The sequence below is a fragment of the Xyrauchen texanus genome, chromosome 39, assembly GCF_025860055.1.
Source record: "Xyrauchen texanus isolate HMW12.3.18 chromosome 39, RBS_HiC_50CHRs, whole genome shotgun sequence".
Lineage (NCBI taxonomy): Eukaryota > Metazoa > Chordata > Actinopteri > Cypriniformes > Catostomidae > Xyrauchen > Xyrauchen texanus.
Window position 1 is genome coordinate 11,160,580 of NC_068314.1, and position 72,089 is coordinate 11,232,668.

The following is a 72,089-nucleotide window of genomic DNA, read 5'->3' on the forward strand; positions in this document are numbered from 1 at the left end:
GCACGGCTTGGGTGCGTTAGCGGTCTAAGTAGATATGCAAAGCATGTACCGAACACAGCAACGAAGGGGTCACTACCTGATCTCTGAAGGGCGTGGTAGGAACCTTGGGCACGTAGCCCGGTCACGGTCTTAGGATCACATTTGTGTCTGCCGGACTGAACTCCAGGCGGGTGTTGCTGATAGAGAACGCCTGCAGGTCCCCGACCCTCTTGATGGAGGCAAACGTGATCAGCAGGGCTGTCTTTAGAGAGAGGATCCTGAGTCCAACTGATTGTAGCGGCTCGAAGGGGGATCTCTGAAGGCCCGAGAGGACAACTGAGAGATCCTAGGAGGGGAACAGGCATGGCTGGGAGGGATTCCGGGCGCCTCTTAGGAACCTGATAATCAAGTCGTGCTTACCCAAAGACTTTCCGTCTACTGCGTTGTGGTGGGCCGCGATAGCAGCTACATACACCTTCAAGGTGGACTCCCCTCCAACCTCTCCTGTAGGAAGGAGAGCACTGACCTGACTGCGCACCTCTGTGGGTCTTCAGCCCGGGAAGAACACCAATTCACGAACAAACACCACTTCAGGGCATAAAGTTGCCTGGTAGAAGGGGCTCTGGCTTGGTTGATCGTGTCTACGACAGCAGTTGGTAGATCAGCTAGATCTTCCACGTCCCATCCAGGGGCCAGACGTGGAGGTCTGTATGCTGATGCCAGAGCACGTACCGGACACAGCAACCACCAAAAAGGTCTTTCCTCAGGGGAATTTGCAAGGGAGAGGCTGTCGCGAGGAGTACGAGGCCCGAGAACCAAGCCCAAGTGGGCCAGTTGGGAGCCACTAGAGTGACTTGTTCCTTGTCCTCCCTGACCTTGCATAGCACCTGTGCAAGAATGCTCACTGAGGGAAATGCGTACTTGTGCAGCCCCGCGGGCCAGCAGTGTGCCAGTGCATCTTCCCCAAGGGGAGCCTCTGTTTGGGCATACCAGAGCGGGTAGTGGGTGGTTTATCGGGAGGCGAACAGGGCAGGGGGCGGGCGTCCTCTATACTCGTCAAAACCGGCCGGACGGGAGACAGACGTGGCTTGGCTGGAGGCAGGGTTCACGTCCAGGGGACTGTTGAGGTCTTGCGACAGAGTGCCGTGAGAATGGTATTTGCGGGCCAGGTGACCCAGAGACAAAGAAAATAGCTCTTTTATTGAGAATGTGGGTACCGGCAAATGAAAGAAACTCAAACAAAGATTCTCCCCCCAGCCCTCCACCAGAGGACAGAGTGGTCTTCTTACCAGCTCCGGAGCGAACGTCTCGATCTCTGGGTGGAACGTCTCAGGAGCGCCTGGGAGCCTTCCGGGTCCTCGAGGGGGTCCGTGCGCTTCCTGCGGGGTGCTCAACGCGGGGTGCTCAACGCGGGGGCCAAGTGCTGGGCCCAGGTTGAGGCAGAGCAGCGCGTTTCTTATCCGCAGGAGGATGCCCTCGGCGAGCAGACGGGGCTTGGCCCGCGGCGGCAGGGTTGCTGCGGGGCCGGATATGTGAAATGGCCTCCGTCTACTTCTTCACAGCAGAGAACTGCTGGGTAAAGTCCTCGACGGTGTCACCAAAGAGGCCGAACTGGGAGACTGGCACGTCGAGGAAGCGTGTCTTGTCCGTCTCACACATCTCGACCAAGTTCAGCCTGTTGATCTATGTAATTGTATATGTTCTCTAATTGACTGTGATCATGATGTGGGTGGAGTAACATACACAGGTGTGCAATCATTAATAAAATGGCCGCTGCTCTCTTGTGCGGGTGTGCAGGCTAAACGGCAGATAATGTCTGAGTTGTAAGTCCTTTAATCCTTCGTCATGTATTACCGGTTACCTAGCTCTAATTGAGATGGCAGCGCCAACAGGTTATGGACCCATTAAAGAGTATGGGAACCGATGGAATCGTTTATGTTTCGACGGAGAGGAAAAGAATTACGAACTGTGGGAAATGAAGTTCCTGGCACATTTGCGTCTTCTAGGTTTGAAATTCACCATATTGGGTGAAGCCTCTGCCGTGGTCGATGAGGATGAGGAGGTGGAAGACGACAGTAAAAATGAAGAGGCATATGCAGTGCTGATCCAATTATTAAATGACAAGAGTATGTCGCTTGTAATGAGAGAGGCTGCTGATGATGGCAAGAAGGCATTACAGATTTTGAGAGATCACTACGCTGGTAAGGGGAAGCCACATGTGATAAGTTTGTATACGGAGTTGACATCTCTTCAGAATGGTGTAAATTAAACCGTTACGGATTATATTATTCGTGCGGAGACCGCAATCACAGCATTGCGGAATGCGGGAGAGACTTTGAGCGACGATTTATTGACTGCCATGATTCTAAAGGGTTTACCTGATACTTTCAAACCATTCTCTATTTTTATTATGCAGAGTGATGAAAAACTAACATTTGCCGACTTTAAAGCAAAACTGAGGAGCTATAAAAGCACAGAGAAGTTTGGCACTGCTGGTTCGGTAGAGGACAGCGTAATGAAAATTAAAGGAAGAGACAATTGGAGTATGAGACTCACCTGTTACAATTGTGGACAGAAAGGTCACAAAGCCGCGGAGTGCACGGTGGTTGCTGAGGAGCGCGGGGAACGGAGACAATGGTGTAGTTTCTGTAAAAGCACCTCACATAAAGACGTGCACTGTCGTCGAAGAAAGCGAGATAAAGTGAAGCAAATGATGGATGAAGAGGAGGATCACACGTTTGCGTTTATGGTGGAGCAGGTGAATAAAGTCCCGATTGGTGGAGTGGAAATGAAAGGTCTCATGGTGGATTCTGGAGCTACTAAACACATCGTTACGGACATTGAGAAGTTCGTGGATTTCGACTCAAGTTTCAATTGCCTCAGAGCCACATACTGGAGCTGGCTGATGGAGAACGGGCCAGTGGTATCGCGTTGAAGAAAGGTACCGCAAAATTGCGTTTGAGAAATAACAATGGCCGCATTGTGGACATGATGTTGACAGAGGCACTTTATGTGCCATCATTTTCTCAAGACATCTTTTCCATCAAAGCGGCAATTACACACAGGGCGACAGTAATCTTCAAAGAGGGACAGAACCGACTCATTCACAAAAATGGTACAACTTTTGATATTCATATTGTTTTACTTGAGTACTGTAGCTAATGAGATTGATGAGTGTAAGGCGTGCTATGATATTCAGACATGGCATGAAATACTGGGTCATTGTAATTATGATGATGTGTTAAAGTTGGAGAATGTTGGGATGAAAATTAGAGGTAAAATAGACCGATCCAATTTGAAATGTGAAGTGTGTGTAAAAGGCAAATTTGCTCAGAACAGAAATAGAGATCTAGATGAGAAAGCAGAAGATGTATTTGCACTTGTTCATGCTGATCTAGCTGGTCCTATAGAACCAGCAGGGAAAGATGGCTTTAGATTTGCCTTAGCATTCACAGATGACTATTCAGGAGCTGTTTTTACCTATTTTTTGAAGAGCAAGTGTGACACTGCCGTAGCCACCGATAAATTCATTGCTGATATTGCACCATATGGTAAAATTAAATGTATAAGATCAGATAATGGAACAGAGTTTACATCTACTGTATTTCAGTCATTGCTCAGCAAAAATGCTATAAGACATGAAACCTCAGCTCCTTACTCACCCCATCAAAATGGGACAGCTGAAAGAGCTTGGAGGACTTTGTTTGAAATGGCAAGATGTATGCTAATTGAGAGTAATTTACCAAAGGAGTTGTGGACATATGCGGTACAGACCGCGGCTATAATTAGAAACAGATGTTATAATAGACATCTGGGACAAACTCCATACTATCTGATAACTGGAAAAAAAGCCTGACCTAACCAAAATGAGAGTGTTTGGGTTAGAGTGTTATGCATACAAGTATGATAAGAAAAAGTTGGATGCGCGATGTGAAAAGGGTATATTTGTTGGTTATGACAAAAATAGCCCTGCTTATCTTGTTTTCTATCCAGACACAGGGAGAGTACTCAAAAGTAGACTGGTGAAGTTTGTCAAAAAAGTACAAATGAAAAAGATACTCAGACAGAGGAGGATGTGGATAAATATTTGGAATATAGGAAGGAGGTTGAAATCCTAGTACCAAAATTAGATAAGACTAAAGTAATTCCACAAGAAATGAAAGTTGAGGATGAAGTCAGTACAAAGGGTGAAAAAGAGAATGATCTAAGTACTAGATATCCAAAAGAGAAAGAAGACCCCCCCCCCAGCACCTTGCAGACTATGATTATGAGGTTAAAGATGCAGATCAGCCATTGACTATAGACTATTGTTATCGTATTGCATGTGATGTACCCCAGACACTGAAGGAAGCCTTAGGCTCTTAGGCTCTAAAATCAGAGCAGTGGGTTGAAGCTATGGAGGATGAGATGAATTCTCTAAAAGAGAATAACATGTTCACATTAACAATACTACCAGAAGGTAAACAGGCAGTAGGGGGAAGATGGGTTTATGCTATAAAGGAAAATCCTGATGGGAGATTATATAAAGCCAGGTATGTGGCAAAGGGTTATAGTCAAGTGGCAGGTATTGATTATAATGAGACCTTTTCACCTACTACCGATATAACTTCAGTACGTGTTTTAATGCAGCTTGCAGCACAATATGATTTAGAGTTACATCAGATGGATGTTAAAATTGCATATCTGCATGCTCCTATAGATTGTGAAATTTATATGAAGCAACCTGAAGGATTTGAAGTTAAGTCAAAAACAGGAGAAGAATTGGTATGTAAGCTAAATAAATCACTGTATGGTCTGAATGATTTCTTAATTGAAAATGATTTTGTTCAAAACTCAACAGATCATTGTGTTCACAAGAAAACTAATTGATGAAGACAGAATCATACTGATTATTTGGGTTGATGATCTTATTATTGCAGCGAGTAATGATCAAATACTCAGAGATGTGAAGGAAATGTTGGGAATTGAATTCAAAGTTAAAGATCTGGGAAAACTTCGACATTTCTTAGGCAATGACTTTACGCAAGAACATGGTAAAGTAAAAATGAATTAGGAAAGATACATTTTAAAAATTTTTGAGAGATTTGATATGACTCACTGCAAACCAAGATCAACCCCATGTGAAATCAAAGTAAAATTTGACAATGATGGTGAACCTGTTGACTTAAAAAGGTATTGTGAAGTGATTGGCAGTTTAATCTATATGATGACAAGTACTCGCCCAGATTTAAGCTTCATAGTTAGTAAATTGTCACAATATCTAAGGGCACCAAAAGAACAACATTGGGTGGCTGCTAAACATGTGTTGAGGTATTTGAAAGGTACAGCAGACTTGGAATTATGTTATAAGAAAAGTGATGTAAATCTGAAACTTGTGGCTTATAGCGATGCAAACTGGGCAGCAGACTTAAATGACAGGCATAGTATTACTGGCTGCTGTTTCAGTTTGTCTAAGAATGGGCCTGTTGTCTCTTGGAAGTCTAAGAAACAACAAACTGTTACTTTATCCACATGTGAAGCAGAATATATGGCTTTATCAGCTACTGTACAAGAAAGCTTGTATCTGACCAATCTAATCAATGGAAAGGATAATGTACTTGAATATGCACCAGTGACTATTTTTGGGGATAATCAGGGTGCTATTGCACTTTCAAAGAATCTGGTGTGTCGACAAAGGTGTAAGCATATTGACATAAGGTATCATTTTGTTCGATCTGTACTGAATGACGGCAAAATCATTCTTTATTATTGTCCTACAGTTGATATGGTGGCAGACATTTTAACAAAATCTGTGTCTAAAGCTAAAATGGATAAATTTATGTGTTTTTTATTTGGAGTGTGAATTAATTGTAATTTGGAGATGCATGTATGTGACGCATTGTGTTATATTCTGTCAATTTAAGAACAAGTGGGGGTGTTGATCTATGTAATTGTATATGTTCTCTAATTGACTGTGATCATGATGTGGGTGGAGTAACATACACAGGTGTGCAATCATTAATAAAATGGCCTCTGCTCTCTTGTGCGGGTGTGCAGGCTAAACGCCAGATAATGTCTGAGTTGTAAGTCCTTTAATCCTTCGTCATGTATTACCGGTTACCTAGCTCTAATTGAGATGGCAGCACCAACACGGCCTCAGATAACGTTCCTGAACCATGAGAGTGGCATTCGCCTGCCCGAGTGACTGCGCTGTGGCCTTCGTGGACCTGAGGGCGAGGTCGGTTGCTGAGAGCAGTTCCTGCAGCACGTCGGGATCAGGACTACCCTCGTGCAGATCTTTAAGTGCCTTGGCCTGGTGGCCTGTCCGGTGGCGCTGTAGGCTTTGGCAGTCAATGACGATGTTTTCCTACAGGCCTCCGCCGTCGAGGGTAGTCAGAGCCGATGAGCGAGGGGCTTTGTAATGAGCAGAGAGGGGTGCTCTCCATGCAGTCGTCAGCTCATCATGCACATCCGGGAAGAAAGGGACCGGGGGGGTGTGGCTGTGAGCGGCGCGCAGACCCCAGGAACCAATCATCCAGCCGCAACGGCTGTGGGGAGGACGGAGGGTTCCAGTCCAGCCCCACGCTGGTGGCGGCGGCCCTGGCAAGCATGTCGGACATCTGGGCTTCAGCCTCAGCCTGGGCGTGCTGGCCCGAAGGTGGCAGCCCAGACGAGTCATCCGTGTCAGATACCGGACCGCTCTCCGATGCAGCGGTGAGCTCATCCAGCTCAGGGGGCTCAAGAGGATAGGCTTTCTGGCTGTGAGGCAAGCCGCTGTTGCCTCGAGCCCGGACGGAAGTCAACGAGTGTGCAGGGGTGGCGGGAGGTTCGCAGGGACATACCCAGCGAAACCGAGACCGCTGCCACCCCCATCGCCAGCCGCGTTGTCCTCAATCCCGTGGGAAGAAGGAGCGACATGGGGGGGCGGTTGGAGTGGCGTTCCTTCAGTTGAAGGAAAGCCGTGACCGCAACGTTGCCATGGTCATGTTCTCGCAGTGAGACAGCGCCTGTGGCCGTCTGAAGCGGAGAGCACTCTACCGCATCCAGGAACTACACAGGGGCAGAAGGGCATCTATATAAAGACGTGTCCTGAAAAGGACGTTCAATGCCGCTGTGTATTGCTCTTTTAGAGGAAAATACTCTTTTAGAGAAAATCACTCTTTTAAACTCTTTTAAGTTTGCGCTGTCGAAGCGCCCAGGGGCAAACTGCACTGCCGTGCAGAGAAGAAGAAAGCCGCTGATGTGCGCCATAGATCCAACAGCAGATCGACCAGAGGTAAGAGGAACAGGTGTGTGTGACTCACAGCTCACTACATGCATGGCCATCGACTCCGAAGAAAATTTCATGAATGAAACAGACGCATTTCCCCGCCTTTATACCGTATGTCCGGGGGCGGGACATGCAAATTCTGTCCGCCAACTTCTCATTGGCCTTTTTTCATAGATCAGAGGTATATTTGGCACTCAAGAAAGACCCCTAGTGGCGCTTCTTCGACACAAAGTCGAAGTGAGCAACAGACGGGGAACTAAGTTTAAATGATGGAACAATCAATAAATCAGCGGAGGATGATCTTAAGGAATGCAACTGATTGAATGGTTGGAGAACATCTGAGCGATAAAGTGGGGCCAAATTATGAGTAGCTTTAATAGTGAGCAGTATAATTTTATAATAGATCTGATTTTGGACTGGTAGCCAATGCAGTTGAATAAGGGAGGGTGTAATATGTCCAGAAGTCTTAGTACAAGTGACAATCCTTGCAGCTGAATTTTTTATTATTTGAAGTCAGTTAACTTATTTGTCAAGGATACCAAATAAGAGGGAGTTACAATAGTCAATACGGGATGTTACCAGGGCATGTATAAGAACTTGAGTGCTATGCTGTGAATGTGATGGGTGGAGTCTGGCAATATTACCTATATGAAAATAAAGCAGTATATGATGTATTATTAATATGAGGACCAAATGTGAGTAAACCATCAAATTTTACATGAAGGCTGTTTAATTTTTGAGGAAGTGTTAACCGGACAGTCATCAATGGTGAGGTTGAAGGGTGAAGTTTGGATAGAGTTAACTTGGTGCCAATAAGAAAAAATGCACTCTTAATACTATTGAGCATTTGCACAAGTTGGCAAATTGTTCCCTATAACTTTTGCCCGGTATCTACACTATATCAATATAAGCCCCCTGAGGGCCTTTTACAGCAAATGCTTTTACTCCAGCTGTGGGGTAAAAGGCCCTCTCACCAGCAAAAACATTTCTTTACACACAAATGATGTTGCTCCTTCAATATTCAATAATCTTGATACACTTTGTGACCAGAAACAAAGCAAAATGTCCTTAAGGTGTGCCTTTAGCCCTATTGTAGCCTACCCTATAGTTTGCAGGTGTTTTTTTTCTAATGCCTTATGCAGAATAAACGTATTGACATAAATATAGTAAAATAAAAATACATTTTAAAACAAAGAAAAAGAAAATTAAAAGAAAAAGATTTATTGCATTGCATTCCATTCCAAATCCAAACGGTGTGCCTTGTTACTGCCAGCTAGTGTTACCATTTTCAGTTGCCTTTTCTCTTAAACATTAGGTTATGCAGAAAAAATGCGATTTAAATAATTTATCTTGTTTAAATATATACATGTTTTTTTTCTTTCTATATTTCTTTCTTTTTTTACAATATCCAACAATTTTCCGGTCTACACTCCAGTCCAATAGATGGCCCCACTACGCACCAGAAAAAAAGAAGCTCTATGCTGACATACATTCCCGGTCTCCCCCGGAAACACACCATGGAAGCCTCCAGTTAGCTTAGCTTGGCCTTGCCTCACCGATTTATGTTTATTAAAAAAAAATAAGGGTTAAACATTAAACAGTGTTTTAATTATGTTATAATCAGAGCGCGCTCAGTTATACTTACTATAGGTAAAAAGCAATGCCTGAATGATTGTTTTAATTGCCAAATGTGTTGCCGTATTTGAAAATAGCTGTCGTTGATCAAAAAAGTAAAACAATGAACTCATTGTATGATTGACTGTGAAAACCGATAACTCATATACTATGTTTTAAAAGTTTTAATAATAACTTAAATAGGTTAAATTGAAACGTTTAAAATTATTTTGTGTTTACGTGTGTGTTCATTCTCTCTTTTTTTTTTTAGTTCATTCTTCATGATTGAAGTCGGGATATTTGAGCGTTAAACAGCTTATCAGGAGATCATGGAGAAAGGTGAGACATAATGAACCTGCGTTTGACATGAATTAATTAACAGAAGAGCAAAAAAGTGTGTCAAGTGATACAGTCATTAAACAAAAAAGTACTGTGGTGATATCGTCACCAACTCGGGTTTCGGTCCAAGCAATGAAACCAAGTATGAGAGCACCCTTTTTATGGTGGATTTTTATATTTAAATGTTGAAAGTTTAGATCAAGGGTTAAACATTCAAATATATAGCCTATTTGAATGTGTACCAAGTAAGTTTTTGTCAAAGATAAAAGTTTTACACATAAATACATTAATACAGTTTCGTTTTGTACTTATCTTAGTAAGGCGGTCAAATTTTTTTTTTGAAATTCGAATATTTGTCGAATTTTAGATGTGCATTACAATTTTGGGTGTGTGCCATATAGGACTGTCGTGATTATTAAGTAATTGTCTGATCGCGTTTTTTTGAGACAACCGCGATTATTTGGCATTCAAATTCCAATCACATAATGCTCAAATAAGGGAATTTTAAGCGATAATACTGTTCAAATGACAAGAACGGCTGGTTTGTGTGTCATTCAGTTGAACTCCGAGTGTCATGCCGCAGACATCAACCAGATCATGTACGGAAGAGAGCGTGAAGCGTTCTGATGCGCGCACTTTCACCAGAGGCTCGCGCCAAACTCCTGCGAAAATAAAAACTATTATCAAAGTATAAACTTTGATATAGTGAACGCAAAGTGCTCCAGTTTCGCTTTAATCGTGTAATGGCAAATGTTCCTGGTTCAGACGAGCTGTTGACACGCAATGACAAAGAGGAGATGCACGCTTACTCTATTTCTGTGGAGTAATAAAATGAAACAATCTCAAAGGTTTTGCTTAATGAAAAATAAGGGCTTGTGGGTTTAATATTCAGATCAGTAAAATAACGTGTGAAAGTGAAGAAATTAGGAAATATTTGACTAATGCGTAATAGAATATAAATAGTATAAAATGTATATATAAAAACGTTTATTTAAAAAAGTATAAAATATGAGTTCGAAAAACAAGTGTCAATTTAAAGTTAACCAAAACAAAAGTTGACCAAAAAGACATATTTTAATTATTTAGAAATATTTTGATATTTAAAGCATTATTTAAAAGCATTTTATTTTAAAGCCTTAAAAAGAAATTGTAGTTTGTCCCTATTTAATTATTTGATTTATACATTTCATGTTAAATATGTAAAGATTACTACTTAATGTGTATGAAGAACACATGCGGAACAAAACCATTATATTTGCAATTATTTATTCAAATTTGTAGTAATGTTTAAGTGAAAATTGGAATTGAGTTTCTCAGCCCTGTTGTCTGCTCTACAGCTTGGTATGTCTCTTTGACGTCGTTTTGACTTGTCACTTAGACATTGGTTATATCGCTGTGATATGGCTTTAAAGGTTCAATATCCACCTAGGCAAGTCTTACAGCTGAATTGTTTTTTATTCTGGAGGTCTTCTGAATAGTTGCTGGGGTGTTTGTGATCTGTTGTGATTGCTCATGTGATGGGTTGTAGATGTTAAAGCAGGCATCACGTCTGCTGTATCTGCTGCAGCATCAGTCGGGCCGATGGTCTCGCAGAGCAGATCAGAGAATGAGGAGACCAACGCAGTGAAGAGAACAGCTGGCCAGGCCTTCAGCGGAGCCGGACTGATTCCCAAACGCAGAAGCTCCTCCAGGTGACGACACTGCACTATTTATTGTTTGGTCCACTGTGGTCATTTACCCATCAGTGTTTGAAATTCATAGGTTTCTTTATATAATTTTATAGATCCATAAAGAGAAAGAAGTTTGATGACGAGCTGGTTGAGAGCAGTCTGGCTAAATCTACCAGTCGTTTCAAAGGTCAGCCAGTCATTGAGCCAATCAGATGTCCTGTGGGTGACTTCACGTCCAGTGACAAGAAGAAGGTAATAGAGATTATCATTTTATATTACATTCTGCTGACTGTTTGATATAAATATTATTAATATACAAATGCTGAGCGGAGGTGTTTTTAACTTTTATGGCTCCGATATACTTCCAAAGAAGTTCTTATTCTTCATTCAGGAGTAAAAAGGAGTTCTAAACGACTGAGGTATATTATTTCCGAACATTCAGACACCCGCCACACAGATGTGGGAGGCGTTTAGAAGTACAATAAAAAATGAGGACGCTCAGTAAAAGCTAACTAATGTGACATTACAATTTTATATAAATTTATACCTCATTCTGTGACTAGAATTCACATGAGGTCAGTAAAAGTTGTTTTAACCAGTCAATGATGATGATTTAAAGTAATGATACTGATACTATATGAGTGTAGAAAAGTGTTAATGTGCAGAATAAAGACAAAAGAAAAAGAGGCGTTACATTGGACAGATGTTTGAATGGCTTTTGCTGCAGATGGCTCATGAGTGAATGGGCACTTGAGAGTATTTGAGAAGATTTGATTCCTTTTAGTTTTTTTTTTTTTATTATTATTTAAAACAAAAAACAAAAATCGCATGACATGCGAGACGGAAAATGTCTCTAAGCGAACGATCTTACAGATGTAGGTAAATTTGCTCCAGCTTGCTAATAACGCTACACGCCGGTGTTGCTGTTGACTGATTTTTACTGACTGAACAACATAAACAGAATGAGCTGTCAGCATCGAGGTAGGTGGAGCTCTAGGTCACATCTACCAATGACATGGACCAATGGCTGTAAGAATGTTGTTAGCAACCTGTCAGAAGTTTTCCTAAAAGGATGCCCCAGCGAGCTGTTACGAACCACTGAAATTATGCAAAAACACTTTTTTTGGCCGGATTTTGTTCTAAATGACGTCACACCCAACAAAATCAAAGAACGAATGGAAGTATATTGAGGCCTTTAAAGGAATATTCTGGATTCAATACAAATTAAGCTCAATCGACAGCATTTGTGAACATGTTGACTACCACAAAAATGTATTTTGACCCATCCCTCCTTTTCTTAAAAAAATCTGTTACAGTAAGGCATTACAATGGAAGTGAATGTGGCCAAATTTTGGAGGGTTTAAAGGCAGAAATGTGAAGCTTTTAATTTTCTTAAAGCACTTGCATTAAATTGAAACCAAATTTAAACAACTTTACAGCTGAAATAATACATGAGATGTAATAGAAGAATTAAAACTCATGTATTATTTGAGCTGTAAATTAGTTTAAATAAAGTCGATATAGGGTTTAAGTTTTGTTGACATTGCATCATCATGGCAACAAAGTAGGTGTGGTGGAAGCGGTAATAACTTAACACAGAAAAGGTGAGCACGTGATTTTATCACACTAAAATCATGTTAACACACCTTGTTTGTCTTGTGGCTTTACTTTTAAAACAGTGAGTATTTTAACTGGCGTTTTTCCTGATGCCTAGTGGCGCCATCTACTGGACTGGAGTGTAGAGCCCAAATAAACTCAGCAAAAAAGAAATGTTCCTTTTTCAGGACACTGTGTTTTAAAGATAATTTTGTAAAAATCCAAATAACTTTACAGATCTTTATTGTAAAGGGTTTAAACAATGTTTTCCATGCTTGTTCAATGAACCATTAACAATTAATGTAATCGCACCTGTGGAAGGTTGTTAAGACACTAACAGCTTATAGATAATATGCAATTAAGCTCACAGTTATAAAAACTTGGGACACTCAAGAGACCTTTCTACTGACTCTTAAAAACAATAAAAGCAAGGTGCCAAGGGTCCTTGCTCATCTGCGTGAACGAGCCTTAGGCATGCTGCATGGAGACATGAGGACAGCAGATGTGGCCAGGACAATAAATCACAATGTCCGTACTGTGAGACGCCTAAGACAGCGCTATTGGGAGACAGGATGGACAGCTGATCATCCTCGCAGTGGCAGACCACGTGTAACAACACCTGCACAGGATCGGTACATCCGAATATCACACCTGCTGGACAGGTACTGGATGGCAACAACAACTGCCTGAGTTACACCAGGAATGCACAATCCATTCATCGGTGCTCAGACTGTCTGTCCGGAATAGGCTGATAGAGGCTGACCTGAGGGTTTGTAGGCCTGCTGTAAGGCAGGTCCTTACCAGACATCACTGGCAACAACGTCGCCTATGGACACAAACCCATCTTTGATGGACCAGATAGAACTGGCAAAAAGTGCTCTTCACTGACGAGTTGCGGTTTTGTCTCACCAGGGATGATAGTCGGACTCGTGTTTATCGTCCAAGCAATGAGTGTTACACGAGGCATGTACTCTGGAGCATGATCGATTTGGAGGTGGAGGGTACATCATGGTCTGGGGCGGTGTGTCACAACAACATCAGACTGAGCTTGTTGTCATTGCAGGCTATCTCAATGCTGTGCGTTACAGGGAAGACATTCTCACTCGTGTGGTACCCTCCCTTCATGCTCATCCTGACATGACCCTCCAGCATGACAATGCCACCAGCCATACTGCTCGTTCTGTGCATGATTCCCTGCATGACAGGATTGTCAGTTTTCTGTCATGGCCAGTGAGGAGCCCGGATCTCAATACAATTAAGCACGTCTGGGACCTAGTCTAGGCAACTAGTCTAAAAAGTAATAAGCCTTCAGAAAACCGTAAAAATAAAAAAAAAGAAATATTATGCAACCCATTTAAAATATGTAATCTATTCCAAATCTGATGCTAAATTCTGCTGAAAATAGCCATAAATCTGCAATGTGCTTGCCTTGCATTATTATCATTGTACTTAAATATATAACATGATATGCATTCATTGAATCAACATGTGTATAGTGAATACAGACATATTTATTGAAAACAATTGTATGAACATTGCAGGGCCAATAGAGCAACCCTAATAGCCTGTTCTTAACGGAATTCAATAAGTTACTTAACATATTTAAACAGTCAGGACATTGTTGAAAATAATTAATTGGAAATACAAATCTATGAGAAAAAAAAATGCACTAAAAAGTTGTGCATATTTCATGATGTGCATTAGCCATTGATCTAATGACAGCTGTTAGGTTAAGAATGTTAACCAATAACAGTTACAATGTAAAGAAAAAAGTATGCCTGTGAGAAATGTACAATAAACCTGATGTATTCAAAACCTGATGTGCACACAGAATAAAAGGTAATTAAATCTGTTAAGCAGTCAGAAGAAAGCACTTTGTTGAAAATAGCCTTCTTAATCAGCAGGGTAAAAAATAGCATACCTAGCCTAAAATTAGTCCACTTTTAGACTACTTAAACTGACACATCAACACGGTCTTGTGAAAGATGGGACCTGACTCACCTGAGGTCATTATCCTGCTCTTGGAAAAATCCCGCTAAGTGGAAAAATAACTTACAAGCACGCATAGATTAAAGAAGACTCAAATGTGACAATATATTGTGACTTGCAAGCCAACATTTCGTAAATCCACTTTCCGCACCACCACCAAAAAGATTTCTATAGCTACTTTGCTCTTCTTGAGAGAGGACATTTTCCTGCGCACGCAGCGAGTGAGAGAGTGAAGAAGCACACACAGCCTGAGATGAAATTAAACTTTGTATCTGCTCCAGATATCCACTTTTTTTTTTAAAATAGTATATGTATTATGATTTATATTTAAAATGTGGAAAATTAACATGACAGAAAAAGCGCAGCCTTTGGAAAAATATAAAGCAAAATGTAAATTTGGAAAAATATTGAACATTTTAATGGGAAAAAATATTAACCGACTAGTAATTCCAGTGTCGACTAGCAGCATCAGTACCCTTTGGTCAACTAGTCTTGCAGAACCCGAATTTAGACCTTATTTGGCTCTAAATTACACCATTCATTTTCATATAAAATAAGCATCTTCACTTCAATAAAAACCTTCATTTCAGCAAATTTAAAAAGTGCCAAAACATCAAAATATGTCATGCATTGGGGGTTTCTATATATATATATATATATATATATATGTATTTATTGACATTACAAAAACAATTATTTGTCATATTGTAGCATTGTTTTTAAACCACTTGGGTTGAAATGTCAGATGTTGCAATGATGCTGCAATATGCTGTCAATCTCTTAAATGTTTCAGATGATGTTGATCTTCAAATATAGTGATTTGCCCAACTGCACATGTTTGTGTGATGTTTAGGTTTAGAATTTGGAAATAAAAAATGTCATTAGCCTGATATGAAATCAATGGAAGATGAGAGATCACTAATATGTGTTCTGCATTGTAAATGTTTTATACTATCACCCCTTCATTTATTTATGGTTATGTTCTGCATTATGACTGATTTATTGATTTTTATTTGGAATTTTTTTTAGATTCTGTATTTTAGTATTTCCCATTAATTTCCAATGGTGGGTCAGTTATGGCTCGAAGAACACAAGAGTTGCTCTTTATTTTATAGACCACTTAGACTTCAATCAAGTCCAGAATTTGTGTGTGCGTTCAGATAGAAAGTGGAGTAAAAGTCACCAAGTCCTGTACAACTCAGATAATGGATACAAATTTTATTAATGAAACAATATGAAAACAGGTCAAACATGACCAGAGGATTACTTGAGGGTTAAGTGTGGTGGTATTATTGGTTATTATTGTAACTTTGCTCTAACCCATAATAAATAATGCATTAGTTTTTAGTAAAATGCTGTCAGATGTGGATGTATAAATTGTGGCTATTACACTTTTATATATATATATATATATATATATATATATATATATATATATATATATATATATGCACTCACCCACCTATAGGACTATTAGGAACACCTGTTCAATTTCTCATTAATGCAATTATCTAATCAACCAATCACATGGCAGTTGCTTCAATGCATTTAGGGGTGTGGTCCTGGTCAAGACAATCTACTGAACTCCAAACTGAATGTCAGAATGGGAAAGAAAGGTGATTTAAGCAATTTTGAGCGTGGCATGGTTGTTGGTGCCAGACGGGCCGGTCTGAGTATTTCACAATCTGCTCAGTTACTGGGATTTTCACGCACAACCATTTCTAGGGTTTACAAAGAATGGTGTGAAAAGGGAAAAACATCCAGTATGCGGCAGTCCTGTGGGCGAAAATGCCTTGTTGATGCTAGAGGTCAGAGGAGAATGGGCCGACTGATTCAAGCTGATAGAAGAGCAACTTTGCCTGAAATAACCACTCGTTACAAGGTATGCAGCAAAGCATTTGTGAAGCCACAACACGCACAACCTTGAGGCGGATGGGCTACAATAGCAGAAGACCCCACCGGGTACCACTCATCTCCACTACAAATAGGAAAAAGAGGCTACAATTTGCAAGAGCTCACCAAAATTGGACAGTTGAAGACTGGAAAAATGTTGCCTGGTCTGATGAGTCTCGATTTCTGTTGAGACATTCAGATGGTAGAGTCAGAATTTGGCGTAAACAGAATGAGAACATGGATCCATCATGCCTTGTTACCACTGTGCAGGCTGGTGGTGGTGGTGTAATGGTGTGGGGGATGTGTTCTTGGCACACTTTAGGCCCCTTAGTGCCAATTGGGCATCGTTTAAATGCCAAGGCCTACCTGAGCATTGTTTCTGACCATGTCCATCCCTTTATGGCCACCATGTACCCATCCTCTGATGGCTACTTCCAGCAGGATAATGCACCATGTCCTATCCTATCAATATGGGCCAACATTTCTAAAGAATGCTTTCAGCACCTTGTTGAATCAATGCCACGTAGAATTAAGGCAGTTCTGAAGGCGAAAGGGGGTCAAACACAGTGTTAGTATGGTGTTCCTAATAATCCTTTAGGTGAGTGTGTGTGTGTGTGTGTGTGTGTGTATATATATATATATATATATATATATATATATATCTTAATACATTTTGTAAGCAATATCACACAAGCAAGAGTGTGATATGGCCCTACGTCAGCACTGCTGTGATTTGGCCTGGCCGAGTTCCTGCAGCCAAATCACAGCAGTGCTGATGTGGCAGAGTGCCTGCGTCCAAATCAGAGCAGTGCTGATGTAGGGCCATATTGCATGATTGCGAGTGTGACATTGCTTATATACAACAGTTCAATGAACAAGTCAATTTAAAAAAAAAAAAATTTAAAACCGAGCCTTAATCCGGAAGTTGTCAGTTTAAAGCGGTTTAAGGCTATTTCCTATGTATTGGTAATACCAGCGATCACGGAGCACTGTTGTATGTAAACAATGACTAACGGATTCACTACGTCACCAACTGGCTCATAATACACACAAAAATGATCTTTTGCCACCACCTTCTGGCTAACTTATGTAATTTCAAAAATAAAGACAGTAACTCCTAACAGATCTGCACTGCTCTTACATTTTAATTTAGAACAGCATGAACACAAGCGGAGTGATAAACACACACAGTGAAGCGTCTGATTGCTGATGGTGTCAGACCATCAGTACACATGGAATGTCTGTCGTCCAATCAGATTCGAGGACCAGAACTAACTGTGGTGTGTGTGTGTGTGTATATATATATATATATATATATATATATATATATATATATATATATATATATTATATAATTATAATTTTTTTCAATCTTCAGGGCTTAAAGTCTGGCAGCTCTTTTTCTCCTCATCTCTCTATGGTGATCACACCTTCATCAATGTCCAAACGAATAAAGAAGAACAAACAGCCGTTGCAGATCACAAAAGACCTGGGCCGTTGGAAACCCACTGATGACCTGCTGCTTATAAACGCTGTATTGCAGGTCAGCTTCCTTTAGTCAGCTTTTCTGCTTAGTTGAATTGTTTATTGTCTTTTAACATGTCTTTATAAATTGTACAAAAAGCAGATTATGCATAAATTGAGACAGAAACCATCAAAACATAATCAGCAAAATTCATACAATGGTCTATAATTACCTGGCAGTAGAGTAGTTTATTGTGAAAATTATTATTGTTCATAAAGTAATTATTTATTGAATCTGAATTTTTTTAATTGTAATTTACTGTCTTACATTGTTTTTACATCTGTCATGCCTAACAACACCCGTTAAAGAGTTAGTTCATCCAAAAATGAAAATGAAAAGGCTCTCATCATTTACTCAAACTAAACTTTTTAGAAGAACCTCTACTCTGTTGGATCATACAATGCAATGGATGGGGATAAGCACTTTCAAGCTGACTTCAAGACAATCATAGTAAAAGTAATCCATACAACTCCAGTGGATAAATTAATTCCAATGGGTGTTAATGAGTGGACCGAGTTGGCATGTTCACACAAGAACTGACATGATACAACCAGAAGTGCAGCTTGTTTTGTTTGCAAAAGAATGCTGTTCAGAAGTTTAAATAGTTTTGCTTTTATTTGAACATGCCAGCACGCTTATATCACTTAAGAGGCAGTGTAAACTCATTCTTCTCATGGACGAGCTGTTTCAGCTCTTGTGATTGGTCACATATTCATTGACCCCACCCAACACAGTTTGCCTGCTCTCTCGCATCTGAATTTACAAGTGCACAAGTGAGTTTTGCTACAGGTTTATTGCAGAGGTTGTTGCAAATGTCAAGTTGGGAAGATTTGTAGTTGCAGTGGCAGATTTGAGAGGTTGTAACTGCAGATTTGTGGTTCTAAAGGGAAAGTAAATTTGTAATATGTGAATGCCATTTTACACAATGCCATTTGTCTACAACATTTAATTAAAAACACAGGTTTTTGATTATTGTCTGTGTGCAGATTGCAACATTTAACTTTTGTTTTTTTGTTTTACAAGTATTCACATCATTGCTGTGAGTGTAAATTTCAGCTTACGAATAAAAATATTTATTGTTAAAGTTCTCAAATTCAGATCTACAAGGTCTTGAGTTTTGCAACAGATTTACCTTCATCTCTACAGCAGCCAATAGAATCATACATAGGAAAATATAAAAATTGGTTACCCAGATAGAGATGGGTATCAATAGCCACCAGACAATATTTGGAGTCTTCAAGGACAAACTCTATAGCATCACAAACAGTTAAAAAATTAACTTTTCTTTTGTGTGTAAATGTTTAACTCTTTGGCCTGAAACCTGAGAACTTTGGATACAGCGCCACGTATAGTTAAAAATCTGGCTTGATTTTTCTCTTTTATAAACCAGTGAGCATTTGCAATATAAAATCAGCAAAAGAATAAACCACCTCTCAATTTCAACTGCTTCTATTTTCAGCAAACTTATATGTGTAATATTTGTATGAACATAAAAAAATTCAACAACTAGGACAAACTGAACAAGTTTCACAAATAAAATGGAATAATGTGTCCCTGAACAGGGGGTGGGGGTAACAGTCAGTATCTGGTGTGGGCACCAGCTGCATTAAGTACTGCATTGCATCTCCTCCTCATGAACTTTACCAGATTTGCTAGTTCTTGCTGTGAGATGTTACCCCACTCTTCCACCAAGGCACTTGCGAGTTCCCGGACATTTCTGGGGGGAATGGCCCTAGCCCTCACCCTCCAATCCAACAGTTCCCAGACATGCTCCATGGGATTGAGATCCGGGCTCTTTGCTGGCCATGGTCGAACACTGACATTTCCTGTCTTGCAGGAGATCATGCACAGAATGAGCATTATGGCTGGTGGCATTGTCATGCTGGAGGGTCATGTCAGGACGAGCCTGCAGGAAGGGTACCATATGTGGGAGAAGGATGTCTTCCTGTAACGCACAGCGTTGAGATCGCCTGCAATGACAGCAAGCTCAGTCCGATGATGCTGTTACATTGCCCCAGACCATGACGGACACTCTGCCTACAAATCGACAGTACAGGCCTTGGTGTAATGCTCATTCCTTCGACAATAAACGCAAGTCCAACCATCTCCCCTGGTTAGACAAAACTGAGACTCTTTAGTGAAGAGCACGTTTGCCAGTCTTGTCTGGTCCAGCGAAGGTGGGTTTTTGCCCATAGGTGGTGATGTTGCCGGTGATGTCTGGTAAGGACCTGCCTACAAGCCCTCAGTCCAGCCTCTCTCAGCCTATTGCGGACAGTCTGAGCACTGATGGATGGGATTGTGCGTTCCTGGTGTATCTCGGGCAGTTGTTGTTGCTGCCATATTTTCCTGTCCCGCAGGTGTGCTATTCGGATGTACCGATCCTGTGCAGTTGTTGTTACACTTGGTCTGCCACTGCGAGGACGATCAGCTGTCCTTCCTGTCTCCCTGTAGCGCTGTCTTAGGCGTCTCAAAGTAAGGACATGCCTCCATGCAGCATGACTAAGGCACGTTTACACAGATGAGCAGGGACCCTGGGCATCTTTCTATTGATGTTTTTCAGTGTCAGTAGTAAGGTCTCTTTAGTGTCCTAGGTTTTTATAACTGTGACCTTAATTGACTACCGTCTGCAAGCTGTTAGTGTCTTAACAACTGTTCCACAGCTGCATGTTCGTTAATTGTTTATGGTTCATTGAACAAGCATGGAAAACATTGTTTATACCCTTTACAATGAAGATCTGAAAAGTTATTTACATTTTTACAAAATTATCTTAAAAATTCAGTGTCCTTTATTTGCCGAGTTTACATCTTATTAGGGGTCGACCAATATGTTTTTTTTCCAGTCTGATAACAATTTTTAGTAATCAAGGAGACGGTAACCAATGTTTGGGATCGATATACATTTGCAGTAAAAATGAGTTTGTGTCAAAATTTACACTAACACAAATTCCAACACAAAATGTCCTTTAAATGCCTTTGAACATGTGTTTAAAGAAATACTGCAAAACAGAACATTTCAATATTGTCTTTTGAAAAATACTGGAAAACAACATATTACATTATTATATATATATATATATATATATATATATATATATATATATATGTAATTTTTTTCAAGAATAAAGTGGAGGGAGCTCCTAGCAGCATTTCATTTGAACTGAAATTTAAATATATAAAAATAATGAACTAAACGGCTCATAACAGAATGTTATGTATTAACATGATAGCAGACGAGAATCAATGTTATTGGAGTTAACACTCTTCATATAGCTTGCAGGCTAATCAAGTCATGTCAATCATTTTTATTTGTATAGTGCTTTTCACTACACGCATCGTTTCAATGAAGCTTTACAGAAAATCATGCATTAACAGAAAATGAAATGGTAATATCTATGAAGTGGTAGTCATCATTGTGTAGTTTAATTAAATAAATTACTATGTGGTAAGCTGAAGGCGACTGTGGCAAGGAACACAAAACTCGTTCCCTTCTGGCTAACCAGCATAAATATAATGCCTATATAGTTATTTATTTGCAGTTCATGTCATAGTTTAAAATTAGTAACATTTATCACATGTGAATCCCTCACTGCTGACAGAAGAAGCTATAGTAAACATGTGGTATGCAATGTAAAAAGAAATAACATGAGCGGTGCCATAAATTTCAGCAAATGTTTGTTGTTGTTGTTCTTGTGCGGCGAGGGTTTGAGATTGATGTGGTTCCATTAGGGTTGCAACGATATGAGATTTTCACGGTACGATAAACGTTTCAGAAAATTTCACGGTATACGGTATTATACAATTAGTATTATCAGTGAAAACAGAAGGGTTATTTATTTATTTTTGAGCAAACACTTTATTATAATTGAAACTTGAAACCATTTATTTTATTGTAGTTATGTGTAAAAAAAAGTCTCCCTTTTGAAAATAAAATAAATAGAAAAAATAGGAAAGCTAACAGAATTATAAACATGATAAAAAATAGCATGTAACTATAACATGTTATATAACTAAAGCATGTTAGTTTACATGTTAAATTAACTACTAAACGAAAAATAACATCAGCTGTGTGAGCTTTTGAAGTAATGTCCAGATTATTAACAGTTAATATATACTGTAGGTGCACGACAGCGCAGCCAGACTGCTCCTGTCTGTACTTTTAACTCAGTGGTTCTCAACTGGTTTTGCTTCAGGACGCAGATTTTACATTGCACATCAAGTGTCGACCTGCCATAGATTAAACATAACCTGTATTTAATATATCCTGGGTTGCATTTCCTTTTATGTTGCATAGTTTTGTTCATGGTTTTCCAGTACAAGGACATGCATCTAGTGACAATATTTTTGTTGATGTCAACAACAAAATCTACAGGAATTTGTCTCTCCCCCATATTTACTTATATGAGCCCATTATTATCCCTTTGTTAACTATTACATATTTATACACGTATTACACAGAAGGCTCCTCGTTACCATGGTTATGTCAGTGTGCTAGTCTTAAATAATAGTAATAATAATAATAAATTAATGTATTTATGAAAAATACATACTAGCTGAAACACATCTTGAAACTTTAACTACAACTGCCACTGTTAATATAAAATGAGGTCTAATAGATTCTACCTTTTAGATTATTTCAAATGAAACTATAACATTTTGTCAAAATATAACAGTTGCTTTTACTCATGTAAAAGATTAGCAAATGTACATGGTATGATAACTGTCAATTTTCAAACCATGGTATACCGTGAAACCGGTATACCGCTGCAACCCTAGGTTCCACGTGGTTCCTGATCTGCAGTGAAACATGAATTAGAACTATTATGTCAGATGTGAAGGGGGAGGAGAATTTATGCATGTGTCAGGTGGTTTGACACAAAATATTTCCAGATAGAATCCACCTGTGCATACTTTCACAAGCCTCCTCATTAAGCTTCCTCTGTCCTCATTCAATGTTTTTTCAGATAAACATGCACTATATCAGGGGTTTTCAAATTGGGTTAAAGTGAGCCTCGCCCTAGAGGACAGCCATGAAGCCATGTACCCCCCCACAACCACTAATTAGGTTATTATTATTGGTACTTCTAGGCTACTGCAAAACGACTACATTTTCTTTTTATTAAGCTATCCACATTCCATTTTTAATTCAGTTTCATTTTGAGATTGAAATGTTTTGAAAAAATATAACCTAACACGTTTGTCTTTTTAAAATATATTGTGAACACACTTTGCAACACATTTTTACCACATTCAAGCAGTTGGGAAACTTAAATTAGCCTTCTGAACAGAATCCTCCACAGTCAAAAAACTAAACAAAGAATTCTCAACAGCCCTATACAAAAAGATCCAACAAAATCAGACATAGAACGAAATCAGCACGATGGACAGCTCTATTTAAGATCACTGAACAAATAACCTTTGATGGTCAAATAACTAAACTGGAAACATGTTCATTAACTACTAAAGTTATCTCAACTGAATAAGAGCTTTTTTTGAGATTTTAGGCTAATTAATCCAATTAAACTTTGAAACATCAACATCAGATATGAAATGACATCAGCAAGATGGACAACGCTGTATTGTCTCAGAATCAAATGCATAAAAATCACTTCCATATAGGCCTACGTTAAGCAAAAAAATGTTTACAAATCCAATAGCCGATTTTGCCTCTTCATTTTTATCATGCATACATCATTGGGAACAATGAGTCCGACTTTTTGATGTGCACAGGTGATAGATGCGGGGCTGCACGGTAGAAAGGAATAAACGTAAATCATCCTCCACCTGCAGCCTTGATCGGTAATTTGCTTTTCAGCAGGGTCAAAGCGTAAATCCCGCTTTCACATAAGTGGAGAGGGGAGTAAGGGGATGAGGACTTTCATAGCCTTTCGAGAGAGATGGGGAAACTCAGTCAATACAAAGCAATCCATTTTGCAACACGTATATGCATAACACGCACTTTAACACGCAAGCTAGCAGGACAGATGTGTATAGAATGAACCGTTATCATGTTCATACACATTTTTACCAATCAATTTCTATGACTGAGGCGAATTTGCATGACCATACATTTCCTAAAACATCTATGTACACATGCCAAATAAGAAAAATCCATGTTAAAATTTACCACAGCTTATCTTAACTAAAATGAATGACAAATGACAAGCTATGTGGTTTACTTGAAAATAAACATTATTTAAATAACACTCACTGACACCAGAATGACTGTAAAATAATATAATGTGTCAAACCCTGAGAACTTCACTGTGTAACCTTCATAAACATAAATGACTCAGAGGGACAAGAGAGAAAAAGGAAATAAAAGTGTCCAGTAACACTGACATTAACTTAATTAAGATTAAAACAGCATACTTTAATGCTGTGGAGGCACGTTAGGTCCCAATGCAAGATAACTCCTATGAAAAAAATGCTTTTAGGGTAAATGCGCAACCGATTATGTCATGCAAAAATGCATGCACACGTCATTTTCGTGTCCTGTACTCTGCAAAACAGTTTTCACATTAACACATTTTCAGACTAAACTGCCAGATTTAAACCCCCTGCTTTTGCTCCGGTACACTGATGTGACTCTTGACAGAAAGATCAAGGGACACCAGTGACAACCAGTGCAGGTTTTCTCATGTTTTCCATTAAAAACAGGAGAATGTATGTGATACTTAGACTTTTAATGATTGCTCATCAAGAAGTGAATAATAATGCTGCTCAGACTCACAAGCACACATCCCCACAAGCTTAATTAACATGGCAAGTTATTACATACAAACATAATATATATATTCAAACAATAATGTAAATATGAAATTGACTAATTCCTTGTAAACTATACATATGAACTTGAGCAATCGTGAGCAAACTTTTCTGCTGTTAATGAGGTGCCAAATGGGACACCGCATGGCGCTACGCATATTCACAATCTACTCAGTTTACACAGCAATGCATTTTGCTTACTGCTGGTCCGCGGTGGCTCTGAGTAGCGCTTATTCACGTATCTCCGCGATCACGCCAAACTTGAAAAATTAATAGCATACATGTACTGCTGAAAATATGTTTTTTTGAAAATTTCATTACTTTTCCAAAACATTCAGTGTTAACTTGTTTTTCCATGACTTTTCCAGGTCTGGAAAACACAATTTCTATATTCCATGACATTTCCAGGATTTTCATGACCGTATGAACCCACGCTGCGCCTCCCCTGGGGCTCTCTGGCGCCCCCCCAGGGGAGGTGCACATCACCAATTGAAAACCTCTGCACTAGATGAATGTCTTTTTGCTGTGTTTTTAGATGCCATTAAAAACATGTCTCAAGACACCTGTGTTCTGTCTTATTCATTGCGCTGCATCTTGCTTTTTTTAGTGCAAGAACACATTTGGTCTGAACCAGGATCAGAAAATAATAGGGACACAGGGCAAAAATGCCATTTGAAGGTGACAAAAATGACCTCAAAATTTAAAATGTGGGGGCAAAAAAAAAAAATATATATTTTTATTCTAGACCTAGTATTTACGTATCACATGAAATTATTTGATGTTCGTTTAAATGTACAGCTCTGGAAAAAACAACTATAAATGATCAGTTTCTCTGGATTAACTTTTATTAGGTATGTGTTTTTGTAAAATGAACATTTGTTTTATGTGTTTATATAAAGAACTGACAACATTTCTCATGCGTTGATATTCAGACCACAGATCTGACGTCAGTTCATCTGGGAGTGAAATTCAGCTGTCGTTTCACATTGCGAGAGATTCAGGAGCGCTGGTACGCTCTGCTGTATGACCCTATCATTTCAAAGTAAGTTTCTGAACATATCACACTTTAATAATTTAAACAATATAAGAAATTGACTCCGGCCATGCAAGACATTTTCTATTAATTTAGGGTTGAATAGCTGAACATTCTTATGAATTGTATGTTCTCTCATTTTGTCAGGTTGGCATGGCAGGCAATGAGACTGCTGCATCCAGAGGCCATCGCTGCTATTCAGAGTAAAGCTCTGTTTAGTCAGGCAGAGGAAGCCCTGCTTGCCAAGATCACCTCTGTGAGACAAGCATTCATAAAAAAAAATCAAGCAAGCATTAAATGGCCAAAAGTATTTGGACGCCCAAACTCCACAAACGGTGTGCTTGTTTAGAACTTAATTTAAAAACTATGGCAATTAATAGGGAGTTGGCTCTCCGTTTGTTGCTATAACAGCTTTCACTCTTCTGGGAAGCTTCCACTAGATGTTGTAACTGTGCATTTAGGATTAAATTTAAGTCATCTTTACATAGCCGAGTGCTTGCTCAAAATTCTGTGTAAAGACGCAGTGCCGCATAAAAGACAGACTAAATTATGACAGCTCTGACCCACCTCAGACCCTGGTCTCTAAGGCAGTTCTGATGCTGCTTTGGTTCTGTGTAATGAAACGCAGCATCAGAGCAGCCTTAAAAGTTTTAGTTGTCATGATCGAGCATATATTTCATTATTTAGTTTCATATTTTAAAGTGTGATTTCATATTTCTGTGTCATAATTGAATGTTTAAAAAAATTTATCTCATAAGATTATTTTTGAAATTGTAATTGCGGTGTAAATTTATTTATGCCACCTCTGAGCTGCATTAATCTATGTAAATACACCTAAATGCCACTTCAGATGCAGCTTTTGTGCCACCCTTGCAGTGTAAAGATGGCTTAAGATTTGTCTTCCCTAGAAGGAAAAGCCAGAACATTATCAGAAGTAGTTCATTAAAAGGTGGTGTTCCTATACTTTTGGCCATGTAGTGTTACTGTAGAGGAAGTTTATTTCATTTTACTAAAAATATCTCTCTTATGTGTATGTAAATAGAGCAGTCAGCCTAAGCTGGAGGTTTTTCAGGATCTTCTGAACAAACACTTGAGTGTGTTTTACCCATCACGCACTGCTAAGAGTCTGCTGGTGCACTGGCAGCTACTCAAGCAGTATTATTTACTGGAGGATCAGAGCGGTAAATGCTACTGAAGTCATTTTATAACTACACTCTGAAGTTTCTCAACATGTTTTTAACTGTCATTTAATCAACACATCTGATTGGATTGTAGTTCAACCTCTGCCGAAAGGAGAACAGGTGCTAAACTTCTCTGATGCTGAGCAGGTCATTGATGAAGCCAAACTGAAGTATGTACACTGTTCTCAATGTTTTCTGTGTGTGGTATGATAATTTTAATGTTTGAAAAATGTTTACATTTTCATCAACTGTTTGGACATTTTGACAAAACTTTTCAGTAGGGATGGGAAGATATATCGAATTTCGATATATAGCAAATCAAGAAAAATTACTAACCATATCGAAGGCAAAACTCGATTTCTTTGAAATTTTAAAGATTGTTTTCAGTCCATGTGATCATAAATGAAATGACCCGTCAAACATCATTATCTCTCTATCGCTTGATTTTACCCCTGCTGCACTTTCTTTCTACACTGTTTACTGAGTTCACACACGTTTCTTGAAGTGCCTAAAGTGCTTGAATTTAGCTCTTAGAAATTTAAGTACTGAAATACCTAGAAAGTCAAGAAAAGTAAATTAGTAATAATTGTATTTAGAACCCAGTGAGCAAGCCGAAGGCAACTGTTTCAAGGAAAACAAAACTCCATAAGATGTTGATTAATGGAGAAAACCAGGCTCACTGTGAGGGCCAGTTCTCCTCTGCCTAAACAGCATGAATATAATGCCAGAATTAGTTATTTAAGTGCAGTGCAAGTCATGGTTTAAAATTAGTAAACTAAGTAAGTGTTAGGGGCCAGTGTTTAAACAAAGATTTAGTTTGAACTGTAAGAGTAATGACTAATGTCTTAGAAGTTTATCCTGGATTACCTGCAGAAGTTCACATAGATGCATTGTCCTTTTGATAGTTGGCTGATGAATGCTTTTGTTGACAATTAATTGATAGTCTATGTATTCCATTTTAAGAGTGTAGTCCATCATTAGACCAAGGAAATTCAGGTAAAGATCAGTGAGGTGAATTGCAGTTCAACCGGCAGGTCATTTGGGTGAGGTCTATACTATGTCCAAGGTTCAGGCAGTGGCATATGAAGGATCCTTTGTCTTATGGTTGGAGTTGGCATCAGTTCATCCTCTAAAGTCCATCGAAATAGACTGAAGTGATGTCTGGCTGGCACTGGCTGCTTTTAGTTGTCACGTAGAAGAGGAGTCTGACACAAAGCAGGAATGGAGTTGGATCTGGCCCGGCTCTGGTAACCCAGATATGAATCCCGAGGTTGAGACAGAAACAAATAGAATAATATTAGCGTAGATGCCATAAAATGTTTTACAGAGTATGCTTGGCTAAATTAGGTGAGTCTTTAGTCTAGACTTAAACTGAGTGAGTGTTTCTACGTCCCGAACAGCGTTAAGTGATTGAGCCGAAAATGATCTACCTCCTATTAACATTAGCGATCGTAATGAATGTGATGGAATATAATGTGTTAGAAGGTCACTTAAGTACTGCAGAGCTAGACCATTCAAAGCTTTGTACGTAGTTAAAATGTTATAATACGAAATTGAACAGGTAGCCAATGTAACAACGATATAATGGGTATAATATGATCATATTTCTTGGTTCTAGTCAGCACTCTGGGTGCTGCATTTTGAACCAATTCAAGTTTATTTATTGAACTTGCAGGACATCCTCCCAGTAATGCATTTCAATAATCTAATTTTAGCAGTATTACTTAGGTGGAAGAATGCTGTTCTAAAACATTGGAAATGTGTTTTTCAAATACAGATTGGTGTCAAATATAACACCTAAGTTCTTCATTGTAGAAGACGTTGTAACAGTACATCCATCGAGAGTCAGATTATATTTTTTTATAGGGTTTAGTCCAATAATTAGTAGGGATGGGCATTTTTGTCAATTTCTTATTTATATCATTGATAGGTCTAAAAAAAAAAAAAGAGTACTCGGGAGTGCTGCCCATCATGGAGATAATTAAAATATTTGAAGATTGTTACGAAAATAAATGTTGGCAAATAATGTCTTGAAAACATGTCTATGAAAACATGAACGTATGTCTATAAAATATAACATTGCTTATGCTGCATCAATGTTATCAAAAAAAGAAACATCTGGAATAGAATAGATGCATGAGGTGAAGCTGAAGAATAAATGAACACCAGTAAACTGAAGCCCCTTCTATGACACATCCTATGAGATTTACATTTATGCATTTGGCAGACGCTTTTATCCAAAGCAACTTACAGTGCACTTATTACAGGGACAATCCCCCCGGAGCAACTTGGATTAAGTGTCTTGCTCAAGGACACAATGGTGGTGGCTGTGGGGATTGAACCAGTGACCTTCTGATTACCAGTTATGTGGTTTAGTCCACTACGCCACCACCAATCCAGACATCAGACATCCTATTGCCAGTTTTTCAAAAGGTTTAATCCGGATAAAATTGATCCGGATTTAGTAATCTTTTTTTTTGCGATCCGTGATCACGTAATCCAGTTTACTTTTGAGCCAGTTTTTCAAAGCAACATCGGATTGGATCAATCTGATCCGGATAGGAACTTTTCAGGATCACCAAATCTGGATAACCAGTGCTCAAACAGGATAGGAAATCACAATGTAGAACTATAGATATGTAAAGAGCAACAAGTAGAATAGCCAGTGTGGGGTCAATATAAGTTTATTTTTATTTGAAATGAAAACACACACATTTAAAAAAACTAAAAACAAGAAAAACCCCACCCCATCCTCTTCCAGCAGGCCGCTCATCTGAGACCTACAACACAAACACTGTACATTGAGGATATTTATAACAAGTTTCAAATATAGATGTATTGAATTAAAAAAAGACTTAATGTCAAATACTCCACAATAATTTCAGACTTCCTCATCTGATGTGGAGAGACCAGCTTGTCTGAGCGTAGCCTTTAGGAGGTGGATCTCAAGTCTGGCCTTGGTTTGCTGCAGTTTGGTCAGAGTCAGTTGTTCCTCTGCCAGACGAAGCTGTGCTTCTGCCCTTTCAGTCTCTTTTTGCAGAAGTGCCTTGTAATCATCATCTTTGTTTGATGAAGGGCGCTTCAAGCCTTTCCTCTGAGATCCTGTGGCAACTACCACTGGCTCAACCAATGAGGATCCAGCTTCTTCCACAGGAACAGAGCTGAGATTCAATATAAATACGCTCTCTGGAGCAGCCTCAGGAGGAACTGGCAGATTCTCCTCCTCCTCCTCAATCCAAGGCTCGCCATCCCCTACAACACCTTGAATACCATGGAGAGCTTGCGACTTCTCACCTCCAATGATGTCGAGGACCACATCTGTGTAATCCCCCCTCTTAAATGGCTTGTTGCCTGTTTGTGGGTTTTTGGCTTCAGCATGGTCCTTTGTTGCCCTGGCCTTAAGATTCTTCCACCGCAATTTGATTTGGTCTGTGGTCCTCCTCTGGCCAGACCCTATGGCATTCACATTTTCTGTGATTAAAATCCAAACATCATTTTTCTTTTTGTTGGTATCCTTAGCAGAATTAAGACGTCTATTGTTCCATAATGGCACCGAACACCCTCTAGTAGTGCATTGGTTTCAGCAGCAGTGAAGTTACAGCTTCTTGAGTCCATGGTTCCGTTGCTTTACTATAGTGAACATTGTTCATCAATTATAGGCCTTGGGTCCAATTGCCTCAATTGAACACAAGCCAAAACTGATCAGTTGTTATAGGTGTGTTTGAAAAGACCAACTACACAGCCATATAAATCAGCCTTTCTCAGAGGATTCACAGAGAGACAGTGAAATGGCAGGTGTTGTCCACCGCCACCACCACTTTGCCAGGAGAGGATACCATCAAAGGGTGTATGTTGAACGTACCAAGCCACTGGAGCAATACACCACTGAGGAGCAGTATGTCCAGTTTCAGCTTTGGGAAGGCTGATATAGAGTACCTTGTGAACCTTCTCAGGCCAAAACTTCAACACAGAACCCAAAGGAGTCACGGTCTGTCTGTGGAAGACCAGATCCTCATTGCTCTCCGATTTTATGCATGTGGGACTTTCTATCAAGTTGTTGGTGACTATATGGGAGTGGTGAAATCAGCTGTGTGTGATGTGGTGAGAGATGTGTCAATCGCACTGGCCAGCCTGGTCAATGAATTTGTTTCTTTTCCAAAGGACAACCAGATTGCCCAGGCCAAGCGCAGCTTTTTCTTTTGGGGAATATGCCCAATACTATTGGAGCAATCGACTACACACATGTGCATATACAAGCACCTCGTGAGAATGAATGGGAGTTTATAAATAGAAAGGGGAGGCACAGCATCAATGTCCAACTTGTGTGTGATGCTGACCTCATCATCACCAACTGCGTTGTCAAGTGGCCTGGGTCTGTCCATGATGCACGCATCCTGAGGGAGAGCGTCTATATAGAGACCTCCAAACCAACCGACCGGATGGCATAATATTAGGAGACAGTGCCTACCCACTCCTACCATGGCTGATGACTCCTTTTCTAACAGCAAATACACCGGCGCAGGCACGCTTCAACACTGCTCATTGCAGAGCAAGATGTGCAATTGAGAGTTTAAATGGAGTTCTTAAGAGGCGCTTTGCATGCCTTAACTACCTGAGAGCGGAACCACAGAAAGCATGCAACATAACCCTTGCCTGTATTGTCCTGCACAACATCGCTACTAAGCGCAATGTCCCTCTCTGTGCTGACAATGATGCACCTGAGCCCCTTGGAGTCCCTAAACAACCTCCTGCATTCTGCCAGAACGAGCAAACAGGACGTGCAACAAGGGACGCAATAGTTAGACACTATTTCTGATTTGGATTTGTTTTGGATTTCAAAAATCAGTGATTGCCATTCTTTGCATTTTTTTGGTTATTCTGTAATCATTGCATGCATCACTAATAAATATTCTAAACACAAAAATATTTTCGATTGTGATGAATATATATATCAATTAGTGACAGAATAAAATATATTGTTTTTGGTTAATTTTGACAGCTGTTTGGGGGATTATTTTATGAGGCCAAACTCTTTCTATTTTGCTGTAGGCCTATACTGAAAGGCCTACCTAATCACTGTAGCCGGATGAACAAATAAAATTAAAACCTTATGAATAAATAGGATATCTTGTAAGATACTGCATGATCCAAATATAGTATTATTTGATACATTTTTAAAGTTTTCATTACATTTTGGGCATGAAATCCACGCTGAATCCACCCTTCTGATGGGATCAGTTTAATCCAGATTTTTTGGATCAAAGTGATCCAAATCCTACAAAAAAGTTCTGAAAAAACCCAAACTAAAGGTTTGATCCAGATCAAAACCAAGATTGGATTACGTGATCTAATCCGATTATGTAATCCGTTTTTTCTTTTGAAAAACCCATTTTCAAGATTTGATCCAATCCGTTATCCAAAATCCTAGTGGATTACTTTTGAAAAACCGGGCCCTAGATACACAACATAAACGTAACATTACAACTTGTATCTGAGGATAAGGATGCAAATGCCATTACGTGCTATAGCCAGAGAGTGTATATCCCGTTGTGGATGCGCTCTTCTAACAGCGCGATGAAACACGGGTAAGCAAAGCAAAAAGAATGGTGTTCTCATATGTTATGTATATTGCTGATTACCTTACAGTATTTTCATCTACTTTATTAAGTGATTGCTGACATCGCCTATATAATGGCTAAAATTACGGCATTTTAGTCAGAGTAAAACTGACTTAAATTACTAAACAACACATGATGATTATTGATGAATTATGAATAAAATTGAAAGGATATTTTCATCACAAGATAAAAACTATGACAAAAAAAATGCTATTTCTGTTATACTAAACCTTAATTCTGCATTCGTTGTTGTAAGTTAAAGTAGAGCCAATACATTTGTTTCATTATATATTATTTTATATAGGCATTTAATTTATTTAATATTAGTCTCTGTGTTTTTATTATCAAATGAGATTTCATAATGAACAAACAGGATTGCTTTTAGGCTACTTTATTCAACTGTAATTTTTAAATAAAACGTTGTCTTCGATATTACTTTAGCAGCATATTTCAACTGTGCGTTTGAAAAAACAACAAAAACGAACAGCTTAGTTTTTATTTTCAAAGCTAAAGAATAAAGGCTTAACAAGTGTAACCAAACGACTGCTAACGGTAAATAAAGCAGAGACGGAATGATCTATAAAACTCAAAACAAAAACATCCTGTATATTTACCATGACTTATGAAACTTAAACATAGGCTATACAGCCTACATATTTTTGTTCAAAAAGAGAAGTCATCTACGTGCATAAATGGAGGCGTGTGCGGAGTCTATTCGCAATTAGGCCAGCGGTGGAAAAAACGTGCTCCGCTGGAACCGATGTTGCAGGACCAGCGAAGTACCACTGGACAAGGATGCTTAGCTTTTTATAAACCAATTCTCATTTACCTTCCACCACAGTAAAGGATCCTGGTTTACGGAGATGCATGGCTCACTGAAGTAGCTTTCGATTTCAGAGTCCTCCGTAATCTTCACCAAAAAGAGTGTCGAGAGCCGTAATTGCTGCTCGATCAGGCTGAGAGTCACTTTGTGTGGGTGTGACAGAATTTGTAACTGTGTGGTAAAGAAAAAACTGCGTCGTAGCTCTGTCTCAAGAAACCTCAGATGTTTGTGTCTTGGATCCAATGTTGCCGCAATCAGAGGTAGAGCCACTTTCTCAGCATCATCGCAACAGTGACTATGCGCCGTCTCTAATACTGAACTATGTATTTCCCATTCAGCAATGTATTGGCAAGTTAGTGTTATATAGGATTCTGTGGTCAGCGAGGTCCATGAGTCCGTAGTGATAGCCATCTTCTCTGTCTTTGACAGTCTGTCTTTCAGTGAAGCAGTGTTTTCATATAAATCATCTATTCTTCCCTTGACTGTTTTGTGCGATGGGACATTATACTGGGGCTCAATTTAATGCTTCAAATCTTTAAACCCTTCTCATTTGATGAAACTAATGGGCAGCAAATCTTTCACTACCATTTCGGTGATTAGTTGTGTAATCTTTTCAGCTCTGGCTGCGTTGCATTTCTGTCTGACGGTAAAAGATGCGATGCTCGTCTGAGTTGCCTCCTTTGGTATCGCAAATCATTTTATGTACAAATACTTGATGATAACACATTGTACTTGTGGCAGATTTGTGTTACAGCTTGGTGCTGCACATCTTGCATTGAACTGTATTTTCATCTATTTTTTCCGAAGTGAATCCAGACATCGCTACACAACTGTGAAGCCATGTTTCTCTCTGTTCTTCGGTCTGGACTTTGGACCGCATACTCTGGCAAAACTAACCAATAAGAGCTCAAGGTGCCGCCCAAAATTTTGCTATAACCTATCAGAAAAAAAGATAAATGTATTTTTTTAAGCTCACACGATCATTGTTTTTATGATCAATCGTCTCTGTCACAGAGTATTCGAGTACAATTGCCCATCCCTAATAATTAGTACCTCTGAATTGATTAGAAGGACATTTATCACCATCCAATCCTTGATTTCATCGAAACACTGCTAATTTGGAGAATTGTTAAATTTTTGGGGGTTTCGAAGAAAGTTGGATATCGTCGGCATAACAGTGAAACTTATTCCATGGTTCCTGATAATATCTCCAAGGGGAAGCATATACAAGGAGAAAAGCAGAGGCCCTAAAACTGATCCCTGTGGCACTCAATACTTTTTGATTTGACAATTCCTCATTTACACAGACAAAGTGGTAGTGGTCTGCTAAATAGGACCTAAACCATGCTAATTCAAGTCCACAAATGCCAACATAATTCTCAAACCTATTAAAAAGAATGTCATGATCTATGTTCTCGAAGGCAGCACTAAGATCTAAAAGCACTTGAAGAGAAATGCAGCCGATCAGATGATAAGAGCAAGTCGTTTGTAACTCAAAGAAGTGCAGTCTGTACTGTGACGGGTCCTAAATCCTGACTGAAATTATTCATATTTACTATTTCTCTGTTGAAATAAACATAGTTGGGAGTACACTACATTTTCTTGTATTTTCTACATAAACGAGAGATTTGAAATTAGTTCTATAATTAGTCAGTTCTCTTGGATCAATCTGGGGCTTCTTAAGTGGTTTGATAACTGCCATTTTAAAGTTTCTTGGGACATGTCCTAATGATAGCGAGTAGTTAATAATATTAAAAAGAGGTTCTGTGATTACAGAGAATACCACTTTTATGAGCTTAGGTGGTATTGGATCTAACATAGATGTTGTGGCTTTTGATGTTTCGATAAGTTTTGTTAGCTCTTCATGACCCATTACAGTGTAGGATTGAAGTTGCTTGTGAGGAAAATTATGAGACACTGTTTTCTGAGGTTCTGTGACAGAAGATTGCATAATTCCAATTTTATTTCTGATTATTAAAATTTTATCAGTAAAGAAATTCATGAAGTCATAACTATTGTACTGCAATCTGGTTCAGTCAAGACTTCATTCCTAACCAGCCATAGTACTGAATAAACACCTAGGATTGTTATAGTTATTTTCTACAAGTTTGCTAAAATATGCTGTCCTGGCAGCTTTTAGTGCCTGTCTGTAGCTGTCTCCACAGAGGAGCCGTCGATGTTCAGCGGAGAGCGGTCACTCTCTGCTCTCCAAAAGTCAACAACCCTCTCTTTTGTTTTGTCCACATTCAGAGACAGGTTGCTGGCTACCAGTCCGTTAGCCGCTGCACATCCTCTCTGTATGCTGACTTGTCATTTTTGCTGATGAGACCCACCACGGTCGTGTCATCGGCGAACTTAATGTTGTGGTTCGAGCTGTGCATTGCTGCACAGTCGTGAGTCAGGAGAGTGAACAGCTGTGGACTGAGCACACAGCCCTGGGGGGCCCCAGTGCGGTGGTGGTGGAGATGCTGTAACCAATCCGGACTGAGGTCTCCAGTCAGGAAGTCCAGGATCCAGTTTCAGAGGGAGGTGTCCAGGCCCAGTAGGTTCAGCTTTCCAATCAGGTGCTGAGGAATTATTGTGTTGAATGCTGAGCTGAAGTCTATGAACAGCATTCGAACATATGAGTCCTTTTTATCTAGGTGGGTGAGGGCCAGATAGAGGGTGGTGGCGATGGTGTCGTCTGTTGAAAAGTTTGGACGATACGCGAACTGCAGTGGGTCTAGTGAGGGGGGCAGCTGGGTCTTAATGTGCCTCATGACGAGCCTCTCGAAGCACTTCATGATGATGGGTGTGATTGCGACGGGACTGTAGTCATTGAGGCAGGACACTGAAGACTTCTTTGGCATGGGGACGATGGTGGTGGACTTGAAGCACGTTGGAACGACGGCGCTGCTCACAGAGATGTTGAAGATGTCAGTAAGAACATCTGCCAGTTGGTCTGCACATCCTCTTAGCACTCTGCCAGGAATGTTGTATGGTCCAGCAGCCTTCTGTGGGTTGACTCTACGTAGAGTTTTCCTCACATCCGCCGTGGTAAGACAGAGCACCTGGTCGTTGGGAGGAGGGGTGGTCTTCCTCGCCACCACGTCATTCTGTGCTTCAAACCTAGCGTAGAAGTCATTCAGCGCATATGGAAGGGAGGCATCTTTGTCAAAGGCAACCGATGTTGTCCTGTAGTTGGTGATGGCCTGGATGCCCTGCCAAATGCACCGCGTGTCGCCGCTGTCCTGGAAGTGACTGTGGATTCTCTGGGCGTGTGCGCGCTTTGCCTCTCTGATGGCCCGGGACAGTTTAGCCCTCGCTGTTCTTAGGGCAGCCTTGTCACCTGCTCTGAAGGTGGAGTCTTGGGTTCTCTGCAGCGCACGCACCTCCGCAGTCATCCACGGCTTCTGGTTGGAGCGTGTGGTGATGGTCTTGGAGAAGGTGACATCATCTATGCACTTGCTGATGTAGCTGGTCACTGATGCGGTGTATTCCTCCAAGTTGGTAGAGTCGCCATATGTTGCCCTGTTGAGACAGGGAAACAAATAAAATAATATAAGCATAGATGCAATTAAATTTATTGCAGAGTTTCTGGTTCCAGCAGACTATACTAAAGCAGCCTAGTTGTGGGTTGAAGGATAAATGAAGTGTATTCCTGGCTAAATAAATGAGTCTTTAGTCTAGACTTAAACTGAGGGAGTGTGTCTGCATCTCAAACAGTGTTAGGGAGACTATTCCATAGCTTAGGAGCCAAATATGAAAAAGATCTACCACCTTTTGTGGTTTTTGATATTCTAGGAACTATTAACAGGCCAGAATTTGCGATCGTATTGAACGTGATTGAATATAGCATGGTTGAAGGTCACTTAAGTACTGCAGAGCTAGACCATTCAAAGCTTTGTAATTAGTTAACAGAATTTTAAAATTAATACTAAATTTAACTGGTAGCCAATAACAATGGCTAACAATGATAAAATTGGGCTAATATGATCATATTTCTTGGTTCTCGTTAGCACTCTGGCTGCTGCATTTTGAACCAATTGAAGTTTATTTATTGATCTTTCTGGACATCCTCCCAGTAATGTATTACAATAATCTAGTCTTGAGGTCATGAACGCATGAATTCATTTTTTGGCATCAGCAACAGAGAGCATGTGCCGTAATTTAGTAATATTTCTTAGGTGGAAGAATGCTGTTCTACAGACATTGGTAATTTCATTTTCAAAGGACAGATTGGTATCAAATATAACACCCAAGTTCTTCGCTGTTGAAGATGATGTAACTAGTGTTGTCACGATACCAAAAATTCAGTAGTCGGTACCAATACCAGTGAAATTTCATGGTACTCTGTACCATTTTCGGTACCAAAGCAAAAACAGGTTACTAAACAACACTCTTTTATTAACAAAGTCTACAAAACATTAGCAGCAGAACTAAGAACAGAAATATGCCATTGAGCAACACTTTAATTGAAATATATTATTTTTTTAATTATAACAAAACTGAACAATGTATGCTTATTGATATTTTTGAACACTTATATAAGATTTGCTTCAACTTTTGCAACTTTTAATTTAAGTTTTTACCAAGTACTAAAAAAAAGCCTAAATAAACAAGCATACAATAGAATTAATAAAAAACAATTTCCAAACTAATGTGCAAAGTGCTCTCTTATTAATAAAGCTGCGTATTGCCAATTTTCTTCATGATAAGAAATGCACAGTCGCGAGCAATCACGTTCTAATTTAGCTGCATTTAGCGTGCACACTCGAGGGATGACGTCCCCTAGGCAGAGTCTCTATGGCAAGCAGTTTTAACGTTTATTAATTTCCAGGATATGAATTCTTGATATCAACAATTCAATTTTCACTAGTTAAAATGATTGTTATTGATATCAGATATTCGATATCATCTAGTAACAATGGCAATTTTTGATATCAGAAATTACATTTCCACTAGTAACAATGCTAATTCTTTATCAACAATTACATTTTTACTAGTTAAAATGCTCATTCTAGATATCAAGAATTGTATTTCAACTAGTAAAAACTATAATTCTTGATATCTGTAATTGTATTTTAACTAGTGAAATGTCACCATAGGCTGCCATTCAAAATCAATTGTTGATAGCAAGAATTGATTTCTTGTTGAAATTCCAATTTCACATATCAGAAATACAATTCATACTAGTAAAAACCTTTATTTTAGATATCAAGAATTCAATCGTCACTAGTTGAAATGTCTATTCTTGATATCAACAATTGAATTGCTGCTAGTAACAATGTTCATTTTTGATATCAATAATTCCATTTTCACAAGTGACAATGTTCATTTCTGATATCATGAATGTGATTGTTACTAGTAAGAAAGCCATTTTAGATATCTGAAATTATGTTGATATTATAAAAACATTTTCAGATATCAAAAATTTTAATTTTTACTAGTAGCAATTCAATTGTTGATATCTAGAATAGACATTTTTACTAGTAACCACTTAATTCTTGATATCAAGAATAGACATTTTAACTAGTGAAAATTGAATTGTTGATATCAAGAATTCATATCCTGGAAATGAATAAAAGTTAAAACGGCTTGCCATAGAGTCTCTCTCTCAGCCGGGTGCAGTTTCAATCTCTCCCCATTAGATCGGGACATTCACGCAACTCATTGAAGGAGGCACCGACCACACAGAGAAATGCCAGTTTCTGAGTTTATAGTTATTTACATGAGCTGCTTCTGTATTATTTGAACTTTAATAAAGCAATTTTACTGCATTTAAGATGTTACGCCGGGATGTTTCCTTTAAAGAGCTCCGCCTCCGCTTATTCCACAACAAGAGTGCTTCTGAATGTACTTTTTTTTTAATCATTCCCTAATACTTTGGGATCTACATAAAATAAACTGTGAAAGTTTCGAGTGCATCTGGACTGATCTGTGTAATTCTTCCTCCATTAGGCGTGAATTGCTGCTCTCGCGCGTCATTGTTACAGTGATTTCATGTTACGTTAAATGAGATCAAACGGCTTTGCGACAACAAACATTTTTCTCATCAATTTTGTATTTTCGACGATGTCAATAATGTCGACTAAACGTTTCAGCCCTAATGTAAATGATAATATGCTTTTAAACTCACCTGCTTTATTTGCTTGAATAAATCCGGGTGTCTGTCTTTATTACGTTTGACGTGTTTCCTCCTTTCGTCAGAAAATTGTGAAAGCGGCATTTACAAATAGGTTTTTGCTGATCTATGATGTTTCCCTTTTCATCAGCCTCAAATGCAAATAATTTCCAAACCTGGCTTTTTCCACTTTTCAACATGATTCAGTTGAGACTCCGCAGCAGCAGCTTTGCTTGTCGTCATCTTTTGCTTGTTGTGAGCATTCGAAAGTTCCCGCCTCTGCGTGGATACCGGGTAGACCCGGCACTCTGTACCCCGGTACCTTCAGAAATTCTGGTGTCTAAATAATTTTTTGTTTGAGTACCGACTTGGTACCGGTATTTTTGACAACACTAGATGTAACGGTACATCCATCGAGAGTCAAATGATATTTTAGCTGCTTATTTTTAGAGGTTTTTTTGGTCCAATAATGAGTACCTCTGTTTTGTCAGAATTGAGTAGAAGGAAATTTCTTTTATTTCATTGATACACACTTCTAGTTTGGAGAATTGTGAAATCTCATCAGGTTTTGAAGAAATAAAAAGTTGTGTATCGTTGGCATAACAGTGTATATTACTCTGTGTATGTTAGTCTGTACTAATTGAGTATATTACTCTGGATAAAGGCATCCGGTTGGGTTGCCCTCTTTCCCCATAATTTTCTGTCTTGCCCTGGAACCATTAGCAGCCACAATAAGAAAGGAAGATGATTTTCCAGGGGTGTTGGTGGGAGGTGTGGAGCGTAAGCTTCTGTTTTACGCAGATATTATATTATTCATCTCTGTCCCTACTAGGTCTATGCTATGCCTACACATAATTATTAATTCCTTTTCTAAGTTCTCGGGATACAGAGTTAAATGGTATAAATCTTAAGCTTTGTCTCTGACAGCATACTGCTCAGTAATTGCTTTCCAGACAGGCACCTTCCAGTGGCCCAAACAAGGCATTAAGTATTTGGGCATTTTATTACCAGCAAATTTGTCTAATTTAGAGTTCACTTTGACCCCTTAATAAAAAGGATTTTGAGCGATGTGGACAGGTGGGCCTCATTACATTTATCGATGATTGGGAAGGTTAATGTTTTTAAAATGAATTGTATTCCAAAATTCAACTACCTGCTACAGTACTCCCTATAGATGTCCCCCTCTCTTATTTCAAGCAATTTGATAGCATAGCGAAGTCCTTAATTTGGAATGGGAAATGTCCCAGATTACATTTCAGTAAGCTGCATAGGCCATTTGACAAAGGTGGGCTAGGCCTACCCAAGATCTTGTTTTATTATTATTATGCGTTTAGTCTCAGGCATCTGGCTCATTGGTCAGTTCCACCTGAGAGAGCCCCTCACTGGTTTTGTATTGAACAGGAAGTTCTTGCCCCTATTTCGCCATTGCAAAGCCTTTCTATCAAACTTATTGGAGAAGTTAGGGTACACCCCTTTACCTCGCATTTACACTTGTTATGGACAAAATTGTCCAGAGTGTTTAATTCTGACATTTATTTAAATGTTGCCTCGATCTTATGGCTTAACCCCAAATTATGTATTAATGGATCCCCATTTTGCTGGTCTGAGTGGATTGTGAGGGCGGTTGCTACGCTTGGTGACCTATATGAGAGTGCAGTGTAGAGATCCTTTGAAAATCCTGTTCAACATTTTGGCATTCCCAGATCTCAGTTCTTTAGATATTTACAGCTGCAACACCTGCTCTTTACGTTTTTTGAGAGTAGCATACACCCTACCTAAAGCTGCAGATAATCTGGGAGTGGTGATTACTGATTCTGGGAAAGTTCATGAGGCATCAGTGTATTACTCCCTGCTAATTCAGAGTCTGGTAGACGGAGCTTCAACCTCTCTCAAGTGATTATGGGAGAAAGATTTGGACTTGGTATTAGAGGAGGGAAAGCAGGCTAGGATTTAAAAAAAAACATCAAGTCTGCATCTAGAGTTGCAAGGGTGCGCCTTATGCAATTTAATATTTTTCATTGATTATATTAGACCCCCTCTAGATTGTATAGGCTTGGTCTTAAAGACACACCCACCTGCTGGTGATGCCAATCAGAGGATGGTGACATAACCAATGTATCTGGTGCGCCCTCATTTCATGAGTGGTGCTCAGAAATGGGGAGGGTGGTGGCCTTTCAAGAAGGATCATTTTTAAGGCTAGGAAAGTTTGTAGAGAAATGGGCTGGATACCTGACATTACTTGATGTGTAATAATTGTTATATATATAATATACCTATATAAATTCTATAATTTTTTTTTTTGCTCTTGTATATATGTTTTGTAGGAATCAATAACAAATTATAATTACAAAAGAATAAGACTGATCAGGGCTTTCATCATAGTTAGCGGTAGTTCACCTTTCTTTAACCCTCTGGGGTCTGAAGGTGTTTTGGGCACTGACAAGTTTTGACACGCTTTGACATTTGTGCTATTTCAGTTGCTTAAAAAACACAATAATGGCTAAAGTCTGATAACACTGCATTCAGCACAAACTGGACTACAACAATATGTGAGCAACATGTGTACACCTATTTTTGGGTAGTTTCTCCCATTCTTCTTTGCAGGACTTCTCAAGCTCCATCAGGTTGGATGGGGAGTGTCGGTGCACAGCCATTTTCAGATCTCTCCAGAGATGTTCAGTCGGGTTCAAGTCTGGGCTCTGGCTGGGCCACTCAAGGACATTCACAGAATTGTCTCATGGCCACTCCTTTGTTATTTTTGCTGTGTGCTTAGGGTCGTTGTCCTGTTGGAAGATGAATCTTCACCCCAGTCTGAGGTCCAGAGCACTCTGGAGCAGGTTTTCATCAAGAATGTCTCTGTACATTGCTGCATTCATCTTTCCCTCGATCCTGACTAGTCTCCCAGTCCCTGCCGCTGAAAAACATCCCCACAGCATGATGCTACCACCACCACGCTTCACTGTAGGGATGGTATTGGCCAGGTGATGAGCGGTGCCTGGTTTCCTCCAGACATGACGCTTGCCATTCAGGCCAAAGAGTTCAATCTCAACCAGAGAATTTTGTTTCTCATGGTCCGAGAGTCCTTCATGTGCGTTTTGGCAAACTCCAGGCTGGCTGTCATGTGCCTTTTACTGAGGAGTGGCTTCCGTCTGGTCAATCTACCATACAGGCCTGATTGGTGGAGTGCTGCAGAGATGGTTGCTCCTGACCAAGGCCCTTCTCCCCCGATCGCTCAGTTTGGCTGGGCGGCCAGCTGGTGGTTCCAAACTACTTCCAATTTTGGATGATGGAGGCCACTGTGCTCATTGGGACCTTCAATGCTGCAGACATTTTTCTGTACCCTTCCCAAGATCTGTGCCTCAATTCAATCCTGTCTCGGAGGTCTACAGACAATTCCTTGGACTTCATGGCTTGATTTGTGCTCTGACATGCACTGTTAACTGTGGGACCTTAAATAAACAGGTGTGTGCCTTTCCAAATCATGTCCAATCAACTGAATTTACCACAGGTGGACTCACATCAACTTGTAGAAACATCTCAAGGATGATCAGTGGAAACAGGATGCACCTGAGCTCAATTTTGAGTGTCATGGCTAAGGCTGTGAATACTTATGTACATGCGATTTATTTATTTTTTATTTGTAATTAATTTGCAAAGATTTCAAAAAAACTTCTTTCCCGTTGTCATTATGGGGTATTGTTTGTAGAATTTTGAGGAAAATAATGAATTTAATCAATTTTGGAATAAGGCTGTAACATAACAAAATGTGTAAAAAGTGAAGCGCTGTGAATACTTTCCGGATGCACTGTACATGTTTGTATTTTTGAGAAAATAAAGTTTATGCATGATTTAAGTACGTGCTTATCAAATTAAAGATCTGTTCAGTCGAAGATCTGCACGATCCTCTGCAGTCGAATTTCATCCCTCTCGGAGGCTTAATTAGCCTAATACGGGACCGGGTGTGTAGGATCATGACCCGCCCTCCGCCCTGCCACACTCATCTACCTGGATTGAGATAAAATTGCTGCTCTGTGCTTCTTTGTGTTCACTCACAACAGACAACAAAGTCCAATAGCTCGTTCTGCACAGTTTTAAAAGTTCCCTTAATCACAGTGGCATTCTCAAGGTGCTCTTTCAACACTCCATCAAGGGAAGCAACAAAATACACCAACCCACAGAATATACCGGGCTTATCCCAGCTCTCTCTCTCTCATCATGGCCACGGAAAGCCAGCTCTAAGGCGCCACAAAATTTCACACTGCCTATTATTCTAGACAGGATGTGCTGATTTTTTTTGTCACCACTTCATTGTGCCTTCTAATGACAATCTTGTAGCCTTTATCTAGCTGTTCAGCAATGCTAAGCTTCCCAAAAAACTGTAGCCTCATAGCATTGTCTAGATGGCCAGAGCTACTTTCATGACTTTTGCATTTTTCAGAAGATGTTTTAAGTCTTGTACCCCCGTCATTGTCCTCAACGCTTTGGTGTCGGGACTTTGAAATAGCATACAGGGAAAACAATAAAAGGCATTTCTCCAGCTAGCCAACTCTGCCATAACACGAGCTGGTAAAAGTGCAGGTGTAAGCTCGTCCTCGATCACTTGATGACTGCTGTGTAAATCAGGCCGATCCGGTCCAAGCTCCTTTATCCTTTTTTTCTTGTTTTCTTCAGGTGAACACCTTGTGAAAGGTGGACTGATGGTCAGATATCTGATGCGCTCTCGAGAGGTTAGGGACTGTGATCGTTTTTTACAGTAACATTCCTGAATGTTTTAATTTTAGAACAGTCACATTTTGCTTTACAATTTATTTCACAAATGTAACCCTAGAATGCAGATGTGAATCAAAAATGACTTTGCAACTAGTTTTTGGGACATATTTTAACATGAAGTGGTCTTTTGATCTAACACTTTAGTTATTCCTCAAACAAGGTTTCTTCTATCATGTGAAGTGACGTTCAACATTTAGTTAAAGATTTTTTAAATTATAAGATAATTTGAATCACTACTCCTAGAATGCATATGTGGGTCCTCTTTAACCCATATGTGTTTTCTACACTGCGTGCCCAATTATTAGGCAAGAAAGTATTTTGATCTTATTATTTCCATGCATATTTTCCAACTCAAAACCATATAAACCTGAATGCTTATTGGATTCAATCATTTTCAGGTGGTATGTATGTGTAATGAGGGAGGGTGTGGCAAAAGTGACCAACACCTTATATCAAGGTGTGCATAATTATTAGGCAGCTTCTTTACCTCAGGTAAAATGCCAAACAATTGACAAAAAAAAAAATGTCTTTTATTGAACAAAACACAAATTAACAAGACATAGCAGCTTATAAAAGTAAGAGACCAATGACACACACACACATATATACACATAAAAAAACAAACACAATTATAGATGTATAGATATAGTAGTGTCTACAGGTACTGTGTTAAGTTTAAGGAATAGTTTAATTTAATGTCATATAATAGTAATCATTATTATTAATCACATTTTTCTGGTGATGTTGTGGAGAGAGAGGGAAAAAGAAAGATATAGATTTAAACTAGCTGAAAAAGAGATTTAACTGACACTGAAAATTAAAATATTGTAAAATGCCTGTCAGACGGATGCAACACTCTTGAAGTAGCTAAATTATTGAGGCATGACTACTGGACAAATATTCCTTTTTGTTGCAAATAGTCAACTGGAAGTCAAAAAACGCATGGAGAAAAGGTGCAAATTAACTGCAAAAGACTTATTAAACGAAGAATAATTAAATGTGAAGCTACCAGGAACCCATTATCCTCCAATGCAACAATATTCCAGAACTGCAACCTACCTGGATTGTCCAGAAGTACAAGGTGCCAAGTTCTCAGAGATATGGCCATGGCCAAGAAGGCTGAAACACGACCACCACTGAATATATTCACAAGTTGAAGCATCAAGATTGGGCAATAAAATACATGAAGACAGATTTTTTTGTAAAGATTAAACAGAATTTTCTTTCATTCGGATGAAATGCTGTGCCAACCTGAAACTTGGCGGTTCAACTTCAATGGCATTAACGATATCAACTAACAATCTCAACTAATGAGCTGCTGAGTGGGAAAGTGAATCATCCAATCACATGAGGCCAAAAAATTAAAACAATACTGATACACTACAAACAAGATCTGTGCCGCATTGTAAAATCTGAAGCAACCAATTAGAGAGCAGCCTTAGGTCACCTGCTTGCCAAAAGTTTAAGGACCTATATACACACTCATTTGGCCAGCACCCTGCACACCGGAAGTATAGCCTATGTGTATACACACAGAATTTAACCAAATAAATGTTTTGATTAACTTTTTTTTTTTTTTTTACTAAATGCTAACACACGACTACCAGGTACATAGGACAACTACATATTATTTTGCAATATATAATTCATTTGTTTAACATGTTTAAGTAGACACCTTCTTTTGATAACTTGAAGGGGGCGGCACCCCAGCATCCCCCATTGACCAGCCGTGACTGGTCTCTAAACTACTAAGCTTTTTTTAATGATACAGTATATTAATACCCTCCTTATAGTCAGTCATGAAGAAAAGTTGCCTTGTTTCCATAGTTATTTGAAATTATAATCAATAATCTCAAATAATCTCTGTCTGTCTAATGTTACTGTTTAAATTATTTTAGCATCATGAACAATGCAATAGCAAAAACGTATGTCTTAATTATACATCCCTAACCGTCTTTTTATTGTGTTCTGTTGATGTATCGTGTTATTGACTGTTGTGTTAATTTGTTGATCAGGGACAGCAGAGATGAGGTGCTGGAGCACGGTAAGTTTCATAGAGCCTCTCATTGCTCCCCATCATTTAAATATGTGTAGGCTAATGTTCTTTCATGTTTCTGTGAGTGAATGATGTTTTGATGTGTTGTAGAGCTGATGATCTCAGACAGACATCAGAAGCGTGAGATCAGACAGCTGGAGCAGGAACTTCCTCGCTGGCAGGTGCTAGTGGACAGTATTACAGGTGTGAAAAACACTATTATCTATGATAAGATGAGCTTGTTCACTGCAGTGCTCATGTGATTGTGTGATGTCACTATTATTATTTCAGGCATGAATTCACCGGACTTTGATAATCAGACACTGGCAGCTTTACGTGGACGGATGGTCAGATATCTGATGCGCTCTCGAGAGGTTAGGGACTGTGATCGTTTTTTACAGTATCATTCCTGAATGTTTTAATTTTAGAACAGTCACATTTTGCTTTACAATTTATTTCACAAATGTAACCCTAGAATGCAGATGTGAGTCAAAAATGACTTTGCAACTAGTTTTTGGGACATATTTTAACATGAAGTGGTCTTTTGATCTAACACTTTAGTTATTCCTCAAACAAGGTGTCTTCTACCATGTGAAGTGACTTTCAACATTTAAAGATTTTTTAAATTATAAGATAATTTGCATCACTTCCCCTAGAATGCATATGTGGGTCCTATTTAACCCATATGTGTTTTCTACACTGCGTGCCCAATTATTAGGCAAGAGAGTATTCTGATCATATTATATCCATGCACATTTTCCAACTCGAAACCATATAAACTTGAATGCTTATTGGATTCAATCATTTTCAGGTGGTATGTATGTGTAATGAGGGAGGGTGTGGCGAAAGTAACTAACACCATATATCAGGGTGTGCATAATTATTAGGCAGCTTCTTTACCTCGGGTAAATGCCAAAAAATTGCACAAAAAAAATATTTTTCTTTTATTGAACAAAACACAAATGAACAAGACATAGTCACTTATACAAGTAAGAGAGTAAATATATATATATATATATATATATATATATATATATATATATATATATATATATATATACACACACACACACACACACACACACACACACACACACACACACACATAAAAAATAAACACAATTATAGATGTATAGATATAGTCTACAAGTACTGTGATAAGTTTAAGGAATAGTTTAATGTCATATAATAGTAATCATTATTATTAATTAAATTTTTCTGGTGATGTTGTGGAGAGAGAGAAAAAGAAATATATAGATTTAAACTAGCTGAAAAAGAGATTTAACTGACACTGAAAATTCAAATATTGTAAAATGCATTTCAGACAGATGCAACACTCTTGAAATAGCTAAACTATTGAGGCATGACCACTGGACAATATAAAATTTTGTTGCAAATAGTCAACTGGGATGCAAAAAACGCATGGAGAAAAGGTGCAAATTAACTGCAAAAGACTTGAGAATAATTAAACTTGAAGCTACCAGGAAGCCATTATCCTCTAATGCTACAATATTCCAGAACTGCAACCTACCTGGATTGTCCAGAAGTACAAGGTGCCAAGTTCTCAGAGATATGGCCATGGTCAAGAAGGCTGAAACACAACCACCACTGAATATATTCACAAGTTGAAGCATCAAGATTTGGCAAAGAAATACATGAAGACAGATTTTTCACAGGTTTTGTGGACAGATGAAATGAGAGTGACTCTTGATGGACCAGATAGATGTGCCTTGGCTGGATCACTAATGGACAAAGGGCACCACTTCGAGTCAGGTGGAGGAGGGATACTGGTATGGGCTGATATCATGAAGGATGAGGTAGTTGGACATTTTAGAGTTGAAGATGGACTGAAACTCAACTCTCAAACCTACTGCCAGTTTCTGAAAAGTACTTTCTTCAAGCAGTGGTACAGGAAGAAGTCCTCAGCATTCAAGGCCATGACCTTTTTGCAGGACAATGCTCCATCACATGCATCCAAGTACTCCACTGCTTGGCTAGCCAGCATGGGCCTCAAAGATGCCCAAATAATGACTTGACCCCCTTTCTCACCTGATTTAAATCCTACTGAGAACTTGTGGGCCCTTCTCAAAGGTGAGATTTAATGTGAGGGAAGACAACACACCTCTTTGAACAGCATTTGGGAGGCTGTGGTTGCTGCTTCAGCGAAGGTTGATTGTGAACAGATCAAAAAACTGACAGACTCCATGGATGGAAAGGCTCATGGCAGTTATTGAAAAGAAGGGTTGGTCACTGAATATTTTTGAAAGGTCAAAAATGTAATTGTCATTTTGTGTTACTTATTTGTTGCACCTTCTCAAAACATTTTGAATAAACAATTGTGTTGGGAGAAATTATTTTTGCAATTTAGTTGCCTAATAATTGTGCACACATATATTCCCCTGAGAAAAACAAAACTCACTTTTTCTTTGTTAAACATTTAGGTTTGAGGTTCACTAACATTTTGCATTGACTGAGAGCATTGTGTTTGTTCAACAATAAAATTAATCCTGAGAACTAACATTTGCCTTAGGCATCAGTGTATGGTAATCGGTGCATTTAACTCTGGTATTGTTTTCGTAATACATTTATTGTTTTCGGTTTCAATTTATGTTATTAATTATATGTTAAATACCATGTTCATGTTTATATTTATGTGTAGTATGCAAGTATAGAAAGTTGTGATTCAGCTGATGCTTCTATCCAAAGTGCTGGACATTACACCCATTAAAGGGACCATCCCCATGGAGCAAACTGAGCTTAGATGCCTAGTTCATAGCAAGGGCACAATGGTAACAGATCCTGGTTATGAATTTGAACCTGCAACTACGCCTCACCACTCCGTGCAACAAATATAGCAGCAATAATATTCTGCAATATAGACTACATAAAGTTGTAATTTCACTAGTTTATCACAATTTTTTTTTTGTTGTAAAAAGCACTTGATCTTTGTCCATTTTACTAATATTTATGTGTTTGTGAGGGTAGAGTTGTTGAGACATTTTATATTTTACCACCAAACATGAAAATTGCCCATGTTTCTGTTATACAGACTTTTTTACACTGTCACCCAAAACTACTTCTCCATTTTTGAAGTGACTGAAACTCTTCAGAATTTAATAAAAAAATATATCAACTATTTAAATTTTTTGATTAAAAATAGATTTATCATGAGTTAATTTTCCTTGAAAAAAATAAGTAGTTTTATAAAGAATAAGCATCTAGATTTCACCTGGGTCTTTTTTGACCCACATATGCATTGAATGGGGTGAAGTTCAATGTGCGTCCTAGGGTTGATAGTAGTAAAATATTTTAATAATTTTTAGATGGAATGGACAGAGCTATGAATAACAAACTGTTTTGAACAATTTCAGATCACACTTGGTCGTGCTACTAAAGACAAGCAGATAGATGTGGACCTGTCTTTAGAGGGACCTGCATGGAAGATCTCTAGAAAACAAGGTTGACCAGTTTAACAATTTTATTCATCATAAAAATAATGCTTTTATTTACTATGGTGCAAGTGAGTCTCATGTGTTTAGGTGAGTCATGTGTTTTGATAAGTCGCACTAAAACAGGAGTGAGTGTGGAGATCTGCTGTGCAGTAGAGTTCTGTTCAACTCTAATCAAACAAATTTGTGACTGCTAAGCAAGGTTCATGGGTTTACATTAGTGCATTTACAATGATTGTTCAATAACTCAATGTGTGTGATCAGACGTTGTTTTATGTTCACGTTCAAGTTGGTCACTTCAACGCTGCATCAGTAGCTGATGCCATGGGAGCTCCTTGCAGTAGTGACAATCACAGAACCCTTTTAGAATCATATAGAGCAGGGGTTTTCAAACTGGGGTCTGGGGACCCACAGGGGTCCGTGAGGGGGTGCTAAGGGGTCCACAAAAATTTCAGAGAAAGAACATTTAAAGATGTTGACATTTTAAATTCTAAAATTATTAATCACAATTGTTTTTATTGTATTGACAGCCAGAGCAGAAAATAAAAATAAACTGGTATATAACTTTTGTTTGTTGTGATAATAAATCTTATTTGTTAGAAATAAGGGTTGTAATTCATGATTATCTGTAAAGCTGCTTTGAAACAATATTTGTTGTACTTTTGGTCATTTATATAGCACTTTTCACAATTAAAATAAATCATTTAAGATTAATATTTATTAAGATTAATATAAAAAAGATATATTAATATTTGGGTTCAAACATGTAACATTACTCCAGCATAAGAAATATATTTTTGCTTTAGTACTATGGCAATATACAAACCAATTGTTTAATTATGCAAACAAAAAGTCTTCATAATATAATTTTTACTAGTTTTATCAGGGTGATCAAGGGGATCATTACATCCTTGTCACCAAAATTTTTGAAAACCCCTGATATAGAGCACTGAGAATTTTAGGATTATTTGTAGCTGGCTTTAGCCTTGCATCACACCTCTTCTCCATTTCAAGCAGCCTGCCCACACTTCGGCAAGCTGCTATCCTTTGCATTCGGCAGTGATGATGTTAAGGATATTTTGTCACTGGGCTTTCAGTAGTGAGACATGTACTTGCTCAGGTAAGGCATTTACCATAAATTCCCCCCCGTAGGAAGGAAAATTGGACAAAGCGGCTTCTGAGACTTGTGGTGCTTGTTAACCTCGTGGCTCCATTAATTGCCGCTCTGACCTCCAAGGTCTCTGCCTAGGAAATGTTCAGGATGAGTGGCCTGATGTATGTGGAGTTACACCCCCAGAAAGATTTGTCAGTAACTCTTCTCTCTCTTCCCACCATTTGAGCCGGGAACCAAAGTGTGACGTGTACTCCGTAACAGGATGGTTTTGCCTGTTTTTACAATTGTTTGTGGCATGCCAGATGACTGCCATGTCGCAACACACAGATTTTAAGGTGCCTACATGTCACCTAGCAGCCATCTTGCGTTCTCTGCTGTCACAATCTGGCAATGAGTTGGCAGCATGATTCAGGTCATTTTCAGTGCCTCTTTTACTGTAGTTGGCGACGTGTCAGAACACTGCTGTGCCGCAACATGGGTATTCAAACTCAAGAAGGCCTGTTAAATACATTAAATTGTGATTCCAAGCCCCCTCGCTTTCCTGACGTTGACTAGCTGGGAACGAGATTTGGCACTTTGGCATCTCAGGTCACTTCATTGTATATGTACTTTGTCTGCACGGGGCAACCAATCAGCAAAAATTTGCATAGCACAAAGCCTGTGAAACATACAGTTGCTCGACTGTGCTGTTAACCCCCGCCATTGAGCACAGGGGTTCTTCTGTGACTGTCAACGCCGCACGTCATCCACCCCCGGCTTGGTCAATTAGAGATGGTGGGCCTCGTGCAGCCAAACAAGGTCTGTAATTTGCACTGAGTACATGTCACAAGTGAACAAAAAACCTTGTTTCATATGTGCAAGGCATGTATGCAGTTAAACCCTGTGGAGCGTGTTCTTCCACATTCTCATGACAGTGCTCTTGCTTTACCTGCCATTGTATGCTGGGAACTAGAATAGAATCCCAGTCTTGTAACTGTTGTATTGACGAAGTGCCAGAAGACTGCCTCGCCTCAGCGCAAATTACACACCTTGTTCGGCTGCATGAGTCCCACCATCTCTAATTGACTAAGCCGGGGGTGGATGACGTGCCGGCATTGATAGACGGCTTTTGCAAGAGTACTTGGATGCAGGACTTACTTTATCCATGCTTTAAGTGTACGTCGCTGCCATACTGACTGGCAGTCGGTGATCCTCTGGTCAGTAAATCCAAGGTGGCGTTAGACGACGGAGGCCCTGTCGCCCATTTACCGTCATGGTCTGGGACATGGTGCTGATACTCAACATGCTTATGGGTTCCCCATTTGAGCTATTAGAGGCGGTAAGCTTACACACTGCTACTCACTTTGGCTTCATTTAAATGTGTCTGGGACCTTCAGGCCTTCTCAGTCAATGACAAGTGTCTCACTACCATGTCTGCTAGTGCCATTGTTATTTGTTCTCAGTCTATGACCGTTCTGTCTCTTCACTTCTCTAGGTGCGAATTAGAGGATTTATTTTATAGAGAGCATTTATTGTATAGAGAGCAGTCTGAATTAAACTGTCTGACCAATGATATGTGAGCTTTTGTCATGTTTTCAGAGTTTCTGCTGCTGCACGGGGTTTGGTGGTGCTAATCAACTGTGAAGGACCTGGCTGCAGACTGCAGAATTGGGTTGGGGGTGGGATTTCTATTTATAACACATATGCGTGTATTATAAATTTGTCACAACTTTGTGTCGCTCACCACACCCACATATAGTCGCTAGAGGTCGCTGTCGCTCGTATCACCAGAAGTACCCAGCTCTCATTGTAAATGAATGAGAACTAGTTGCTTTATTGCTGGAAGTTGCTGCATGTGTGTACAAGGCTTAAGACTTTGCTGGGTGTGGTTTGAACCCACAACTTTCCAGCAGCTTTTTCAACTGTCCAGCACTGTAAGATGTTTCCTGCTCTGTGGTTGATCAGTGAGGGTTTTTTTTGTTGTTGCTACACATTCAAACAGTCTTTTTGAAGTCACTATATGTTTAACTGTTTTACATTTGTTTTAATTTTACAGGATTTTTAAGCAGCACTGAACACTGTGAAAATGTTTAAATTAATATTTGATTTATTTATTCTGACTCAAGGGATCATTAAACTGAGGAATAATGGAGATTTCTTCATTGCTAATGAAGGCCGGAGACCCATTTACATTGATGGACGACCAGTTTTGTCTGGAAACAAATGGAAACTGAATAACAACTCTGTGATGGAGGTATGGACACACGTTACAGAAAATACTGCTTTAAATTCTTAAAGGGTCATGAAACACTAAACTACATTTTCTGAGATGTTACCAGGTATATATGCATTACACATGATAGAAGACAAAGTAAGCATTCATTTAATTTTAAGAGGAAAGTGGTTAATTTAGGGATTATTTGCGCTATTTTGTCGGGGTATAAAATCAACATCAAGTCAATGTCACACAATGTGATATTTCCCTGTACTATAGTGCATTTTTGTGTCATCAGTGTCTCATAATTATACATTAAAACACGTAATCAGTGCTTCAAACTCTCAAGCGGCTCAGAGTTAGTTGAGGGAGTTGATCGTACTAAATAGGATGAGAGTCCACACCCCCCACTCCACCCCCACCCCATGCTGCTGACAGAGGGACAGGACAGGCTTTCAATCTATGGCAAATAATTTTAAATGTTCACGCAGCACGCATTTTTAACATGAGTGTTTTGAGACCTATGGTGAGGTGGACTGTCTCTGACTAGGACTCATTAGAGAAGTTTACATTGATTGTGCCAGACACAAATTCCAACCATCAATCCTTCCTTCCTTATATAAAAATAATGATTCACCTCATCAATATAGCAATTTATGCAGTGCATAAATAAAAAAACATTTAAACATTATTAGCATTTGAAAATAACAAATTAGTTCAATGATGAAATGCTAAACCCATTAAATACCAACTGAATGTGCACAAGACCGTGAATTTAGATGTACAAATTTCAGAAATGTTCTATATTCAATACATTAGTCTGGTGATAACTACCTTTTGTTTAACTGATTTGGATAATTACATTGAGGAAACCACCTATTCAAAACAACCAGTAGGCCAAAACTCCAGAAAACATGAGTTTTCCACAAAAAAAAAGTTTAATTAAGTCAAAATTATTAAAGAAATGTAAAACATGATATTGTTGGGTCACTTGTAATAGAGACACTAGGTACCCAGAGAGAATCCACACAGTTTTTCTTTCTTTAAAAGAAATAAAATAAAATGAAATAAATGTCAAGAAAAGCATGCTATGGATTAAACTGCGTCAGTCCTCATTCCCAAATGAGCATGAAAGGCACCTGCATTTCATCCAAGATAAAGCTAATTACTGAAAGTGAATTCATTAATATATTGATTTGTGTAATAATGAAAGCTATAGTAAAAGAGTAAATAGTTCACGCATCAAAATGAGGCTATGAGACGTTATAATCAGTTATGTTCATTTATTTTAAAGGGACAGTTCACCCAAAAATTTTAATTCTCTCATTTACTCACCTTCATGATATCCCAGGTGTGAATGACTTTCTTCTCCACAACACATTTGAAGAAAATTAGAAAATTATCTTGGCTCAGTAGGTCCTTAAAATGCAAGTGGACGGTGATCCATAAATCAATGATAGTCAGCATAAACGTCATCCATATGAGTCCAGCTGTTAAATAAATGTCTTCTAAAGTGACACGATCGCTTTTGGTGCAAAAAAGGTCAATAAGTAAGTACTTTTATGCGTGTGAAGTAATCGTGTTGGCACATGAGACGCGAGAACTGAGGCACATGCGACACACATAGAAGAGCAAGCGCTGTTTACAAGTGAATAAGAGAACGCTGTACATAAGCTTAATTAGTTTGGGTTTAGATCTGTATTTATCTGTTTCTTTACTCACAATGGTGCATTTGTGTGCTTATCCTGGATTTCTCAACTAAGAGGAGAACGTGAGATTATATCCGTAACATGGCAACTCGAATATGTCACACTAGAGACCACATGATCCCCACCCTCTCGTGAAGCTTGGCCAAAGTATTGGATTATAGTTAAAAAGTACTTAAATATTGCACCAAAAGAAATCGTTTCGCTTTAGAAGACATTTATTTAACCTCTGGAGTCCTATCGATGACGCTTATGCTGACTAACTGTGGCTATGTTCACACAGTCAGTGTTTAGGATTTACAACCATATTTACTTCCAGTTGTGAGTTTTGAAATGTCCTGTTCATACAACAGCTTTCAGTAGCGACTTGAATTCTGTCTGTCTTACGCAGTCTTATTAAACCAGTCCAATTGACTACATAACCCTAATTGACTTTGATCCATCAAGATGTAAAGGCAACTGGCTTATAATCTTTCAGACATTCTACTGTTGATTTATTTGGCTCTGGGATAAAAGTAGTTGATTAAAAGCATCTGTAGTGAGAGGTTAAATATGTTAGTAAGGACCACTATTCACTTACATTGTATGGACTTACGGAGCTAAAATATTCTTCTAAAACTCTTCATTAGTGTTCTGCATAAGAAAAAGTCATACACATTTGGGATGGCAAGAGGGTGAGAAAATTATGTGAGAGAATTTTCATTTTTAGGGGGAACTATCCATTTAAGGGTAGGTGCAAATATGCTGTTTTCTGTATCACCAGTTAATGGGTTGTCTCATAGCCAATCCACTTCCACAAAATGCATATTCCATCATGACATCACAAGTAAAGAGACCCCACAACTAGGGCTGCCAATAAGAGGGGACAACTGGATATTATGTCCCGGGCCCAGCCTTGGGGGTGGGAGACTGTATATAAACACGGAGACAGTGTGCGAAAGTGCAGGGCACACGTTGAAAGAACTGTCCGCAACCCCTAAACTCATATGTAACCTGTCTTGTTGATTGATGCCATTGTGGAGAATGGAAAGCACTTTGTCTTCAGTAAACTCTGTCAAATGCTTGCAATTTTGATGGCAACTTCAGATCAATTGCTTGATTGCAACTATGGGTTTTTGTTCATATTTGTCTCTAAACTGGGTTCAGCAGTATTTCGCAATAACATTGCCTTATAGCCTATTTATAGACATTCTAGGAATAATACTAAATAATAATAATGTTCTGTAGTAATTTGTAAAGTGATTCTCTGAATAACCAGGTCAATAAAGCAAGTATTTAATTTCCCAGATTGCAGGTCTTCGCTTTGTGTTCCTCATCAATCAGGAGTTGATCTCTCTCATAAAGGCTGAAGCTGCCAAGATGATCCAGCCGTAATACTGAACTCACCTGATCATTTGACAAACACGATGACAGTGCTGTCCATCTTTATATCTGTGTAGATGAATATACAGAAGAGGAATGTGAAACCTGCATTAACAGCTGAGATTGGATCTGACTAAAGCTTTGTAGTTCAAATGAGAGAAAAGTGAAATTTGGAGGTGAATGGACATATTTAATATGCCTGTTTCATATGAGGTATATTGGACAAAGAACTGTATGTCACTGCTTGTTTGTGGTAGAATTAGTGTCTTTTTTCACTTCATCTTTTGCCAGCTTTTACATTTTGTTGAATTAAAACTTGCTAACCTAGTATTCTGTAAACAAATACAATGTGTTAATATTCTGTGGGGGCAACAATTAATATGTCTAATGTAAGATTTATTAAATAAAACAGAGTTCTTGATATATTTATACTTGTGTATTTTAATATCATGAGTCGAGTCTGAGTTTGCTCTGAGTGTGTTCAAATTAATGCAAGTGGATAATTCCACCTATTCTATTAATAAATGCACAGCTTTTAGGGTAGTAAATATAATTTTATGCACTAAAAGTTCACCAAAGCAATTTGAAAATGGCATTTAAAGATTATTATTTTTAGATAACCAACACAGCAGATATTAAACTAATAGGTTGGTAACTGGCATACTCAAAGGGGTCCTTGCCTTTCTTAAATATGAGTTATAAGATCTGCATTCTTATCCCTGTGGAGAGTTCCATTTTTCCAAGGCTAATTTAAATGAGTTTAGGACAAGTAGCGGCACTATATATACAGGTAGATTGCAAAAATTAGTTCAGGAGGGATCCTGTCACAACCTGGATCTTTATTTTTCCAGAGTCCAGAGCCAATTTTAATTGTTCAAGTGACAGGGTTATCATGCAGATCACAGTGATGATCATCTATTTTCGGGAGATTTATCTGTTTAAGAAAAGACATGTGGTCCAAATGACATGCTTGAGACTCTGATGTGTATAACTGTTCATAAAAAGCCTGAAATGTCCCATTTATATCCCTGGACTGGGTATATAAAGCACCCTAATTTTTTTTTATGGCATGCTTGTTTGCTCTAGACCAGGGTTCCTCAATAGGCAGCCTGAGAGAGACAAATCTTTGGCATGTGCTAAAGGCTTGTTCACAACAATTCTGTGACAATTTTGTGAGAAGAACTTCCCACGAAAGTTCCATCCACCTTATTCCTACGCCCCGTGATACTTTGCACGAAATGTGGGAGGTACTTCCACTGGGAAGTAAACACAGTTGTAGTTGCTTTGTATGTTCATAATTTTTTTTCATTGCGGTGTTGATCATTCATTCATAATTCTTGATGTATGAGCACAGCCTGATGGAGGTTAATAAGGACAATATATAGATAGCCTTTCTATCTTTAATAGAGGTTTGGGAGGATGATTTAAAGAAGTGGCCTCGGGATGTCTTGTTGAGTTACTGGTCAGATAACCACAAGATGTTACCACACTCTTCCACCAAGGCACTTGCAAGTTTGGTTTGTTGAATCATTGGTGCAAGTGCGAGGCCACTCTGTTCTCAGAAAAGCAAGGTCTTCAGTCACACACACAGTAACACAGTATGAGACAGTCTAAAAGTAACTGATTATGAATAAACAAGTATAAATGTAAACATTTGGGGGTCAAAACAGTTTTACTATAAATGCAAACTTTAATTATCATAACACTATTATCATAACATAAATATATATATATATATATATATATATATATATATATATATATATATAAATAAATAAATCATTTCCAACATTCTTTCGAATGTCCATGTATTAATATAAAATATTTTATGCCATGAGTGTACCTTCATTTACTATTAATATTATTTTAAATAGCCATGAAAAATTAAGCAATGTGATCATTTTACTTGGTTCACAAAAATGAGTCTGTTAATGTACTCTATTATTATTATTAGATTCCTCCGGTTGGAGGAAATCTATTGTTATTGATGGTTTTATTATTAGATTCCTCCGTAAGGAGGGAATCTATTGTAATTTATAGTATTATTATTATTAATATTATTAATATTATTATTATTATTATTATTCTCCTTGAGCCCCAATAGCTCAAAGTCACTGGTCAAACATTTTCTAAATTGGCACATTGATACTCCATGCCAACGGGTACCCCCAAACCAAGAATGGCCCACATTCGCCCATAGGTGGCGCTACAGGCCACGCCCAAAAAAAAAAATATTTTCAAAGTGATATAATTTCCACCCCATTTGTCCAAATCTTCTGAAACTTAGTAAACATGCCTAATTTCTCATGGGGAACAAAAAAGCCTCAAGGACCCATATTTCTGCCATTATGGATTTTCCTGTACAGTGAAAATTTTGGAAAACCTACAAAACTCTTCTTCTCCTGAACCTTAGCTCCAATTGACTTGGAATTTGGTACACGTGTGTAGAATTGTCTTTCCAAAACGTTACTTAGCAAAAATGAATGCAATACAAAATGGCTGAAATGGACGTGTTTATGTAAATGTACACACAAATGATGATCAAAAATGTAAAAAATCCCATTGATTTACAATGGCTGAGCAAAAGTGCCCCCTCTAATGGATAAATACGGTCTACATGTGGCTGAGCAAAGAGGCTCCCTCTACTGGAGTAACTCTGTCTACCACATGCAGCTCTCCTGGAGCCATCTCTCTAATAAAGCATTTCGGTCTCCTAGTGGGTGGAGCTCCAGACTTAGAAGCCAGATGACATTTAGCTTGTGTCTGCACGAAGGTATGCCAATTGTGTGTTTTAATGCTTTCCAGTTTGAACATTCAAGCGATTTTACACTATTCAACTCGACAAAGGCAAAACAACTCAAATAAATGTTTGCAAGCTGTTTGTGTGACACAGTGAGCGAGCCGCGTCGCGTCTAACGCTCGCATGCCGATGAGAGTTCGCTTTCGCTTCTTGCGTTTGAACGGACAATTTCATACACCAAAATACATGATATATTGGGGTGTCTGCTATGTCTCAAGTGAACAAACAGTTGATAAAGAAATCGGGTATCAATATATTGAATTATGAATTATTGAAGGGGTCAACATTGATGCCGCTGTGATGTCCTGTTAGATATTTCTCTATCGAAACAGCGTTAACAGCTTAAACAAAACACTGCGTTATTTTTGCCCATACAGATACATTTAATACATCGTCACAAACTATGAAAGTTGTACGTTTTCAGAGACGTATACCACAAACATGAAACATATGTCTAAAGAAAGTAGGGATGGGCTGCTCGATCCTAACATATCAAAACTTCTGAGAATGATGTTGTTTTAGGGTTGTCTCTGACAACACGCGATCCGCGAGGCGAGATCATTTTTGCTCGCATCTTCACGAAGGTTTGTCGGTTGTATACAATGTTTGCCTGTTTGAACATTCAAGCGATTTTACACTATTCAACTCAACAAATGTGAAAACAACTCAAATACATGTTTGCGAGCAGATTGTGTGACACAGCGAGCCGCGTCGTGTCTAACGCACGCACTCCGATGAGAGTTCGCTTTCGCTGCTGCTTGCGTCTGAAGGGACAATTTCATACAACAAACTGTCAAAATATATGATATGTTGAGGACTCTGTTATGTCTCAAGTGAACAAACAGTTGAGAAAGAAATCTGGTATAATTATATTGAATTCTGGCATTATTCCAGATGACGTCCTGCAATATTTTTCTCTCGAAACAGCGGAAACAACTTAAATAAAATACTGTGGCATTTTTGCCCATACAGAAACATGCGAGACATCATTACGGACTATGAAATGTGTACTTTTATTTGTGCAAATTTACAATAACAACAAAACCTTGTGTTTTTGTAAAATAAAGAAAATAAACCGGTTGCGCCGTTTCTGTCATGGCGATTATTTTTCTGAAACACGTCACAAAATTCAAGTGAACCAAATCAACCATTCACGCTGTCTGTATTTGATCATCTCACACCCATAATCTCTGAAATGAATACAGATGCAACAAGCACGGCACAGAATGAAAATAATGATACTTCACAGTTCTCAAAAGATTAAACTGGACTGTGCCTTGAATATCGTATCATGCGATAAAAGCCTCTTAAAGAGACAGTAACAATTTAGACTTCACCCAGTGCATTGACATCCGAAGTACTGGAAAAGTACAAATGGTATTATTTTAAGTTTTTTTTTATTTCTCTCTTACGTGGTAGAATGCCACGTTTTTGAATGGCATGTAAAATGTAAAAATAATCACTCAATCTCCATTTTTTTTCAATGGATCTGTTGCTATTTTAATGATTTAAAAATCAAAGCACTGACCATTTAAAGTGTGAGTTTGTACATTTTGAAATAGTTATAAACAGTCACAGCTATGCAGTGTTATTATGTGCCTAGATAGTCTTTCAAATAAAATTAGTTTACCCCAAAAATATATTTCTCTCATCATTTACTCACCCTCTCTCTATCCCAGATGTGTATTTCTTTCTTTCTCAGCCCTGTTGGGGCTTTCAATGCACTTGAATGGTGATCAGAACTCACATAAACAAAAATCACATAAATGCAACATAAAAAGTAACCCATAACACTCCAGTGGTTTAATCCATACTTTCAGAAGGGATATTATAGGTGTGGGTGTGAAAAAGATCAATATTGTATATATGTAGTATATAGAGTATTTTTATTTTTTTTTACTATAAATTGTCCACCCTGCTCAGGAGGGGTGATATGCTTATGTAAATCAGAAGAAAAAAGAAAAAGAACTCTTCAGAGAGAAGAGTGCTTGTGAAAGTAGAGATTTATAGTAAAAAATGACTTAATTATTGATCTGTTTCTCACCACTTCTACATTGAAAGGACCAACACAGCTGAGATATTCTTCTAAACATCTTCATTCAATTTCTGCAGAAGAAAGTTATACACATCTGGGACTGCATGAGGGTGAGGAAATGATCAAATATCCCTTTAACATTCACTTATTTTTACAATGCATAAAATGAATGCTAATTTGGTACATTGATACTACAGGCCAACAGGAACCCACAAACCAAGAATGGACCACATTCGCCAATAGGGGGCGCTACAGGAAATGCAAAAATTCTCATTTTCCGGTCAAAAATTTTCTAATTTGGTACATTGATAGTACGGGCCAACAGGAACCCACAAACCAAGAATGGCCCACATTCGCCCATAGGTGGCGCTACAGGCCACACCCCATTTTTTTTTCAAAGTAATATAATTTCCATGAAATGTGTCCAATTCTTCTGAAACTTGGTGTACATGCCTCATTTCTCATGGGGAACAAAAAAGCCTCAAGAACCCATAACTTCCGCCATGATGGATTTTTCCGTACATTGAAAATTTGCGAAAACCTACAAAACTCTTCTTCTCCTGAACCGTAGCTCCAATTGACTTGAAATTTGGTATACATGTGTAGAATTGAAGTCTTTGAAAACGTTACTTAGGAAAAATGAATACGATACAAAATGGCTGAAAGGGGTGCGTTTATGTAAATGTCAAAATTTTAACAATATATACGTGTCAGTAAATCAAATGTAACTTTGACTGATGGTTTTTCAAACCTAACATGCTTCAAGATGACATCACTCTGAAGTACTGCGCAAAGAATGGCCCACATTCGCCTTTAGGGGGGCGCTACAGGCCACTCCCAAAAGTCAAATTTTCTGGTCAAAAATGTTCTAATTTGGTACATTGATACTACTGGCCAGCAGAAACCCACAAACCAAGAATGGCCAACATTCGCCCATAGGTGGCGCTACAGGCCACGCCAAAATTCCCATTTTCTGGTCAAAAATGTTCTAATTTTGTACATTGATAATACAGGCCAACAGGAACACACAAACCAAGAATGGCCAACATTCACCCCTAGGGGACGCTAAAGGCCACGCCAAAATTCCCATTTTCTGGTTAAAAATTTTCTAATTTGGTACACTGATATGACAGGCCAACAGGAACCCACAAACCAAGAATGGCCCACATTCGCCATTAGGGGGCGCTACAGGCCATGACCAAATGTCTCATTGTCCGTTCAAAAATGTTCTAATTTGGTACATTGATACTACATGCCAACAGGAACCCACAAACCAAGAATAGCCCACATTCGCCCTTTAGGGGGCGCTACAGGCATTGCCCAAAAGTCTAATTTTCTGTTGAAAAATTTTCTAATTTGGTACATTGATACTACAGGCCACGCCCCAAAACAATATTTTCAAAGTGATACCATTTCCACTCCATTTGTCCAATTCTTCTGAAACTTGGTGTACATGCCTCATTTCTCATTGGGACCAAAAAAGCCTCAAGGATCCATAAGGTCCGGTATGATGGATTTCCCTGTACACTGAAAATGTTTAGTTTAGGATTCAGACAGAAATACATGTTTTTGGATTCATCCATTGAGAGGGTTTAACCCCAACCCTCTACTGATCAATTTTAAATGATTTGCCATTTTGAGGAGGAATCCGCATTGCTGCTTGCAGCTATATTTATTATTATTATTATAATTCTTCTTCTACTTGAGCCCCAATAGCACAAAAAGTCACTGGTCAAAAATGTTCTAAATTGGCACATTGATACTCCATGCCAACGGGTACCCCCAAACCAAGAATGGCCCACATTCGCCCATAGGTGGCGCTATAGGCCACACCCAAAAAAATATATTTTCAAAGTGATATAATTTCCACCCCATTTGTCCAAATCTTCTGAAACTTGGTAAACATGCCTCATTTCTCACGGGGAACAAAAAAGCCTCAAGGACCCATACTTCTGCATGTGTACACATGTGTAGAATTGAAGTCTTTGAAAAAGTTACTTAGGAAAAATGAATACGATACAAAAATGGCTGAAAGGGGCGTGTTTATGTAAATGTCCAAATTTTAACAATATATACGTGGCAATAAATCAAATGTAATTTTGACTGATGGTTTTTCAAACCTAACATGCTTCAAGATGACATCACTCTGAAGTACTGCGCAAAGAATGGACAACATTCGCCCCCTAGGGGGCGCTACAGGCCACGCCAAAATTTCCATTTTCTGGTCAAAAATGTTCTAATTTTGTACATTGATACTACAGGCCAACAGGAACCCACAAACCAAGAATGGCCCACATTCGCCCATAGGTGGCGCTACAGGCCACGCCCCAAAACAATATTTTCAAAGTGATACCATTTCCGCGCCATTTAACCAATTCTTCTGAAACTTGGTGTACATGCCTCATTTCTCATTGGGACCAAAAAAGCCTCAAGGTCCGATATGATGGATTTTCCTGTACACTGAAAATGTTTAGTTTAGGATTCAGACAGAAATACGTGTTATTTGGATTCATCCATTGAGAGGGTTTAACCCAAACCCTCTACTGATCAATTTTAAATGATTTGCCATTTTGAGGAGGAATCCGCATTGCTGCTTGCAGCTATATTTATTATTATTATTCTCCTTGAGCCCCAATATCTCAAAAAGTCACTGGTCAAAAGTTTTCTAAATTGGCACATTGATACTCCATGCCAACGGGTACCCCCAAACCAAGAATGGTCTTCATTCGCGCACAGGTGGCGCTACAGGCCATGCCCAAAAAATATATTTTCAAAGTGATACCATTTCCACGCCATTTGTCCAAATCTTCTGAAACTTGGTAAACATGCCTCATTTCTCATGGGGAACAAAAAAGCCTCAAGGACCCATACTTCTGCCATTATGGATTTTCCTGTACAGTGAAAATTTTGGAAAACCTACAAAACTCTTCTTCTGAACTTTAGCTCCAATTGACTTGGAATTTGGTACACATGTGTAGAATGGATGTCTTTCCAAATGTTACTTAGCAAAAATGAATACAATACAAAATGGCTGAAATGGGGGTGTTTATGTAAATGTACACACAAATGATGATCAAAAATTTAAAAAATCCCATTGATTTACAATGGCTAAGCAAAAGTGCCCCCTCTACTGGGGAGCCTCTTTGCTCAGCCAATGTAAGTGAATGGGATTTTACATGTAGACCGTCTACTGGTGTAACTCTGTCTACCACATGCAGATCTCCTGTTTAATCTCTCTAATGCAGCATTTCAGTCTCCTAGTGGGTGGAGCTCCAGACTTAGAAGCCAGAAGACATTTTGCGTCTGGACGAAGGTATGTCAAGTTTTAATGCTTTCCAGTTTAAACATTCAAGCGATTTTACACTAATCAACTCAACAAAGGCAAAACAACTCAAATAAATGTTTTCGAGCAGTTTGTGTGACACAGCGAGCGAGCCGCGTCGCGTCTAACGTTCGCACGCCGATGAGAGTTCGCTTTCCCTTCTTGCGTTTGAACGGACAATTTCATACACCAAAATACATGATATATTGGGGTGTCTGCTATATCTCAAGTGAACAAACAGTTGATAAAGAAATCGGGTATCAATATATTGAATTATGAATTATTGCAGTGAACAACATGGATGCCGCTGTGGTGTCCTGTTAGATTTTTCGCTCTCGAAACAGCGTTAACAGCTTAAACAAAATACTGCGTTATTTTTGCACATACAGATACACTTAATACATCGTCACAAACTATGAAAGTTGTACTTTTACAATACACTTACAATAACAACAAAACCTTGTGCTTTTGTAAAATAAAGCCGTCTCTGTCTTAGTTTTTATGACATGTTTCAGAAAAATAATCGCTAACTGCGAGGCGAGATAATTTTTGCTCGCATCTTCACGAAGGTTTGTCGGTTGTATACAATGTTTGCCTCTTTGAACATTCAAGCGATTTTACACTATTCAACTCAACAAATGTCAAAACAACTCAAATACATGTTTGCGAGCTGTTTGTGTGACACAGCTTTGCCGCGTCGCGCCTAACGCTCGCACTCCGATGAGATTTCGCTTTCGCTCCTGCTTGCATCTGAACGGACAATTTCATACAACAAACTGTCAAAATATATGATATATTGAGGAGTCTGTTATGTCTCAAGTAAACAAAAAGTTGAGAAAGAAATCTGGAATAATTATATTTTATTCTGGCATTATTCCAGATGACGTCCTGCTATATTTTCTCTCGAAACAGCGGAAACAACTTAAATAAAATACTGCGTTATTTTTGCCCATACAGAAACATGCGAGACATCATTACGAACTATGAAATGTGTACTTTTATTTGTGTACATTCACAATAACAACAAAACCTTGTGCTTTTGTAAAATAAAGACAATAAACAGGGTGCTCATCTTTTTTCGCGATAATCTTTCTGAAACACGTCACAAAATTCACGCAGTCTGTATTTTATCACCTCACACCCATAATCTCTGAAATGAATACAGATGCAACAAGCACGGCACAGAAGGTAAATAATGATACTTCACAGTTCTCAAAAGATTAAACTGAACTGTGCCTTAAATATCGTATCATGCGATAAAAGCCTCTTAAAGAGACAGTAACAATTTAGCCTTCGAAATGCCACGTTTTTGAATGGCATGTAAAATGTAAAAATAATCACTCAATCTCCATTTTTTTTCACTGGATCTGTTGCTATTTTAATGATTTAAAAATCAAAGCACTGACCATTTAAAGTGTGAGCTTTTACATTTTGAAATAGTTATAAACAGTCACAGCTATGCAGTGTTATTATGTGCCTAGATAGTCTTTCAAATAAAATTAGTTTACCCCAAATAGATATTTCTCTCATCATTTACTCACCCTCTTTCTATCCCAGATGTGTATTTCTTTCTTTCTCAGGCCTGTTGGTGCTTTCAATGCACTTGAATGGTGATCAGAACTCACATCAACAAAAATCACATAAATGCAACATAAAAAGTAACCCATAACACTCCAGTGGTTTAATCCATACTTTCAGAAGGGATATTATAGGTGTGGGTGTGAAAAAGATCAATATATGTAGTATATAGAGTATTTTTATTTTTTTTTAGGTGTGGGTGTGAAAAAGATCAATATATGTAGTATATAGAGTATTTTTATTTTTTTTTACTATAAATTGTCCACCCTGCTCAGGAGGGGTGATATGCTTATGTAAATCACAAAAAAACAAACAAAAAAAAAAAAACAGAAAAAGAACTCTTAACTCTTTCCCCGCCAGCGTTTTTAAAAAAAAGTTGCCAGCCACCGCCAGGGTTTTTGACGATTTTCGCTAAATTTTAATGGCCCGCAGAATATTTTCTTCCATGAATATATGAAGATGCTATATATCAAAATAAAGATCTGGGCCTCTGCTTTTAGGCAAAAAAAAACGATTTTATTTTATCTTCATTTGTTCCTTTTTTATTGCGACTTGAACAGAGGTAGGTTTTGTCAAAAAACAACATTTCAGACAAAAAGCTGAGAAAAAGGCATGTTTATGTCTGATATTTTGAGCTTCAAATACTCCACTTCTTCCTGTTTGAGACGATCGCAGTCTGTTTCTTTGATCAAAGAGTTGTGTACTCTTTCAAAACATGCGCAGGGGTCTTCCTTACTGTATAACACCTAAAACACGGAAACCCGGAAAATTCTGTGTTTGGCGGGGAAGCGTTTTTTCATAAAACACAGAAAATTCCGTGTTTGGCGGGGAAAGAGTTAAGAGAGAAGAGCGCTTGTGAAAGTGAAAGTAGAGATTTATAGTAAAAAATGACTTAATTATTGATCTGTTTCTCACCACTTCTCATTTACTTACACTGAAAGGACCAACAGAGCTGAGATATTCTTCTAAACATCTTCATTCAATTTCTGCAGAAGAAAGTCGTACACATCTGGGACTGCATGAGGGTGAGGAAATGATCAAATATCCCTTTAACATTCACTTATTTTTAAAATGCATAAAATGAATGCTAATTTGGTACATTGATACTACAGGCCAACAGGAACCCACAAACCAAGAATGGCCAACATTCGCCCCTAGGGGGCACTACAGGCCACGTCAAAATTCCCATTTTCTTGTCAAAAATTTTCTAATTTGGTACATTGATACTACAGGCCAACAGGAACACACAAACCAAGAATGGCCCACATTCGCCCTTTAGGGGGCGCTACAGACCATGCCCAAAAGTCTCATTTTCTGTTCAAAAATGTTCTAAATTGCTACTTTGATACTACAGGCCAACAGGAACCCACAAATCAAGAATGGCCCACATTCACTCTTAGGGGGCGCTACAGACCACGCCCAAATGTCCAATTTTCAAACTGATGGCATTTTCACCCAATTTGTCAAATTCGTCTGAAACTTAATGTACATTCCTCATTTCAGATACCATTTCCACGCCATTTAACCAATTCTTCTGAAACTTGGTGTACATGCCTCATTGCTCATTGGGACCAAAAAAGCCTAAAGGATCTATAAGGTCCGGTATGATGGATTTTCCTGTACACTGTAAATGTTTCGTTTAGGATTCAGACAGAAATACGTGTTTTTTGGATTCATCCATTGAGAGGGTTTAACCCCAACCCTCTACTGATCAATTTTAAATGATTTGCCATTTTGAGGAGGAATCCGCATTGCTGCTTGCAGCTATATTTATTATTATTATTCTCCTTGAGCCCCAATATCTCAAAAAGTCACTGGTCAAAAATGTTCTAAATTGGCAAATTGATACTCCATACCAACGGTTACCGCCAAACCAAGAATGGTCCAAATTCGCCCATAGGTGGCGCTACAGGCCACGCCCAAAACAAATATTTTCAAAGTGATACCATTTCCACGCCATTTGTCCAAATCTTCTGAAACTTGGTATTCATGCCGCATTTCTCATGGGGAACAAAAAAGCCTCAAGGACCCATATCTTCCGCCATGATGGATTTTCCCGTACTTTGAAAATTTGCGAAAACCTACAAAACTCTTATTCTCCTGAACTGTCGCTCCAATTGACTTGAAATTGGGTACACATGTGTAGAACTGAAGTCTTTGAAAACGTTACTTAGGAAAAATGAATACGATACAAAATGGCTGAAAGGGGCGCATGTTTATGTAAATGTCCAAATTTTAACAATATATACGTGTCAATAAATCAAAGAATGGCCAACATTCGCCCCCTAGGGGGCGCTACAGGCCAAGCCGAAATTCCTGTTTTCTGTTCAAACATTTTCTAATTTGGTACATTGATACTACAGGCCAACAGGAACCCACAAACCAAGAATGCCCAACATTCGCCACTAGGGGGCGCTATAGACCACACCAAAATTCCCATTTTCTGGTCAAAAATGTTCTAATTTGGCAAACCTAACATGCTTCAAGATGACATCACTCTGAAGTACTGCGCAAAGAATGGCCAACATTCGCCCCTAGGGGGCGCTACATGCCACGCCGAAATTCCCATTTTCTGTTAAAAAATGTTCTAATTTGGTACAGTGATACTACAGGTCAACAGGAATCCACAAACAAAGAATGGCCGACATTCGCCCCTACGGGGCGCTACAGGCCAAGCCGAAATTCCCTTTTTTCTGTTCAAAAATTTTCTAATTTGGTACATTGATACTGCAGGGCAACAGGAACCCACAAACCAAGAATGGCCCACATTCATCAATTGGGGGCGCTACAGACCATGCCCAAATTCCTATTTTTGGTCAAAATGTTCTAATTTGGTACATTGATACTACAGGCCAAAAGGAACCCACAAAACAAGAATGGCCCACATTCACTCTTAGGGGGCGCTACAGACCATGTCCAACTGTCCTATTTTCAAAGTTGTCATTTCCACCCCATTCATTCAATTCTTCTGAAACTTAATGTACATACCTCATTTCTCATTGGAAACAAAAAAGCCTCAAGGATCCATAAGGTCCGGTATGATGGATTTTCCTGTACACTGAAAATGTTTCGTTTGGGATTCAGACAGAAATGCATGTTTTTTGGATTCATCCATTGGGAGGGTTTAACCCTAACCCTCTACTGATCAATTTTAAATGATTTGCCATTTTGAGGAGGAATCGCATTGCTGCTTGCAGCTATATTTATTATTATTATACTTGTGCCCTGGTTAAAATTTTTCTAAATTGGCATATTGATACTACATGTCAATGGGTACCCCCACACCAAGAATGGCCCACAATCGCCCATAGGTGGTGCTACAGGCCACGGCCAAAACTTTTTTTCAAAATGATATAATTTCCACCCCATTTGTCCAATTCTTCTGAAAGTAGGTGTACATGCCACAATTCTCATGGGGAACAAAAAAGCCTCAAGGACCCATAATTTCTGCCATGATGGATTTTCCTGTACAGCACAAATTAATACAATACAAAATGGCTGAAAGGGGCGTGTTTATGTAAATGTCCACATTGCCTCAATATATATGTGTCAATAAATCAAATGTAATTTTGACTGATGGTTTTTCATACCTAACAAGATGACATCACTCTGAAGTACTGCACAAAGAATGCCCCACATTTGCACTTAGCCACGCCCAAAATTCCTATTTTTGGGTCAAAAAATTTATAATTTGGTACATTGATACTACAGGCCAAAAGGAACCCACAAACCAAGAATGGCCCACATTCGCCCATAGGTGGCGCTACAGGCCACGCCCATTTTTTTTTTGAAAGTGATAAAGTTTCCATGAAATGTGTCCAATTCTTCTGAAGTAATTATGGAGTAATTATATACAATTTACTGAAATTAAATGAAAATAAAGTATTAAATTTTTGTGATTAAATATGTTCAATTTAGGGGAAAACAGTTAAATAATCTGCAACACTAAATTAAAACATTTCCAATATGAATCCTCAATTCAATTTACACACAAATCAAATCAATGAAATTTCAAGTTAGAAGAACCTTAATGACAATAAATCAAGTGGGCCCACACATTCATTCACCTCTCTCATTCATTCAGTCTTAAACAAAATAAATCGTTGCAGGCCTGTGACGTAGCTTGAGAGCGTGGTGGCCTAAAAACACAACGGCCGCTTCACTTTTAAAGCAAACAAAATAGTTACTGCACGTGCTTGGTAGTACTCACGACCTGAGAAGATGTCCAGTTGCAAACGAACATCAGGCACAACTGTACCAGCTGCAAGTTCAGTCAGCTACCAGTTAGCAGATACGGATTCCCGTGAAGAATACTCGACACCACGAATCATCAGAGAAACTGTAGAATATCTTTCCCCACTGACGAGGAGATGATCTCCGTACATAAACACAGCCTCAAGAAACAACTGTCCGTTTCCTTCAAACATTTAGACAAGCATCCCAGAAAAGCACAACGATTGGTCATCCATAATAACTGGGTGTACTTTATCATATTTTTAAAAGAACTAAGCGGATTGCAAGTTCCTTTCACTTTCACCATGCATTGCTGCAAATACGGCGCACATCTCCCAAACCCCGCCCCCTCATGAATAATCAACTTCGGAATTTACCCAATCAGAAAACAATAAAATAAAGATAAGCAGGTATTTCAGTGCAAGCAAGTTAGGGTGTATAAAAGCATGTAGATGTTAGTAGCTTAAACCCAAACTTATTAACCCCTTGCGGTCTGTATTTCTATATGCATATTCAATCTCATCTGGGCTACACCCTCCCCCTTCTAAAAGTCTTGATGTCCTCATCAAACGCTTATCAATCAGTGAGTCTATCTGTTATTGGAAAGGTTCGTTTGTTTGGCACAGACTGCACAAGTAGCATGGGTTCTCTGTGTACTTTTCAAATTCTCTTGAATGTCAGAGTAACTGATTTGGATCATCATTCCCCTATGACTGATAGTTAACGGCATATCTGAGGGTTTTCCAGGTTCATCGTAGGTCAAACGAATGACTGGCTTCACAACTCGTCTGGATACTCGGGAACCCGAAACTTCACCATCCTCTACTGATGCAGTAGAATCAATGACGTCTCCTTCTTCTAACTCTGTGTCCACCACAGTATCAGGAAATGGATGGGTAACTTCAATTTCAGAGCCCTCCAACCAGGTTGTTTCTTCCAAACCATTCTCCTGACAAGAACTGGGTTTGTCCTCATCCACCGCTCCATCACCTACGTTCAGGACGTTCTCCTGCTTCTCAACTTCATCCACATTGAAGCGATGTGTTTGGTAAGTATAGTCAACTTCAGAATCCGAACTTTCTACTTGTTTGTCATCATCTGACCTGGACAAATCGGATTTCCTTTTCCTGGTCTGCTTTTGTGCAGTTTGAGTTCTGGTGACAGATTTCTCAGCCACTCTCTCCTTTTCCACAGAAGTAGACAGCCTAACTAGGTACCCAATTGGTAACAGATGGTCTCTGTGAAGGGTCTTGATTATACCAGCTCCCTGTTCAGGCTTGACACGGTACACCGGTAAGTTTGGCAACTTCTCAACAATCACATAAGGTACCGACTTCCAACGGTCTTTCAGTTTATGTTTTCCAGTTATTCCAACATTTCGGAGTAGCACTCGATCACCTTCCTCCAATGATTGATTCCGAACCCTTTGGTCATATCTTGTTTTGTTTTTCAGATGACTCTTGTTAGCAGCATCAGACGCAAGTTCATAAGCTTTCCTTAAGTCTCTTCTCATCTCACTTACGTACCTCTGATATTGGATCTCATTTTCACCATCAGGTGAGGTACCAAAACAGATATCAACTGGCAAACGAGCTTCTCTACCAAACATGAGGAAGTAAGGGGAGTAGCCAGTGGCATAATTTTTCATGCAATTATATGCATGTACCAGATGACTGATGTATTGACTCCATTTCTGCTTCCGGGAAGTGTCAAGGGTTCCGAGCATTGATAAAAGAGTACGATTAAATCGCTCAGGTTGGGGATCTCCCTGGGGATGATAAGGTGTTGTATGAGACTTTCTAACCCCCAGCATTGACAATATCTCCTTGATTAATCTACTCCCAAAATCAGTGCCCTGGTCGGAATGTATACTGGCTGGTAAAGCATAGTGCACAAAGTATTTTTCGCACAATACCTTGGCTACAGTGATGGCTTTTTGGTTTGTTGTTGGGAAAGCCTGGGCGTACCGAGTGAAATGGTCAGTTACCACCAACATATTGGCAATTCCCTTAGAATCAGCTTCTAGGGACAAAAAATCAATGCACACAAGATCTAATGGACCATTACTTGTGATCTTATTCAGTGGAGATTTCTATGGTAATGACTTCCGGGAA

At 38.9% G+C, this 72,089-nt stretch overlaps 1 protein-coding gene across 2 annotated transcripts; it reads left to right on the forward strand.

The window, feature by feature from the left end:
- The first annotated feature begins 8,733 nt into the window (after positions 1-8,733).
- mcrs1 (microspherule protein 1) lies at positions 8,734-56,421 on the forward strand. 2 transcript variants are annotated; one of them, XM_052111659.1, is made up of 15 exons: positions 8,734-8,878; positions 9,114-9,181; positions 10,710-10,872; positions 10,965-11,103; positions 17,708-17,872; positions 25,552-25,661; positions 25,800-25,908; positions 26,695-26,833; positions 26,928-27,003; positions 46,163-46,191; positions 46,294-46,386; positions 46,474-46,556; positions 49,554-49,641; positions 52,851-52,978; positions 55,933-56,421. In XM_052111659.1, the coding sequence occupies exons 2-15, from the start codon at positions 9,172-9,174 to the stop codon at positions 56,017-56,019; spliced, it is 1,419 nt and encodes a 472-aa protein (XP_051967619.1). In that variant the 5' UTR covers positions 8,734-8,878; positions 9,114-9,171; the 3' UTR covers positions 56,020-56,421. The 2 variants fall into 2 exon arrangements, with proteins under 2 accessions (XP_051967619.1, XP_051967620.1); XM_052111660.1 differs by having other exon boundaries at positions 10,749-10,872.
- The last annotated feature ends 15,668 nt before the right edge of the window (positions 56,422-72,089 follow it).

Coding starts and splice junctions, on each gene's coding strand:
- mcrs1 (XM_052111659.1), top strand. Junction 17,873..25,551: donor TTATAAACGCTGTATTGCAG/GTCAGCTTCCTT, acceptor GTTGATATTCAG/ACCACAGATCTGACGTCAGT. Junction 46,387..46,473: donor GCTAGTGGACAGTATTACAG/GTGTGAAAAACA, acceptor TTATTATTTCAG/GCATGAATTCACCGGACTTT.